Source organism: Coenobita brevimanus, chromosome 4, assembly GCF_032717465.1.
Source record: "Coenobita brevimanus isolate Jiangsu-jjx chromosome 4, ASM3271746v2, whole genome shotgun sequence".
NCBI lineage: Eukaryota > Metazoa > Arthropoda > Malacostraca > Decapoda > Coenobitidae > Coenobita > Coenobita brevimanus.
The window spans coordinates 69,364-141,452 of record NC_136957.1 but is presented as its reverse complement, the minus strand read 5'-3'; positions in this window follow the sequence as shown (position 1 = coordinate 141,452).

Sequence of the window (72,089 nt, the reverse complement as noted above, 5' to 3'; positions counted from 1 at the left end):
GCTAAAATCCAGACTTGGTCAACACGTAATCCAGTCTTTAAAAAACCCTACACCTATCCACCCCCACCTACACCCATTTACACCCACCCTCTTCCCTCGCACCTCTTCCTTAGCAATATAAATATTCTCGTATCTCAACTTAGTATTCTCTTCTATGACATTAATATCACTTTGATAATAGAATCACATGAATCGATATCATCTACGCAGATGATGGAGTGTGATGTGCGGAATAAATCACTATATAAATGTATAGCAATAATACAGTCCAGCGTCTGCGTTGCCATGGCGACCATTTGTTTCCTTGCCCACTGGAGCGACTTCCCAGCCAACCTCTGGCCTCGGTGGCCGACATAAAAATGACGATATTTCCACTATTTTATCGTTTAGGACTGTTTCCTTGGTGCAGACGGGTGGATGTACCGAGATTACAATAACCACATACCTTATTTCTCGCGTGTCTAGTCGAATAATTGTATTTAAAGCTAAAATGATGTGCATACCAATGTTACCAACAGTAAAAGTACCCTTGGCCTCTGATTTCGGTTCGAGAGTAAACGGATATTATAAAAATTGCTAGTTTCTCTTACATGCTTCGTCCTTGCTGTCTTAGCGGTCATAATTCAAAACCATTCTGTGAGATATTCGTGTCTCTCTGTTAACTGAATTTATGACATGCAACTTCCGGAGACACCCTGTGATCTGGTAACTGTGTGGGGTGATGCGAGGATGCGATGGCTGTAGCACCGAATTCGTAAATGACCTTAACCATTTCTTACGATAAATATTCCTTTATGGAAGTAAATCGGTATCAGAAATCGGTGTGTATGGACGTATTTCCCGCTTAATATTCAGCCTGGTTTGGTTGTGAAGTGTTTGGGAGACATACGTGTGAAAATAAAAGGCTCCTGTACACAGGTATAGGCTGAGAAATTTTATGAATATTACGTCATATTTTGTTAGAACTTAATTAGTCACGTCAGCTAATGTGGTGCTAATGTGCACTTGATGTCTGGCTTAACTTCACTACATAACTACACCCAAATTGGCAAGTTTCTCAGTCACATAAGTTGATAGTAATAATACAAAATAGATCAACGGCGCTAAGGTAAAATTATTTTAATTCTGACGTCATTTTTTGGGTGTAGATGGTGAGACTGTCAAGTTCTAACACTAAGAAGAGAAACCCTTGCAAGTAACTAATTCGCGGATCTAAGTTTAATGGCTGTCTCTTGTATCATTATTAAGTCATTCTGGAGGCTGGTATTCCGTCTGAAGATGGTACTGACTGGGCTCTTTGCGTATACAAGGAATAGGACAAAATTCTCTCTTAAATGAAAGAAATCGCAAAGATATAAGTCTCGTAATTTCCGTGTTGCGTTGGTCCCCCTGGCCCAACATGGATGCCAAAGACTGCAGATTCTAGCTTCATAATTTCAGCAGCAAGATCCAGAACAGAGGTTGTTTTTTAACTCTCCTTGAGGTATTTGTCGCTGATAATATATGGTAATTAACCGTACTGATGTGCTCTTGTGGCTGTGCTAGTGAAAATAAAGTCATATGAGAGTGTAGTTCAAACACGGAGGTTATCTGACCTCGCTGAATTGATTCAATGAATCAGCTCGACCACAGACATTTGTCAGTTCAACTAACACCTCGAGGTCTCACAACACCACGCAGTTCCCAGATCTAGGTGTGCTAGCCATTTATGAAATTAGATTTTATTATAATATGGGTAGTTATACAATTAAGGGAAATGACATAAAAATAGTCGTTATTGAAAATATTAAACTTTCATGTACTCTAAGTTGACTAAAAACATGAAGCCTCAGTAATTTTACTATGACCTAAGACTGAGTCGGCAGGAGTGTGGTCTTATTATACTTGAGAACACTGTGCAGCGTATTATTTTGCTTTAAATAATCTTTATCGGCAACGTCTGCAATAAATAAGTGGTGTACGTATTGTATTAACCGTATACCCACCCTCCTGTCCCAAAGAAACAGTCGAGAAAGATAAACTAATGGAAATATCGTCATTTTTATGTTGGCCACCGAGGAGAGAGGATGACAGGGAAGTCGTTCCTTTTGGAGGGAAAACGAGTGGTTTCCATGGCAACACAGACTCAACTCGCACATTAAAAATATTTGCTGTTTTGGGAGTTTGTGCTTGATTTACGACATAAGTAGCTTAGTGGTAAAGACAGTAACATAATAATTCAATGTTTTACGCATTACTTTGACAATATAAGCCTTCAATATCTCTTGAAACCAGAATCCTGAGCTGCTTTCATTTGCTTTTCAGACTGATGTGGGATGCCAGCCTTGCTGTTTAACTTGGCACCACTGTAAAACCAATACTTTTGCCTTTAATATACTTATTTAGGTATAAACGCGATACATAAATGATGCCAGTGTTGTAATGACCTTGTACCCACTCCCCTGTACCAAACACACACACAGATGGAAGTTACATTTGTGGAAATATTTTATGTGGGGCAACGAGGATATAGGACGAGGGCACATCGCTCTCTCTCTCTCTCTCTCTCTCTCTCTCTCTCTCTCTCTCTCTCAGGGATTCCTAAATGGGTGGAGGGGGGGAGGGAATCTGGATATTCTATGGGGTCAATGAACAGATAAGGCCAGAATGACCAGTGTCCTTTCTGATGCGCTGTTCGTTACATAATTATATATTTACTGACCAAATGTTTTGGATTTTAATCAGGGTTCATTAGGAATAATATTTTTTCTTTTCAGATCTCAGACAATACATAATCATATTACATAAAAATACAACATGTACAATATTCCCGACCCTTTATAAAAATGTCTATAACACCGCTAGATTCCTTGACGTTACCCTTTACGAAGAAACGCTAAATGGAGCCAGAGAACTTTACAACTGAATTACTGAAAATAACTCCCACGGAAGTCCCCTCACCCCCCCGCCCCGAGGAAGAACTGATGACACGGACGGTCCTGTTGGCGGGAAAGCCTATGGTCACGATGGCAACGCAGACTCACGGTGGTACTGTATTACCCCCATGGCAACGAAGACTCACGGTGGTACTGTATTACCCCCATGGCAACGAAGACTCACGGTGGTACTGTATTACCCCCATGGCAACGAAGACTCACGGTGGTACTGTATTACCCCCATGGCAACGAAGACTCACGGTGCTACTGTATTACCCCCATGGCAATACAGACTCACGGTGGTACTGTGTTACCCCCATGGCAACGAAGACTCACGGTGGTACTGTGTTACCCCCATGGCAATACAGACTCACGGTGGTACTATATTACCCCCATGGCAACGAAGACTCACGGTGGTACTGTATTACCTCCATGGCAACGAAGACTCACAGTCGTACTCCAACTGGCTTATTTCGTAACACCTCTACCTGGGCCACTTATTATGCACTCTACACCTCAGTATCTTTATGCATGTTACTGATGTAAACTATGTTTAAATTAAAACCATATAATTACTAAACAAGACAATGTTAAGGTGTTATAGGCAGAATAAATCACTAAAGGATAGGTGTTACGAAGCCTACTATGCCACCTTAACTAAGTACTCATCACATTATACCTGGATGATGTGTGTGTGTGTGTGTGTGTGTGTGTGTGTGTGTGTGTGTGTGTGTGTGTGTATGTGCCTATAATACACTGCTAACTCACCTGGAGGCCCTTGTATGTTGCGGAGACGGCTCAGGCTGCTGGTGTGGGCGAGGGAACGGCAGTAAGCGTGCTGAAATGAGAGGAAATAAGCATGTATACCTATTAATTAAACATGGAGTTAGTCATTACACGCGTGTATACCGCCACTTATTAATGCAACACACACACACACACACACACACACACACACACACACACACACACACACACACACACACACACACAAACTAGCATGCATACTCTTAACATCTACAATTACTACTACTACTACATTTTATTAACGTTACATAAGGAATGTGTATGCTCTTCCAGTTTATTTGAGTATGTATAGTTTTTTTTTGTGAACTATAAAAAAATAGATGTATTGTATATGGTATGTATGGTATATAATTTTGTTTCATACGGCACGAAAATACATCTGACTGACTCACTAATATAACTGATTTTCCAACACCGCCGCCAATGCCACCACCTCCTCAGCCATTAATTAATTACAAATATTTCACATTTGTTGGTGTTCCTGTTACTTTATCTCGGTGTATGTGTGCGGGCAGACCCGTCAAGCACAAGCAAGCAGGCGCCTTGCTGTGGCAGACAGCTCCTGGCCAGGGTGGGAACAGGGTCCTTCCGCATGGCGAGGTGCAGGCAAAATGGAGGAGGCATAGCCCCCAAGAGGATGGGTTGTGTATAGGAGATACGTGTGAGTAGTAGTATCAGGCCGGACTTTGACTACTTGGTCAATGTGGCTGAGATCCCCGCCTGGGAGTGTTGAGCAAGGCCAGCTACCACGTCACTGCCATGGCAGTACCTCCCAGGACGATGGCAACCATCCACCTACAATGTTTTTGGTGGGCTAACGGTGTTACACCTTGCCCAAGGGTGACCCGGGACTACGCAGGGCAGGGGCGTCGATCTCCCCCGAGTTGGACATCATGCGGCCGCAGAGCCAAGTATTTGCCACTTACATAGTAAAAGCACGAAAGCATTGTTGCATCTGGCCTAATGTAAACCCTTCCACGCCATGACGTTTAAAATTCTTACTACCAGCATACAATTTTATTCCACACAGGTCAACCCTATGATAGTGAAGAGGTTAATGAAGGCTGTATATAACCCCTCCAGTGCCAAGTGTGGCTAATGAAGGCGGTATATAACCCCTCCAGTGCCAAGTGTGGTTAATGAAGGCTGTATATAACCCCTCCAGTGCCAAGTGTGGCTAATGAAGGCGGTATATAACCCCTCCAGTGCCAAGTGTGGTTAATGAAGGCTGCATATAACCCCTCCAGTGCCAAGTGTGGTTAATGAAGGCTGTATATAACCCCTCCAGTGCCAAGTGTGGTTAATGAAGGCTGTATATAACCCCTCCAGTGCCAAGTGTGGTTAATGAAGGCTGTATATAACCCCTCCAGTGCCAAGTGTGGTTAATGAAGGCTGTGTATAACCCCTCCAGTGCCAAGTGTGGTTAATGAAGGCTGTATATAACCCCTCCAGTGCCAAGTGTGGCTAATGAAGGCTGTATATAACCCCTCCAGTGCCAAGTGTGGTTAATGAAGGCTGTATATAACCCCTCCAGTGCCAAGTGTGGTTAATGAAGGCTGTATATAACCCCTCCAGTGCCAAGTGTGGCTAATGAAGGCTGTATATAACCCCTCCAGTGCCAAGTGTGGCTAATGAAGGCTGTATATAACCCCTCCAGTGCCAAGTGTGGTTAATGAAGGCTGTATATAACCCCTCCAGTGCCAAGTGTGGTTAATGAAGGCTGTATATAACCCCTCCAGTGCCAAGTAAGGTTAATGAAGGCTGCATATAACCCCTCCAGTGCCAAGTGTGGTTAATGAAGGCTGTATATAACCCCTCCAGTGCCAAGTGTGGTTAATGAAGGCTGCATATAACCCCTGCAGTACCAAGTCTCTCCTTAGATGAACAAAATCGTGTGCAAACAGCAAGAAAGAAGCACAAGACATCGGGCTGTCTCGTTGTAGGGGTGGAAAATGAAGGCTTGTACATGATCTACATAGAATGCTGAGTAATTCCTGCACTAACTTGTTCTGTACGCTACCATGGCCATCACTCACTGGCCTATTACCTCCATGGCAACGCACACTGACCCCGGTATTCCAACTGGCTTTATTTCGTAACATCTCTACCTTGGCCACTTATTCTGCACTCCACACCTCAGTATCTTTATGCATGTTACTGATGTAAACTATATTTATATTAAAACCACATAATTAATACACAAGACAATGTTAAGGTGTTAGAGGCAGAATAAATCGCTAAAGGATGGGTGTTACGAAGCCTACGTGATTGATTGATTGATGGCCCAGGCTGTCTGTCTTTCACGGCTTATTTCACGGTTCGGTGGCAGAAAAAGACAATGCTGTGGCTCTACATCCTTGCCACAACACTTCTTCGTGACTCGCACAGCACTTCTTCGTGACTCGCATCATATTTTAATGCAGACCCACTGTTATAACTCAGCGCTAAAGGTGGCCAGTGTGGCAATTTTAGGCCAAGTTTGAGTAGAAGGAGTATATATATATATTTTTTTTTCATAATTCCTGCCACCTCCAGACGATCTGACTCAGCTTGATGTGACAAGAGCGAATTCTACAGGATCACGTGAGACTCCGCAACACCTGCTCCTTAGCGATTTATTTCCCATATTACACCTTAATATTCATCCTTCACATCACTAACATCAACACTTTCATCAATAACATAAACAGGGATAATGAGGTGTAATGAGCAGAGTAAATAGCTAAGGTTGAGGTGTTACGAAATAATGGTTGGAATAAGACAGTGAGTCTGCGTTGCCATGGAGATCACCTCTCCTTGCTGGTATGAGAGAGAGAGAGAGAGAGAGAGAGAGAGAGAGAGAGAGAGAGAGAGAGAGAGAGAGAGAGAGAGAGAGAGAGAGAGAGAGAGAGAGAGAGAGAGAACGTCCCCCTCCACCTGTCTCCTCGGTGGCTCACATAAAAATGACGATATTTCCACAAATGTAACATCCATATCTGTTTGTTTGGTACAGGCGGGTGGGTACGAGTATATTACAACACTGGCATTGTTTATATATCGCGTGTGTACCTGAACAAGATTATTTATGGCAAAAAATAATGCTCTCACAGTGGTGCCAGGTTAAAGAACAATACCATTAGCCCACGTCGGTCTTACAAGCAAATTATAATCTCTCTCTCTCTCTCACACACACACACACACACACACACACACACATTGTCTGTCTGTTTTCAAGTCTGTAGTAAATTAAGGCATCATACTGTCTTAGTAATACGTAAACTATTTGATTCTTACGTTACTGTCTTTACCACATGGCCACTGGTGTGGTAAATGTGGTAAACTGATCCACCCATAATACACCGTGATCTGGGAACTGTGCCACCCATATTCACAAAACATCCTAGGCATTTCTTACCATATACACGTTCCTATAGGAGTGAAATATACTACATACAATTGTGTGTTGTATTTATCACTGTAATATTCACTCTTAGTTCCGTTGTGAAGGGTTTGGTGGCGTTGTGAATAGCGATAAAAATATTACGTCAAAGAATCCTATATGGAACTAAGGCCTGGGATGATTTATAACTATGGCCCGTGGGTGTTGTGAGAGCGTCAGGCTGGCATTTATAAAGGTTCCTAACTAATCTTCATGAAAAACTCACTTGCATAAGCTATCTAGTATGACAAGTGGTTTGTTTGTCATATTCTGTCATTGTAATATTGACTAAATATTTTGTAAAGTGTTTGTTAGTTGCCTGAGTGAAGATAAACGTATATATAGGCAGATATATACACAGTTTATGTTTAGAACAGTTTATAAATAGAGCACAGGTTTTGGCTGAATTAAATCAGCGGATTTGCCTACTGTGCTGCTAGTGCAGATAGATTTTCTGTTTTAATCACACTGCGTAACTACCCAATAAAATGCCTCCTTCCTGCATACATAATTAACAGTAATAGCACAGAAATAAATCAAGGCAGCTAAAATAACATTACCATTAAAACAGTAAGTTCCATTGCTTGGTGGTGCTGTAGTAAAGACTGTCAGGTTTGGATACTAAGAACAGAAACAGCAGGCATAAGTTGACCTGAGCCTTTCCAATCACTTCACCTGGTATATTTTGTACAGTAAAACTTAGCCTGACATCTGGCCTGTCTTATCCTACCCTAACAAATGTTCTGTTCTCACACAGCATCAGTCTTGGCCTATCCTCTCCTATTTTCCCTTTCTGCACTACACCCTCCTTTCATCCACCACACCAACCACTTCAGATCAACCATGCTTCGAACCTGACAGTGCTCCAGCATTTTCATAAATACTCGGGTTTAATTTACCCAACTGATGGTGCAATTAATGTTGTTACATGGCATGTGTTCACTTGGGTTCAGCCAGACAGCCGCATCAATGATAACTGCAGCTTAAACACACATTACCTGACGTGAAGGAAGCAGTTCAACCCAAACCTTGAATCTTTTCCAGCACAGACTGACACACAACAGTTCCCACATCAGCACTGCATTACCTGTTGACCAGGTGTGGATTTTACCACGAGGATAATAAGAAAATAAAGGAGATATACCATAGGAAATATAGTTACTTGTAATATTAACACCATACAAACCATCACTTTATTACAAATTAGGAAGTAAAGCTGTTTTTATGTCTTAAGAGTGTAACTGGGATGGTACGTTTCCTCCTTATATTGGCAACACTGAACGAATATTATTTTTGGCTTAAATAATGTTGTTCAGGTACACAGGCGATACATAAGTGATCCAGTGTTGTAATAACCATATACACACCCGCCTGTACCAAAAACACACAGCTGGCAGGTGAAGTTAGTGAAATATTGCCATTTTTATGCTGGTCACCGCGGAGTGAGGGTGACAGCGACATCCCTCCTCTCTCTCTCTCTCTCTCTCTCTCTCTCGTTAGCCAGAAAGGAGAGATGAAGTTGACGGGAAAGCAAATATCTCCATGGCAAAGCAGACTCCCGGTCTTATTGCAACTGACACTTGAGAATTCCTAATTCATCTTGCTTAGCGATTTACTCTGCATATTAGACCTAGTTAATGAGTCTGGAAGTTAGTGTATGAAACGAAATCTGAAACTACATACAGCAAAGATTAAAGTAATGGTCTTTGAGAGGAATGAAGCCAGCGACTGCTATACCCATTCTACACTGAGTTGGCTAAAAGCTGCCATCTCTCTCAGCACTGTGTTCCTCCGCCACTGAGCTGTGTGAAACAAGATACAAAAGGACGAAAATCTGACCTAAGTTACGGTGAAAGAACTACAGTGACGATGACTGGTCAGGAAACAGCGTGAGTGCCTTCAAAAAGTTACCTAGTTTACTGTCACCCTAGAAATCCTTTACTACGTTGGGTGGTAACCATAACTGACTCCTGGTGGTTAGTGGGTTAGGGCACAGCAACTGGCTGGGGCTTCAGGGGTTTACATCCGAGGCAAGGTTAGGGGTTATTGTGTTGTCAATGCCACTCAGGGGCCAGTGAGGTGGGTCAGCCTCGCCTTCAATGTCAGAACTGAGTAGACCAGCCCCCGGGCCCTACGTTCCTGATGGGGCAGCACTGCATGATGGACAGATGACATGAAGCAAAGAGGACGCTGGTTTAGGTGATGAAGTGTAAGAAAGAGTACAGCTGGGAAGGAAGCTGCCCCAGGCCCTGAACACACTGACAAGTAATGCAGAAGTTTATCTATCTATCTATTGCCAGACGCCTTAATCCCATAAAGGGTGGCCACAAACAAATCGCCTCCATGTCGCCCTGTCCCCCGCCATTTCACTGCCCCGCTCCCAGCTCACCCCCCTCTTATGTATCTCTCCACTTCATCCCTCCATCTCATCCTTGGCTTCCCCCTTCCTCTCCCCCCTCCACCTTACTCACATACACTCTCCTCGTTAGTCTCTCGCTCTCCATCCTCACCATGTGTGTGAATGGAGAAGTGAATATGAAAAAAAATAATAATAATAACAATAATAATGACAACTATGTTCCCCACTTTAACATATGGCAGTGAAACTTGGACTCTGCTGGAATGACAAGCCAACAGTGTGAGCAGTGGACACGAGTTATATGTGGAATTACATGTACAGACAGGGAGACATTAGTATAACGAAATAAAGGAGTGTTGCGGTATTGGTGTGTGTGTGTGTGTGTGTGTGTGTGTGTGTGTGTGTGTGAGCAGTGGACACGAGTTATATGTGGAATTACATGTACACACAGGCAGACATTATTATAACGAAATAAAGGAGTGTTGCGGTATTGGTGTGTGTGTGTGTGTGTGTGTGTGTGTGTGTGTGTGTGAGCAGTGGACACGAGTTATATGTGGAATTACATGTACACACAGGCAGACATTATTATAACGAAATAAAGGAGTGTTGCGGTATTGGTGTGTGTGTGTGTGTGTGTGTGTGTGTGTGTGTGTGTGTGTGTGTGTGTGTGTGTGTGTGTGTGTGTGTGTGTGTGTGTGTGTGAGCAGTGGACACGAATTATATGTGGAATTACATGTACAGACAGGCAGACATTATTATAACGAAATAAAGGAGTGTTGCGGTATTGGTCTGTGTGTGTGTGTGTGTGTGTGTGTTAGAAGTAATCTGATATGGTTGGGCTATGTAGAGAGAATAGATAATGAGATATGGACTATGAGGGTATGTATATGAGTGAAGTGGAGGAGGGGAAGGCCAAGAATGAGATGGGGATTGAAGATGAAGTAATGTCTACGGCAGTGAAAGGTTCAGAACAACCTCCCATGCTGAGTAAAATATAATACAGTCAGTTTGCCTTCACCTGACACAGATCCCTAACCTCTTTTAGCTCAGTTGACGGCCAAATGTGGTAAGATAGGAGGGTGGATTTGACTGGAAACCAAGGAGATTCATTCCTACACCATTACTAGGGTTTATCATGCAACGACATACTCCTCAAGGTGAGGGAGTGACACAGTTCCATCATATGAAAACAAACCAACTATAGCAGAAAGAATACAGTATAATAATAACGCATCTTGAACTGGACTCTGCGTTATTTGTACTTTTTCTGGGAGGGAACAATCTTGTGGAATTCATTTTGGTCTTTGGTTCCTTCTTCCTTGTATTAAAATTCTTCATCATCATCTTCATCTGGACCTCCTTTCCCACCCCAAGGCAGGGTAAGGAATGGCAACGTCCAGAAAGCCGAAGTTTGCCCAATCCAATGGACCACGCTTCCATTCACTCATCATTCAAGCCCCCGGAATCCTGGCTCTATCTGATACGCCAAAAACTTTCACCACACTCTGCAGCTTCACATAAACTTTTCCTTGTATTAAAACTCTTCCTTGCATTAAAACTTCCTTGTATTAAAACACACACACCAAACGGAAAAACAAAATGCTGAACTTTTATCCCGGTCAAACATGATACCAATCCTTTTACAGTCATTGCTCTACCACAGAAAGCTATCTATCTGTCTATCTACCTTTGCCAGCCGCATTCATCTAGGAAGGGGTGGCCACGAACAAAATCACCATGTCTCTCTGTCCTCTGGCATCAGTCTGCCCTCCCTCTTACTCACACCATCCATATTCATATATCTCTACCCCGTCCCTCCACCCCATCCTTGGTCTCATTCTTCCCCTATATCTCATGAACATACTCTCATTTACTCTGTTCATTTATCTTGTCCTAAAACTGTCACCTCTCCATCTGGAATGCCCAGTTGTAATAATTATAGATCCCCAACAGAGTATGATGCTAGTCACGAAGCAGTGCTACGAAAGGGATGTAGAGCCATTGTAGTCTTTTTCTGCCAATGAGCTACGTAAAATAAGCTGCAAGAGAACGAACACCTGGACTAAGTTAAGGTGAAAAAAGTCATGAAGCTAGTCACGAAGAAGTGCTATGAGTACAGCCGCAGCATTGTCTTTTTCTGCCAATCAGCTGTGTGGAATAAGCTGTAAAACAATGACAATTTGGGCCATGTTAAGGTGAAAGAACTACAGTCAATGTGTTATTCTGTGCACCAGGCCAACCCATCTCAGAGTACTATGAACAGAACAGTATTGACGCAGGAGACAAACTGACTGCACTGCTGCTGAATCATGTATGTATATATGTATGTATGTATGTATATGTGTGTGTACAGTATGTGTGTGTGCATGTATGTATGTACGGTATGTATGTATGTGTGCATGTATGTATGATGTATGTACGTATGTATAAATGTAGATGTCCACTAAAAGCACTACACCATTTCTTCTTTGTATTATGGTGGTCACACACACACTTCTTCAGCCACCTGCCACGAGGTACAACATGATGAAACAGTCACTAGCAGTGTTCTGGACTACCGTGAAGAAGGAGGAACCAGTCCTTGGAAGTGGGGCTGTGATAGTGCTGCTGCCGTTCATTACAACCTATTTGTGCGGATCAGGGTTTGCATTTCTAGCTGCCATCCAAACGAAAAGCAAAAAATTGGTTGCAACCTGGACATGATTTGAGGGTAGCACTTTCTACGATCAAGCCACGAATGGAGAAGCTTACCAGCCAGATCCTGGCCCAAAGCTCCCATTAAAATCAAAATATCAGTTGATAAAAACATTTTTATTGTTTGTCTTTGTGGAATGTGACAAAATATTATTTCAGAAGTGGATGTTTTGGTTCAAATTAAGACTTTAAATTTCTATAACTAAAATAGCGTTTAATGGCACTAATTTTGTCTTTTTTCCGACCTTACAGTGAGGTCGTGGTCATGGCTAGACGTGCATGACTGGGGTCCCCTGAAAAAAAGAAAAAAAAAAAAGTTGGGAACCATTGCTCTACTGTAACTCATGGGCATTCTCACTCTCTCTCTTTCTCTAAATAATATCTCTTAATTATACTGCAGTTTCTTCTTCTACTCTAATTCATGGGCACTCTCTCTCACTCTCTCTAAATCACATCTCTTAATCATGCTGCAGTTTCTTCTCCTGCTCTCTCTCTCTCTCTCTCTCTAACCCATGGGCAGCCACTTACATCACTGCAACCCACCCAACCATCATGACTTGCAAGTATTATAAAGAGGATGGCGAGGATAGTGAGCGAGAGACTAACGAGGAGAGTGTGAGTGAGGTGGAGTCAAAGGATGAGATGGAGGGATGGAGTGGAGAGGTATATGAGAGAAGGGGATGTGAGCTGGAAGCAGGGAAGCGAAATGGCGGACAGGGAGACATGGAGGCGATTTGTTTGTGGCCATCCCTTACAGGATAAAGGCGACTGGCGACAGACTGATAGATGGACAGATGGAAAAACAAAGTTGACAAAATGCAAAAGTCTCTATATATTACCGCTAGTACATAACGATAATATCTGCCGAATATATGCATAAGCTTACAAAAAACAAGAGCAAAACTAAGTCTATTAAAAAAGAAAAAACTCAGGGTAAACATTAGGTGGTTGCCATGGTAAGGAATGGTGCCTCCGCCCTTCTCCACCAATCATGTTTCGTGACAATTCTGCACCAAACTACCCCAGCCAACCACCATACCACATGTGGACAAATACCAACAGTTAGAATAAGCTGGGGGGGATAAAGGGATTAATCCCCGAGCTAGACCTCATCAGATCGTATAGCCCTGCTAGGGTTACAGGAGAGCGCTACCCCTCCCAGCACAGCAGGCACCGGACGGGGCGCGAACTCGCAACCTCACGATTACGATCCCGACACCCTACCACCGAGCTACCGCGCTCCCCTAGAATAAGCTGGAAATTAACTAAATAGTGGATTACTTAACCATACAGTTGAGCCGCCCAGACATATCAATGCAACCACATGAAGGCGTCCCTCTCCACCACCAAAGCAAAGTGGCAAATCAGCTGTATAGTTACAAATGGAAATGTATTAGGCTTTTTTCTGTAAGTTTTTAAAATATAACTCCTTCAATCCAGTGAAACCTATATACCTATCTATCTATCCATCTATATCTATCTATGGCCGCAAGACTTAATCCTATAAAGGGTGGCCACAAACAAATTGCCTCCACGTTGCTCTGTCCTCTGCGATTTGACTCCCCTCCCTCCAACTCACACTCCCTTCTCTCATATCTCTCTCCATTCCATTCCTCCATCTCATTCTTGGTCTCCACCTCACTCACATACTCTCCTCTAGTTAGTCTCTCATCCTTCATCCTCTCCACATGGCCAAACATACTGTACGCTTCAGATATTCTTGCTGCCTCAGGTGTTTATATTCAGCTTAGGAGAGACTTCAAATGGCGAGGTTAGATACAGTATAACCTTCTTTAATCCCTTTACTATACCCGGGTGCAGTGGTGGCTGCTGGCCACTATCATCCACTCACCTCATGTAGTGCTGCCAACATCTTCCTTCATTCATCATTCCCTTCTTGTGTCTGTCTCACTATCACGCACTCACTTGATGTAGTGCTGCCTACCTCTTCTTTCACCTGTCATTCCCTTTTTGTGTCTGGTCTCCTCTCTTCCTGTTTTTTTTCCATCCTTCCTGTTACTATTATTCTTCTTTACACACTGGTCTAAAGATAGCAAGAGTACCACTGACAATGTCACTGGATTCTAGAAGTGTACAGCAAAAATGGCGGAAAAAGGGCCAACCTACAACAAGGAATTAGTGTATTCTTCTCGAGTGCTATCCTTGTGGCTTTACAGTACAATACCACATTTGTTCTAACGTGACCAAGATTCCCAACCCCCTTCAGCTTGGTGGTGATGACCAGGTGGAGTCTTTGGTGGTCTTAGAAGGGTGGATGGACTTAAATTGACATAAACAAGAAGACCCATTTTGTCAGACCATTTTGTAAGAATAAAAGTGCTTCATGAAAGACCTAGTTTGACCCACATTATCCTCATGCAGATGTACCACCAACTATAAAATCCCCAGCTCTTGGGGTGAATATCCTCTTTCTCAAGCTAATGGATGTGACAAAATGAAAAATATAATATGATAAGTGGTGTGTGGGGTGAAGACGAAAGGGGGTGCAAGGATCAGCATGGTGGAATGAAGGGGTGAGACAAACTGTGGCGTAAAAGAAAAAAGCATATAATGAATGGATGGGGAGCAGAGGCATGGAAGAAGTTGAGGGACGGAAGGGACAGTTATATGCAGACAGGAGGAGAGAGGTGAAAAGAATATAATTACATCCTGTGCTTGCCATTCTCAACGGGGTTCAGAAAGACCTCAGCTTAACACACCAGGACACAACACTTGGGCACATCAATTTTCTTTTCAGTCTAAGTTGAATAAAATGACCTGGCGATGGCGAGAATATACTAAGACATCATCGGAGTGAAGTTGCAAAGAAAGAAGCTGACCTGAACTGAGAACATACTACACTCAGACACTAATTATCATGTAGGTACCTACTGAATAAAATCACTTGGAGACTGCCAGAATATATTAAGGTATCACTGCACTAAGAAGGCTGAAAAGACTCACCTTAATTCGAAAGACACTACACTGGGCACACTGGTTCTCTGTAACTTAGGCTGCCACGTGCCGTTCCCTGACTCTGTATTCATGTTCCGGTCTTCCAAGTAACGCAAGTAACGCACTAGTAACAAGTAGCATCGTACCTGCAAGTGAAAGGAAAAATTAACTGGAGCTGGGGGGAGAAAGTGAACAATATTACTCCTGTTATCATCAAAGAAAATACATCCACATGTTGAACCTGTACTCCATGAAGAGTCCAAGAGGGGCCAAAATTGTTGTACAAGGTGGTATTGTAAATAGTGCTTCACAAGACACTCACCTGCATCTTATGTGTTGTGGGGACAGCTCAGTGTGATGGTGTGTGTGTGTGTAGCAGTGGGAGTAGGAAGGGAATACACAGTACATGATACACAGCTGACACTGACAACACTAAGCCGTCCTTGCAACACACAAGAAATAGCCAGGTGGAGTAGCAGAGCAGCGTTATAAATGCACCACACTATTTACACACAGGCCACACAACTTTAATGAAATATTAGAGTACACAGTCACGTTGCCCAGACTTTAACAATTTCTGCCCCAACCGAGCAGTGCTGAAAGCAATTTGCCTAACTGTTGTACAAGATTTTCTGTGAATACCTGTAAGTATTAACCTCATCCAACTTCAAGGCCACAGTTCCCTTATGACCTATCAATGCTAATCTAAAAGTACAGAAATAAAATCGTCAACAGACAGCGGTAGAAAAGTGTTACTGTGACTCCTTCCTCACCTAAACGTGAACCCGATGGACTGCAGGATGAAGTTACCTCTCTGCTGTGCCACATCCTGCTGTCATGGGATAGGGACTGAGCAACGTTCATATTAACAGTGGTAATGGCGTGGTTGTATCAATGCCACCACCTGCAGCATCCCTCTCCAACACGTCATCGGCTTGAAGGAACTATTTACGTGGAATCCTCTTCAAAAAATACCCCCAAACCCACAACATAATCAATACACCGACAATAACCAATAAATCGACGGAAATACATAATATACGAACATTCTAAAAATTTCGGGGGCAGAATGTTTACAATATTTCGGCAAGGCCACGAAAAAACCCGACATCCTTTAAATATCTCCAAACAACAATATTCTCCCACTAAAATCACACTTATTTATCTCCATGACCTTGCATAACAACAGTAAGCAGAATTAAGTGAGGAAATTGGCTGTAAGGAAAGTATGGAGGTAGAGCTAAGAGCAGGATTCTTAACTTACTACGCCAGCCATCGTCGCCGTCAAATCTTACAAGAATGTCAAATATCATTTCAATACACCCACTTTCCCTCACACACGTACACCCTAATAATCTCTACACCCTGATAATCTCTATCTAACAAGAGTGAGTAGAACTGTGTAAGTATATTAGATGGAAGCTGCCGAAAAACGAATCGGAGCAGGATACCTAAGCTGGCCTTCTTCGGCGTCTGTTCTTCCATTTACACCACCATTCCACAAACCATGTCAAAACACGAATATTTCCATCACGTACTTATACCCTAGTAATCTCTCTTAACTTATTTAATATTAACAAGTAGATTTATCCACGTAAATCAGATGCTAGTGGTAAAATTATATACTCACGACGCCAGCCTTCTTGAGCGTCTGCCCGGACTTTATCGCACTTTATGATCACGAAACACGAACACTCACTTGAAATACTCACCTCTAAGTTAGCTCCATTGCCTTATCAAACTTTCCCAAACAGAATAATACACGTAAATTAACTGTAACAGGTTTAAAAAGTGGAATCAAGGCAGGATACTCACCACCACACTTCTAAGTGTTCTCTTGGAACATGCACTCGCAACGCCAACCTCGAAAGGATTCATAAAAGATCTTAAATCAATTTCCGGGATTTGATATGCCTTACAGCATTTAAAAAGCGTCAGAAACAGTTTTACTTGGTTGAGTTTTTCCGATTTTACACATATGTATGTATTATTTTAGCTTATTTGCGTGAAAACTGAAAAATAAACAAGCGATTTTATAGACGTGCCCCGGACGCTCAAAACACTCATAATTTTGGAACCTCGGCTTGTCTCCGATGTGATGCCCGCGAAGTTCAAATTGGTATCATAGTTTTGATTAATTCGCTGGTTTATATGCTAGTATCGCTGCACTTATGATCGAGTTAACTGTGTAAAAGATATTTATATGCCACATTATATGCATGAATACTATCCTCTTACGAGATATTTTGGGTCTGCTGATGATAAGATGAAGTCAGGGAATAATTAGACAAAATACCTACATCTGGCACTCCTTTCTAGTTTCAAATTCTCTATCTAAAATTAGTTTAAACCTCAACAGTACTAAATGTTACCTTTTTAGAGACTTAGAAAGGAAATCACGGTACAGTTTTCTTTTGCTTCCCTTACGCGAATATTATGTACTGTGACAGATACCGCGATGTAGTAACAAATAGCACGTTTAGTTAGGTAGCGAGATTTTTTAAGAATGCACAAATTATATACTTATGCCTGTCTTGATGAGTTGTCTAATAGTTTCGCTGTCGATCTTACACACCCTTCCCAGCACCTTACACACCCTTCCCAGCACCAATACCCTTTCCAGCACCTTACATACCCTTCCCAGCACCTTACACACCCTTCCCAGCATCTTACACACCCTCTCCAGCACCTTACATACCCTTCCCAGCACCTTACTCTTCCCAGCACCTTACACACCCTTCCCAGCATCTTACACACCCTTCCCAGCATCTTACACACCCTTCCCAGCACTTTACATACTCTTCCCAGCACCTTACACACCCTTCCCAGCACCTTACTCTTCCCAGCACGTTACACACCCTTCCCAGCATCTTACACACCCTCCCAGCACCTTACACACCCTTCCCAGCACCTTACACACCCTTCCCGGTACCTTTCCCATATGGACATACGCCGTTCCTTCTTATATAAACGTTTCCTGCAAGTGTATGTTTGTATTTTAATCTCTCGAAAGGTACCCTACTGGCCAGCCTGTCCTTGGAACTTACGGGCTGCCTGTAGTTTATATCTTGTTCTGGCTGTCTTGTTCAGTCAGGCTTCATTACACTGAGTGGCACATAGTTTAAAATATCGTATGAACTTTTCCTCATCACCTAAAAGTTCCTGGTCTTTTCACATTTGTCTCATGTACCCATTTCATTTTAATTTTATCGGAAATGGCTAAACTAACCAATAACAGCTCTTCTTCGTCCTCCACCTCCTCACAGGGCCACTGGGTACTGTCTTCCATGGCTCCGGTGATACAATTGATCGCAACATCCGCAACGTAACTTGCTGGCATCGCTTACGATATGAAAAGTCACCTTTTAGTATTACGAACGGACTGGGGTGTATTGGTGTTGTGATGAGGAGGGGTAGACTGAGATAGTTTGGGCATGTGAAGAGGATGGAGGATGACAACTGGGTGTGGAGAGTGAGAGGTATGAATGAAGAGTTGAGGTGAAAGATAGGACTGGAGTGTATTGGTGTTGTGATGAGGAGGGGTAGATTGAGATGGTTTGGGAGGAAGGATGGGACTGGAGTGTATTGGTTGTGAGGAGGAGGGGTAGATTGTGATGGTTTGAGAGGAAGGATGGGACTGGAGTGTATTGGTGTTGTGATGAGGAGGGGTAGATTGTGATGGTTTGGGAGGAAGGATGGGACTGGAGTGTACTGGTGTTGTGATGAGAAGGGGTAGACTGAAATGGTTTGGGAGGAAGGATGGGACTGGAGTGTATTGGTGTTGTGATGAGAAGGGACAGATTGAGATGGTTTGGGCATGTAGAGAGGATGGAGGATGACAGTTGGGTGTGGAGAGGTAGACTGAGATGGTTTGGACATGTGGAGAGAATGGAGGAGGACAAGTGGGTGAGGAAGATGGGAAGTGTAATCGTCGGAGGTAGGGGTGTGAGAGGCAGACAGAAAAAGACCTGGGACGAGGTCATAGAGTGTGACCTCAGGGGTAAGAGACTGAACAAGGAGACTGTCAGAGATCAAGCAGCGTGGAGTGCCGTCATTACGAACTGTCCGTCTCCTCCAAGGTGATATTGCCCCATGCTTATGTGGTGACATATTAGCGAGTAGTTTGGGAAATAAATCGTTAAGGAAGAGGTGTTAGGGAGCCTCCTTACCCGTATGTATGTTTCTTAGCACTGCAACCTCCTGAAAATGACAATCTTTGGTCCGCATTCTCGTCGGGCAAGGAAGATCCCAAGCACCTCTTCCTTATCGATTTATTTTCCAAACTACTCATTAATATCCCCTGGTTGGCTTCTTATGTCTTGTCAATATCGTCATAGATTGCCTGAATTACACAAAAGAATATAGTAACGGAGCAGAATTAGAAATAAATTGTAAGGACGCTCCCTAACACCCCCTCTTAACGATTTGCTTTCCAAACTACTGTACTGATTAAGTAATCAGAAATAAATTAATATCATCCGTAATATGCGAGATTTAGTAGTACCTCATCATCGGCAATTTATTTTGCATATTACACATTAATGTTATTATTCATGTAATTTGTGACTTTTAATATTGACGTAGATTCCATTGGCCTTTCTTTTGGCTTGTATGATATTTATCCGTAGTTTGCATCAAAATCACACAAGAGGATATTAAGGGCAAGTGTGCAAAATAATTCGCCGAGAAAGAAATGTTACGAAATCTATTACATGGAATTTAAATATCGTTACCGTTGCATCAGTTACATGCAATAGAATATTAAGATGTCAATCAATCAATCAATCATTTCCTGTGGCACCCTCGGGGATGCATAGGGCCTCGATGAACTCACACCACCACATCCTATCTTGTGCTAACTCCTCAAGATCTCCCCAACACTCATCTCCAGCTTCCCGTCTCATTGTCCTCACCCACGTCTCTTTTGGCCTTCCTCTACCTCTCCTACCAAGTGCCACCCACCCTGGTGTACCTCGTACTATTCCCTGTCTCCTATACACATGTCCTAGCCACTTCCATCGTGAGAACCTAACATATTCATCGACCGGCTGCACTCCCGTTATTTCTCTAATTCTACTATTTGGTATCCTTTCCCACCATTTAACTCCTAATATTCTTCTAAGTGCTTTGTTTTCAAACACCAAGAATTTATTTTCCATAGTCACAGTGCTGTACCAAGACTCGTGTCCATAAATTAAGATACTCCTAACCATTACCTTATAAAGTTTGATTTTTGTATGCACAGAAAAATTGTTATTATTCCAAATATTTTTAAGCATTCCCATTGCCTGATTAGCCTTCTTTAACCTTTCCTCGAATTCAAAGTTCAAAGAACCATCCTTGGCTAAATAAGTACCTAAATATTTAAACCTATCAACTTGCTTTACAACCATACCTCCAATTACACATTCCTGCGCATTTTCCATATTCATATTGATTATTTCAGTTTTTCCACAATTAATAACCAAACCCACCTTGCGACCTTCATTCACCAAACAGTCCAACACTCTCTGCATCTCTTCTGGCCCATCACAAATCAAAACTATATCATCTGCATAATCTAAATCCAAAAGTTTCCTGTTCTCTCCCCAAAGTATACCTGCACCGGTTTCTGTTCCAACGCGTTTCATAATGTAATCAATGACCAATATAAATAGTAAAGGCGATAGAACACCACCTTGAATTACTCCGGACTTGACTTCAAACGAATCACTCAGACAACCATCAACCATCACTTTACAAAATGTGTCCTCATGCATGTTCATAATGACCCTCACAAACTCCTCTGGTATTCCATAATGTCTCATGATCTTCCCCATAGTCTCTCTCGAAACACTATCAAAAGCCTTTTCAAAATCAACAAAACAAAGACTTAACGGTACTCTCATTTCATTAACTTGCTGCATCAAATGCCTAACTATAAAGATCTGATCATTGCAACCACGTCCCTTTCTAAAACCAGCCTGTTCATCCCTCAGAATACCCTCAACCACCGGCTCCAACCTATTTAACAACACTCTACTGAAAACTTTCAAAGCTATCGGTGACAAAGAGATTCCCCTCCAATTACCACATTCACTCAGGTCTCCCTTCTTCGGAACTTTAACAATTACACCATTCTTCCAAACTGATGGTAGTAACCCCGTCACCCATATCTTATTGAATAGCTTGGTCAAGATCATTATTAATCTATCCCCTCCACTTTAAACATTTCCGGAAATAAACCATCCTCCCCTGGTGCCTTATTATTCTTTAACTGTTTTACTGCTTTCTCCACTTCTGCAAGCCTCAACTCTCCTGTTTCTATATTTAAATCTTCCTGAGCAGACGGTATATCCTCTTCTGGTGGTATTGGTCTATTAAGAACTGTCTCAAAATGCTCTTTCCATCTATTTTTAATATCTCCATCTTTGGTCAATAAATTTCCTTCCCTGTCTCTAACTGGTATTTCCTTGCGTTTACCTGCATTACCACTCAGTTCTCTAATCGATTCATATGCTATTCTTTGACTCTGTCCATCATTTTTGTTTATTAAGATTTCAGTCTCTGCAACCTTTTCATCCACACATCTTCTTTTATCTCTCCTAGCTAACCTTCTTACTTCTGAATTCAAACTCCAGTACGCAGCTCTTACTAATTCAATCTCTCGTTCATCAACGCATTGCATCTCACTCCTCAATTTAGCCTCACCTCTCTTTTTAATCATATCCCACGTTTCCTCTGATATCCATTTCTTTCTCCTGAATCTATATCTCCTTCCAATCGTACATTCAGCAGTCTCATGCAAAACTTTGTTCACATCCTCCCACATCTCATCTACACTTCTCTCCCCCTCTTCCAACGTCTGCAACACCAAAAACCTATTTCTGCATTCTAATCTGAATTCCTCCTTTTCTTCTCCTTCCCTTCTAAGCTTAACAATATCGTATCTACCAACACCAGATTTTTCCTTCTTCTGATTTTTAAGTTTAAACCTTATTTTTGCAATGCTGAGTTGATGGTCACTACCAATATCCGCTCCCCGTTTAACATGAACATCTAGCAGAGAACTTCTATGCCTCCTACTGATAGCGATGTGATCAATCTGATTTTTATATTTTCCACACGGCGACACCCAAGTTGTCTTGTGTATATTGCAATGCTGAAAGAGTGTGCCCCCGATGACTAAGTCATTTGCTAGACAGAAGCTTCCAAACCTCACTCCGTTTTCACTCATCCCACTACCAACTCCCATCTTACCCATACATGCCTCAAATCCCTCATTTGAACAGTCCATTACTGCATTAAAGTCTCCAACGCAGATCAAAACATCATGTCTAGGTACCCTTCCTACTCCTTCTTGCAACTTTTCATAAAATGTGTCTTTCCTTTCATCGAGTGCATCATTAGTAGGTGCATAACACACAAACAGACTGATGTTGCCATGATTTGATTTAAACCGTGCGTATAACAATCGCTCATCTATAGGATCCCACTCACATAAAGCCTTATTTGCCTTACAACCCAGCAACAATCCTACTCCCTGATAATGCATTCCATCCTGTCGGCCAGATATCAATAAACGTATACCATCCTCCAAATCCAACTTATCTACTCCAGTTAATCTAGTTTCTGTCAGAGCACAATTATCAAGTCCGTAATTTTGAAAAACCTTCACTAACTCATCGATTTTACCGTCATGATTTAGCGTTCTCACATTCCAGTTACCAATTTTAATTGTATTTTTTGCATTAACAAAGGAATTAGATTGTAATTGAGGCAACCGTGAGATTCTTAGCACCCCCTGCCCATTTAAGGGCTGCACGGGACTGGGGGCCATTATTGTTCTTTCAGAGTCCATCAAGGTTTCTTTGGCTAACTTCCTGAACACCTCGCCATTGTGTTGCAGTCGCAGTAGGCAGCTAACTTGCCTGATTGCCCACACCTGAAAGACCCAGCTATGCTGTAGCCAGTCACGTGCCGGCATGCTTCCCAGCCATTTCACTCTCAGGGAGTTCCTCTGCCTGAGAAAGCAACCACCCCCCTGCTCCCGAGGGCTTTTGATCTGTGTAGGTAGAGGGCGATCACTCCCTCACTAGCCATATACAGTGTCTATACAGTGTATAGGCTACACCCACATTCATGGCCATAACCACCCTAACCAGCCACTCCTCCAAGCCAAGCTTTCTCATTGCCCACTTCACCACCTCTCTAGGGACTCTGTCAAAGGCCTTTTCCAAATCAACAAAAACAAAATAAAGATCCCTTCTCCTACCAATATATTTTTCCTGAAGCTGTCGAACAATGAATATGGCATCAGTGGTCCCCCTACCTGGCATAAACCCAAACTGCATCTCATCAATATTCACTCTTTCTCTAATCATACCTTCTAAAACTCTCTCCATTACCTTCACTATCTGATCTAAAAGCTTTATACCTCTATAATTTCCTCTTTCCAGGGTATCACCCTTCCCTTTATACACATTTACACTTACACTCTTCAGCCAATCATCTGGGACAACACACTCATAAATAATCCTATTTATCAGGTCAGTGACTAAACTCACCCCTATATCGCCTGAGGCCTTCAACATTTCGGCAGTCAACCCAGACACACCTGCTGCCTTCCCCACCCTCATCCTGCCTATTGCCTCACTCACAGTAGCAGTATCAATCAAAGGCCAAGGGCCAGACACTGGATCTGCTGGCTCCAAACCTTCCCTGTCCCAGTCAAACTCCTCATTCAACAACCGGTTATAATGCTCTCTCCATGCATCTTTAATATCCTCACTGTTCACCACTACTCTTCCTTCATCATTCTTACACACTGCTCACCCATGATATCCCGATTATCCCTCTTCACCTGACCTGCCACCCTAAATATATTTTTCCTTTCTCCATGATTTAGGTTATCAAGTAATTGTCTCTGTGACTCAGACTTTGCCCTGTATACCTCTCTCCTAGCCCTACGCTTGGCAGCCAAATATTCCTCTTTGCTACCACCCTTCTTCCATTCCCGGGAAAGCCTTCTTTTCTCCTTAATTGCAGCTTCTACACCCTCATCCCACCACCAAGTTACTTTATGTCTTGGTGGTCCTCTTGTCCAGCCGCATGTTACATCAGTAACTCTCAAGAAATTGTTCTTGAGGGCTCTGTACTGTTCATTAACGCCTCTGTCTACAGCTCCCTGTTCAACCACCACTCTCCTCAACTCGCTATAGAAGGCATCCCTTACTACTTGGTTTTTCAGCTTCAATATTTTCCTCCTAGGTACATAAGTCCTCTTTTTCATCACTTGTTCTCTAAGCACCATATCACAAATCAATAGTTTGTGCTGCTGCACACACTCCTCACTTCCTATAACTTTAACATCCCTCACTAACCTCCTATCGGCCCTCCTAACCAGAAAATAATCTATCTGACTGCTATTTCCCCAGACTCATACGAATTGAACCCTGCCTAACCTCGAATGACCTAATCCAACTTAAATCAACCCAACGTAATCTAGCTTAACCTCACCTAACCCAGTCTAATTGTATTTAACCTCACAATCTCACGTAACCTCCCCATACTTAACATAACCTATTTTGAAGCAGCCTAACCGCATCTAACCCTACCTAATCCTACCCAGTCTCACTTAACCATACCATACCCGACCTAACCCAACCAGTCAAGCCTAAAATGAACTAATCCGACCGAACCTAACCCAGCCTAACCCAACTAAATAAAACCCAACCCAAAACCTATCAAAACCGACGTATTCTAAAGCAATCTAACCTAATCCGTCTATATCTAGTCGAACTGAACCCAACCCAACCAAAAATTACCTAATCAAACCAAACCCTGCCCAAAGTGACCTAACCTAACTTTCGATCGGCTATAAACTCGCCAAGAAATTTTGCTGTCTGAAAGTTTACGGGTGTAACAGTCCAAGTTTCGCCGGTTCTGTGTACAAGTTTGTGTGCGTGTGTGTGTGTGTGTGTGTGTGTGTGTGTGTGTGTGTGTAATAAAGGATATTAACCAGCCTTATTCAAAAATATTTCCCTTAGAAAATCTTTGCTTGACCGATAGGAGGTGTGTGTGTGTGTTACCATGGCAACCTCCCACAACACCACAGTTACATAAATACACTTCCCCGCCAGCAAGTTCCATTAGAGATTATTGTGTGTGTGTGTGTGTGTGTGTGTGTGTGTGTGTGTGTGTGTGTGTGTGAGTAGATACGGCTGTCTAAGGTGGATCTGCATTAATGTAATTGCATTACTGTGTGGGACGGTGTGGCCTTGTGTTCAAGGATAGCTGTATAATTATACATTAAGTTGTACGTATGTATATAGAAATAGAACTTTGTGTGTTGAGTTACGGATATATATGTGTAGATGAATCGACATTTGTCAAGGTGTCATAGTGTACGAATGAGTGGAGGTGGGGCTACGTGTGATGATGACATTGTGTCGGAATGAGTGGAGTTGAGGATACGTGTGTTGAGGTGGAACTAAGTGTGTGGAGGCGAGGTTGGAGTTACGTAAGTGGAGGCAGGGCTACGTGTGGAGATTTGGATATGTAGAGGAATGGGTGCTTTTGTGGAGGGATGGCGTGTGTCCTTAAGAGAAATACTCTGAGATGGTTTGGCTATGTGGAGAGGATGGAGAATGAGAGACTGACTACAAGAGTTTGTGAGTGAGGTGGAGGGGATGAGGAGAGGGATGGAGTGGAGAGGATGCAGAATAAGAGACTGACCAGAAGGATGCATGTGAGTGGGGTGGAGGGGGAGACCAAGGATGATATGAAGTGGAAAGGATGGACAATGAGAGACTAACTAGAAGAGTGCAAGTGAGTGAGGTGGAGGGGGAGACCAAGGATATGAAATGGAGAGGATGGACAATGAGAGACTGACTAGAAGAGTGCATATGAGTGAGATTGGAGGGGAGACCAAGGATGAGATGGAAGGATGGACTGGAGAGGATGGGGAATGAGAGACTGACAGGAAGAGTGCACTGACTTTAATGTGAACAATAAATCGCTGGAGAAGATCCTACCAAGTCCCCCAAGTCGGGGTTGATAATTAACCCGTTATCTCGTTGAAATGGAATGATTTTTAGCACTTTTCGTGAGCAATTTATTTGGTAAATTACACCTTCTTGTCCTCCCTGACGTTATTGGTATTTTTATTATAGTCGTAGTTCCTATTAGCACCATATTAGGGGGATATTAAGGTGTAGCAGGCCAAATAAGTCGCCGAGGAAGGGATGTTGCTAATTCTCCAAGGCCTGCCCCGCCAAATGTCAACAAGGATCAGGTGATTGATGCGCCAGCGTGATTTTCTAATAATATTGTATTCTCTTCCTGTTTGGTGGTGTTTGACATCATTCTGTATAAGCAGCGAGAGTGAAAACCCGGAGCCAGCGGAATTTGCTACAATTTCGCCTACTGTCAGTCAAGTCAACCAAAACACTGTCGTGCATACGGGAGTTGTGTCGGTCATTAGCATTGTTTTCAAGGCAAGAACCATACATCCACATTCCAAAAAGCTACCGGACTGTACCTGGTATGTTATTGGCTAGAGATAGTTGCTGAGGGACGAGAAGAGGTCCATCGCTGGCACAGACAAAACCCCGTCAGTGATACACTATCCAAAAAGCTCCAGCAGTGAAGTTTACAAATCGGTCAAGACGCAGTCTGTGCAACACAGCATGCACAAAACTTCATTCATCCATCATACAGCACTTTATATTAATTACAAACCTATACAATTAAGTCGACCTTGATGCCTGTTTTCTCAAAACACTATTTCAAGCTTCTATTTTGTATCTACCCCTATAATCATTTTGGGGTCATTTTTTTTCTATTTTTCAATACCTTTTCTCCCTGAAATGTAAAGTATCACATAGGCCTACTCTTGTTTTTTATCTGCATGCCATTTTCTGTGAGAATATTTTCCATATTTTATTGCATTAGGTAAAAACAACAAAACCATTTTGCACAACAGATAAGCCATTTCCAGGATGTTTAATTATGATTTGACCAGTTTGCAGGAAAAGAAAAATCTTAATTCTTCTTTTCCTGCAGAGGAGTAACTGGAAGAAGAATGGAACTAAACAGCACATCTGTGGGCATCACACCTTTGTTGCCAGGCATGTGTCCAGGTCAGTTCCAAGCTTGTTTTATCAAATGCCTAGCAGGCTTTGTACCACTCCTTCCATAATTGCATCATAGTAGCTTAATATTCTACTGCCAGTTTCTCGGGAAACGGTAACAACGATGACAATGGTAATGGTGATGGTTTATCTTACTGTCTTTATCCATGACAGCTGTAGTTCAAGCCACTGGTGGGATGCACAGGTGATGGAGCGTCTGCCTATACCTCTGGGCCATGTCATCCACAGAACCCAAGGTCACACACTGTATGGCTTTCAACTCCCTCAGTGGGATGAACTGTTCCTGTATTTTTTCTTGCTATCTTCAAATGATCTTGTTTGGCTTAGGAGAAACTTATTACTGGGGTTATATATAGCCTTCATTAATTACTTCACTGCTGCATCATCATCATCCGGACCTCCTTTCCCATCCTAGGACAGGTGAGGAGTAGCAGTGTCCAGACAGTCCAAGTTTACCCAGTCCAGTGGGCCACGCTTCTGTTCACTCATCATTCAAGCCCCTGGAATTCTGGCTCTGTCTGTTACACCAAAATGTATTAAATTATCTGAAAGCAGTAAGTGTAAACAGTGGTACAGTAGATGGTGACGACCATCATCCACTCATTTGACGTAGTGCAACCTTCCTCTTCCTTCACCTTTATCATTCTTTTTCTGTCTGCCCTCCTCACTTCCTATTTCTCCCATCTTTAAAGAGGTTAATGGTGAGGGAGCAGTAAAATTCATGAGTTTTCACACTTATTGCAGTGAGCTTGAAAAGAGTTATGTGACCGGTTTGTGTTACGGGATGAGAAAAAATCTGCTCTTTCAGTATGTGATGAGTTTACGTGTTGACGTAAGAAGTTAAATGAAATACTAAGTGAGTTCAGTTCAATTTATACTGCTTTGTTGACATGTTTATTAGTCAGGCTTATTACACTCATGTTTACCACAGAAGTTGTACACAGTCACTAGCCAGAGATTGTGGATTTCTGTACAGTTCCAGTGGCATCTCTTGGGGGTCTTTATGCTTCCATTACAGTAGATATGTATTATTCGAGGTTTATTATGTTAAGCAACGTTGGGTCTGGTTAGTACTTGGATGGGTGACCGCCTGGGAACACCAGATGCTGTTGGCATCCCTACGTGTCAAGTAGGGTTGGTGGAGGATTAGTGCCCCTCCCTGTAAAACAATTAACTCTAAGCCCTTGGCCACCCCGTGTGGGATACAAGGCGTCTGGCACTGAATGAATGAATGTGTGTGTGTTTTAGACATAACTAACCTTTATTCTTGTTTAAAATTGCCTTACATAGCATTATAGATGTATACTGGCAGTGGCCAAACACCTAATCCCCTTTTTTCCCTTAGGTTATATACTCTTTTATACAGGCTTTCACTTAATGAGTTGGTTTCCATAAACATAACGCTCATAACATCAGGACCCCCTGGATGTGGATGTGGTTGAGAAGATTAGGAGAAATACACTGAGGTGGTTTGGACATGTGAAGAGAATGGAGAATGAAAGACTGACTAAGAGGGTGTATGTAGGTGAGGTGGAGGAAGGGAGAGGGAGGGGTAGACCGAGGATGAGGTGGAGGGATGGAGTTGAGAGGTATATGAGGGAGGCAGGGGTGAGTTGGGGGGAGGGTAGTCAAATGGTGGGTGACAGAGCGACTTGGAGGTGTTTTGTCTGCGGCCACCCTTTGCGGGATTAGGGCGTCGGGCTATAGATAGATAGATAGATAGATAGATTATTATTATTATTATTATTATTATTATTATTATTATTATTATTATTTGTATGTGTGTATGCTCCAACCGAGGATCGGGTGGCAAGAGTGAAAGATGAGTTTTGGGCGAGAGTAGAAGCATGTATGGACAAGTTTGAGAGGAGCGAGAGAGTGCTGTTGATTGGAGACATGAATGGCAAAGTTGGGAATGTACGAGTGGATGGAGTGGTCAGTGGGGTGTGCCAGCTGAAGTAGATGGGAATGGTAGTGCTTTGGTGGACATCTGTGCTGGTAAGGGGTTGGCAATAGCCAACACCTTCTTTTGTCATAAGATGATCCACCGGTATACATGGAGAGTAATGAGGAGTATGGATGGTGAACTTGTTGAACGAAAGGCAATGATAGACTACGTGTGTGTGGATGAGCGAATGAGAAGACAAGTGTTGGATGCAAGGGTGTGGAGAGGGTGGGGGAATGGAGTCTCGGACCATCACTTAGTGATGGCCAAGGTAGAGCTGCAAAGAAAGTGGTTGAGGAGACGAAGGGGAAGACAGGAGGAAGCAGCTCCTGTGAGAAGAGTGGAGAAATTGCAAGATAGTGAGAAAAGGACAGAGTATGAGAGCATAGTGGAAGAATGATTGGGAAGGTATGAGCTAGAGCAGATGGAAGGGGTGGAAGACGTATGTAAGATATTCACGGAAGAGATAAGCGCAGCGTGTGAGGCGGTTTGTGGAGTGAGGAGGAGATGCAAGGGTGTGCAAGGGACAGCATGGTGGAATGATGAGGTGAAACGAGCTGTGGAACAATAGAAGAAGGCATATGGTGAATGGTTGGCGAGTAGAGGTAGGGGAGAAGATGAGAGAGAGAAGAGAGAGGTATATGTGAGCAGGAGAAGGGAGGTTAAGAGACTGGTGAAGGAGAGTAAGAAGAAAGTGGATGAAGAGTTTGGGAGGAATCTGAGTGTGAAATGGAGGGAGAGTAAGAAATTGTTTTGGAAGGAGGTAAAGAAAGTAAGGCAGTGTGAAAGGGGAAATAGTAGGGGAGTGAAAGATAGGAATAATAGATTGTTGGTGGAGAAGAGAGAGAAATTGAGGAGACGGAAGGAGCACTTTGAGGATTTGTTGAATGTAGAGAGTAAGAGCAGTGTGAGTATAAGTGGGTGGGGAATGGCTGGGAGAAGAAGAGATGAGAGGAGGGAGGAAGAGATCAGTAGGTCGGAAGTAGTGGAAGCGATGAAGAAGATTAAGCTGGGAAAGGCCCCAGGAATTGATGGAGTGTGTGGTGAAATGCTTAGGTATGGGGGTGAGATTGTTGTGGAGTGGATATGGAAGTTGTGTAGATTGGCTTGGGAAGAGGGAAGGGTTCCAGAGGACTGGAAATCAGGTATAATTGTTCCTCTGTACAAAGGAAAAGGGGAGAGAGAAGTATGTGGTAACCATAGGGGTATTTGCCTTCTTAGTGTGACTGGTAAAATATATGTTAGAATACTCATTGATAGGGTTAGGCATATGACAGAGGAGCTAGTTGGAGAAGAACAAGGGAGATTTAGGAAGGGAAAAGGGTGTGTAGATCAGATATTTGTTCTAAGATGTTTAGTGGAGAAGTATCTAGAGAAGGGAAGGAAAGTGTATGCTGCCTTCATGGACTTGGAGAAAGCTTATGACAGAATAGATAGGCAAGGTATGTGGAAGGTATTAAGAATATATGGGGTGGAGGGGAAATTGTTGAGTGCTGTGAAGAGTATGTACGAGGGAGCTAGGGTTACGGTGCGAGTGGATGGTGAGCTGAGTGAGTTCTTTGATCTCAATGTGGGACTGAAACAGGGGTGTGTGATGTCTCCATGGCTGTTTAATATATATATGGATGGGGTTGTAAAGGAGGTGCAAGGTAGGGCAGTGGATGTGGGGGTGGCCCTAATGAATGAGGGTGAGATTTGGAAGCTTCCGGTGTTGCTGTTTGCTGATGATACAGTATTGTTGAGTGAAGATGAATGGGAGTTGCAAGGTTTGGTGAATGAATTTGGGACAGTGTGTAGGAGGAGGAAGCTGAAAGTTAATGTAAACAAGAGTAAAGTTATGGTGTTTGAGAGGAATGAAGTCACAGAGTGTGCAGTGAGGTTGGATGGTGAGGATATGGAGAATGTGAGTGCATTCAAGTACTTGGGTAGTGTGATGAGTAAGGATGGAACTTTGGGGGATGAAGTACGTGAAAGGGTACAGCAGGGAAGAAAGGTTGTTGGTACACTGAAAGCAGTGATGAGAAATAGGGAGGTGAGTATGGAAGTTAAGAAGGCACTGCATGATAGTATTGTGATCCCTACCCTGACGTATGGAAGCGAGGCGTGGACCTTGCAAGAGGGGAACAAGTCAAGAGTGAGAGCAGTGGAAATGAGTTACTTGAGAGGAGCATGTGGAGTGACGTGGAGGGACAGGTTGACGAATGAAGAAGTGAAGGAACGTTGTGGGGTAGATGTGGATGTGGTTGAAAAGATTAGGAGAAATACACTGAGGTGGTTTGGACATGTGGAGAGAATGGAGAATGAAAGACTGACTAAGAGGGTGTATGTAGGTGAAGTGGAGGGAGGGAGAGGGAGGGGTAGACCGAGGATGAGGTGGAGGGATGGAGTTGAGAGGTATATGAGGGAGGCTGGGGTGAGTTGGGGGGAGGGTAGTCAAATGGTGGGTGACAGAGCGACTTGGAGGCGTTTTGTCTGTGGCCACCCTTTGTGGGATTAGGGCGTCGGGCTATAGATAGATAGATAGATTATTATTATTGTTATTATTATTACTATTATTATTTATTATTATTATTATTATTATTATTATTATTAGCATCATCAACCATATTATTGCCATCATGCAACTAATCAACAATTTTTCAGGTTGCAACAAGACCCCCTGCAGGAGTCAGTGCGGTTGACACAGAAAACATCATGATCTGGAATACCTTTATCTTTGGGTGAGTTCCTATAGAAGGGCAGTGTTTGGAAACTCCCTGTACTGTTGTTTGCAGATGATACTGTGTTGTTAGGTGAAGACGAAGGGGAGCTGCAAGGCTTGGTGGACGAGTTTGGGAGAGTGTGTAAGAAACGGAATCTAAAGATGAATATAGGGAAGAGTAAAGTTATGGACTTTGAGAGAAGTGAAGTCATTGAATATATAGTGGGATTGGGTGGTGAGGAAATGGAAAATGTGAGTATGTTTAAGTACTTGGGTAGTGTGATGAGTAAGGATGGAAGTTTGGAGGGTGAAGTGCATGAAGGGGTGCAACAAGGAAGAAAGGTTGCTGGTTCCTTGAAAGCAGTGTAAGAAACAGGGAAGTGAGCATGGAAGTGAAAAGGTTACCACATGACAGTATTGTGATACCAACTCTAACGTATGGAAGTGAAGCTTGGACATTGTTGGAGGGACAGAAGTCAAGAGTGAGAGCAGTGGAAATGAGTTATTTGAGAGGAGCCTGTGGATTTACATGGAGAGACAGACTGACAAGTGAGGAAGTGAAGGAGCGTTGTGGTGTGGATGTGGCTGTGATAGAAAGCATTAGGAGAAACACATTGAGGTGGTTTGGCCATATGGAGAGGATGGAGAGTGAGAGACTGACGAGGAGAGTGTATGTGAGTGGGGTGGAGGGGGAGAGAGGGAGGGGGAGGCCAAGGATTAGATGGAGGGATGGAGTGGAGAGGTATATGGGAGAGGGGGGTGTGAGTTGGGAGCAGGGCAGTGAAATGGCAGAGGACAGGGCGACGTGGAGGCGATTTGTTTGTGGCCACCCCATATGGGATTAAGGCATCTGGCAATAGATAGATAGAGATAGAGTTCCTACAGTATGTTCACTGTAACCTGGCTTCACTTTCGTTTTTAAAGGCTCCAACATGCTTGCATGTGTCAGCCTTGGTCACCTAATGGGAGCTCTCCACGCTGCACGATCCATTGCAGCCTGAGGTCACACTTAATGACCTCGTCCCATGTCTTTCTCGGTCTCCCCCTCATAACCCCACCCCCAATATTAACACTTCTCACCTTCCTCACCCAATTATCATCCCCCATCCTCTCCACATGACCAAACCATCTCAATCTACCTCTCCTCATCACAACATCAATACACTCCAGTCCCATCCTACCTCTCAACTCTTCCATCGTAAACCCAGCCCCTCCAGGCCTTGGACGCAGGGACGCACTGCACATCCACCTAATCATTGTCATTTCTGTACGTCTGAGCCGGCGAATATCTTCCTCCTTCACTGCCCAGGTCTCACTACCATACAGCATTACACTCCTAACACATGCTGCATACAAAGACCCCTTAGCATGTAGGGAGAGTCCTCTCAATGTCAGGAGAGGCAAGAGCTCCCTGAACTTCTTCCAGCCACTTCTCACCCTAGCCACAGAGCTGCTCCAGCCCCACCTCCAGCACACAACATGTCTCCTAAATAACAAAACTCTTCCACACACTCAAGAGACTCACCAGCAAGTTCAATCCTTTCACGTCTGACAATCTCCACCTGATCTCCCCGACACACCGCACACATGAAATCAGCATTATCTCGCAGTCTACCTCTAATACCACTACATCTCTTATGCACCCATTTATCACAAACACTGCATAATCTTGCAGTCTACCTCTGATACCACTACATCTCTTATGCACCCATTTATCACAAACACCGCACAAGATGGAATTACTTCCCACGCCCTTGTGGCAAACTGCACATGGCCACTCTCCCTCGTCTTTGACAGTATTGCCACCAACCCTAGATATCAGTACTTTTGTTTTATCTGCATACCCTTAAACCCTTTTGCCCCATACTCTCTCCACTTCCTAAATCTTTCCTCTGCCTCCCTTTCGTTCTCTGCAATCAACACCAAATCATCAGCATACAACAACTCCCACAGGAGTCCGTTTCTAAAGTCATGTGAGAGGGCTTCAAGTACCATGATAAACAACATGGGACTCAAGACTGACCCCTGATGCACACCAACATTCATGGAAAACTCATCACTCAAATCTCCATTCACTCTTACCTGGGTGTGAGCACCCACATACATAGCCATAACCACCCTAACCAGCCACTCCTCCAAGCCAAGCTTTCTCATTGCCCACTTCACCATCTCTCTAGGGACTATGTCAGAGGCCTTTTCCAAATCAACAAAAACAAAATAAAGATCCCTTCTTCTACCAATATATTTTTCCTGAAGCTGTCGAACAATGAATATGGCATCAGTGGTCCCCCTACCTGGCATAAACCCAAACTGCATCTCATCAATATTAGAGAAGTTAATCCTGGAATTGATAGAGGAGGAAAGAAGCATGGTGTGGGGGTCAAGAGCAACACAGCTGTGTGTGCTTGGCTTTATTCTGAGCAGCGGGAACGGTGCAACTGATGCCTGAGGCTGTGATTCAAGAGGATCCGGCAACGCCCAGCATATCGGACGGATGGGCCTATGAACAGGCAGTATCCTACACAATATCCTTGAAAATAACAGTTTATGGGCTCCTGGCCTTTGGTTCCTTCTTCCTAGCATCCATCCATCCATCATCCAATCCTATGTTGCCCCATGAGGAGCTTAGGAGCCCCGGGGCTAGGCAAGTTGGTCCTGACATTTCAGATGAGAATGACCAGCCTCACTCATCCCTGAGTGGCGTTATGTGAGCAATAAACCCCAACCATCCCTTGGATGTAAACCTTCACTGGCTCAATCTGACTGGAGCGCCTTAATTACCTACTAAACCACCAGGCGCCAAATTTTGGTTATATGGTTACCACCCAGCTTAGTAAATGGTTTCCTGGTGTACAGGAAACCATTTGGCTTGTCACTCAGTGTAGAGTCACCCACAGGCAGAAGGAAGAGGAAAGAATGAAGGAAAGAATGACAGAAGAGGGAGTGTAAAGTCACCCATAGGCAGAAAGACAAGGAAAGAATGAAGGACAGAAAGACAGAAGAGGATGGAAGGAAAGAAGGATTGAGGAGAGGAAAGGGCAGACACACGAGAGCAGCTCTACATCAAGCGAGTGGATGGTGTAGTGCTGCATAAAAAAAAAAAAAGTTCCATTCCATCCCTCCATCTTATCCTTGGCTTCCCCCTCCACCTCATTCACATGTACTCTTCCTGTCAGTCTCTTATTCTCCATCCTCTCCACTCCATCTTTCCATCTCATCCTTGGTCTCCCCCTCCCATCTCACTCACATGCACTCTTCTAGTCAGTCTTTCATTCCCTATCCTTTCCACTCCATCATTCCATGTCATTCTTGGTCTCCCCTTCCACCTCACTCACAAACTCTTCTAGTCAGTGTCTCATTCCTTATCCTTTCTACTCCATCCTTCCATCTCATTCTTGGTCTCCCCTTCTGCCTCATTCACATGCACTCTTCTAGTCAGTCTCTCATTGTCCATCCTCTCCACATAGCCAAACCATCTCAGAGTATTTCTCTTAACACTCAACCACATCAACACCACAATGCTCCTTTACTTCCTCATTTGTCAGTCTGTCTGTTTGTCTATGTATCACAGCATAAAATAACCATCTCTCCATCTTGACTACTGAGATGTACAGGATATTAATGCTAGAATATGAAGCATTTAAGTGTGGATGTTTATGAGGTGGAGTCAGGATTCCAGGGGCTAGACTAGTGAGGGAGTGAGTGTGTAGCCCTTTCAACTGGATGGGCTTTAGGTAGTTTCTGATTCTGTACTGTAGAGTTATTTCTGCTCAGTACCCTACCTCAGGGTTGGAAAGTAGGTCTGGATGATGGTGATGATGATGACTGATGGTGGTATTGATGATGAGAATGATGATGGTCATAGTGATGATTGATAATGATGGTGAAAACAGTGATGATGATGATGACAGTGATTGTGGTGATGATGATGACAACAGTGATGATGAAAGTGATGGTGGTGGTGATGATGACAAAGATAATGATGGTGACTGATTGTGGTGAAAATGATGACAGCAGTGATGGTGGTGATGATTTCTTTTTCTCATTTACAGGACTGTGTACATATGATCAAGGAAGGTGTATCAGTGTTGGTTCTCTCCTGTCATCACTCACCCTGCCCAAGCAAGTACGGCTGACTCTGTGTGTCCAACTCTACTAAAGAATCGCAGAGAAAGAAGCATTAACATTATTTTTTTTTCCTCGTCAATTGAGGAAGCTGGCTAACACCTTTTCCTAAGCAATATATTTACTGTATTATTGTCACCTGGTGGTTTAGTGGGTAATTACGTTACTCAAGTCGGATTGAGCTGGTGTAGATTTATATCCAAGGTGTGGTTGGGGTTTATTGCTCACATAATGCCACTCAGGGATGAGTAAGGCTGGTTACTCTCTTATGTCAGGACCAACTTGCCTAGGCCCGGGTTCCCACGCTTCTCGTGGGGCCACATAGGATAGGATGATGGATGGATGGAGTACAGTATTTTTTTTTTTTTTTTTTTACAGAGAATAAAGAGAGGAAGGGAAAAAAAATCCATATACCAGATAACAAGTGTCCTCCAGTCATAAAAAATTTGTAACACCTGGGCTTGCACTGCTGTAGGTTGAGGTGTTGGGGGAAATTACTCTTGGGAAGCAAAGAGAGAAGCAGTTTGGGGACTAAATGAAATCTGGTAGGCAGAAGTTGTTCAGTATGGCAGTGTATCAGACATAAAGAAAAAAAAAAGTACCCAGATGAGGTCATAGAATGTGACTTAAGAGATAAGAGACTAGTAGAGAGGGTGCTAGAGATTGAGCAGCATGGAGAGCAGCCTTCCGGTGACCAAGGCCAACACATACAAGCATGTAGGAGCCATGATAAATGAGTGATGGATGGGTAAATAGACAGACAAATTGACAGACATAAATAGACAGACAAACAGATAGCAAGATATTATAATGCTTTGTTTTGATGTACAGTGAGTAGATTTAATTGATTTTCTTTTTCTTTTTTTTTCTAGATCTGGGAGCTTGGCAATGAAATGGTGGGGACAGGGCGACATGGAGGCGATTTGTTTGTGGCCACCCCTTACAGGATTGAGGCGTCTGAAAATAGATAGATAGACAGACAGATAGATAGTAAAGCACACAACCAGGCCCATACTGAACTCCATCAGTGCTGCCTTCAGTTGGACTCTGATGGGGTGACTGATAGGAAGGTAAGAGCATGGCTTAGTGTAAGAAGTGGAGTGTAGTAGTGGTAGTAAGGGTTTTAGTAGTAGTAATGGTTGTAGTGCGAGTAGTAGTTACAGTAGTAGTCAATCAGTCAATCAATCAATCGTCTTTATTTCGTATCTCGTGATACATAAAATATAATACATTTCATCATCATAAATACTATAGATACTCCTTTACAAGTGAATTTAATAAATTATTTACAATAAATAAATCCTTAACAATCAGATCGAGGAGTTGATCCAATTTCATTAAAAAAAAAAAAAAAAAACTAAAAATATATACAATTTGCATACCAACACATTCAGTATCAACTGTTATACATCTTTTTCAAAATTTACATTAACTCCACACCACTTATTTCCTCATGGTTCTGCACCCACTGAATTCTGGCATTTATAATGTCCACAGAGTTATCCAATATATCTATCTCATATTTATCATAAAAATATTTCAATAAATGAGGAACATGGTGGCCAGAGGACTGATAAAATAACCTAAAAACTGCATTATTCTTTCTACTTAGGGCTTTACAATACCTAGCTTGCACTAGGGCAACATGGTGTCTAAGTAAAAGTAGTCCTGCTGCCTTGGATATACTATGATTACTTATTAATCTTGGGACATTATATATTTTCTTAAGAGCATTCGCAAATGCACTTTCAAAGCTTCTGAATACATTGCTTCTAAGCATATCTTTCATATTCCAAATACTTAAACCATAGTCAGGGACACAGTATGCTTTAAACAAATACAGTAACGTCTGTGCATTAAAGTTCTTAAATTTTCTAATTACTGAATTAAATTTAGCATAAAATGAGTTCAATCTAAAAGAAATATCTCGATTATCAGAAAAGTTGTCTTGAATTACATGGCCTAAATATTTGTATTCATTTACCACTTCATAACAATTTAAATAACGGATACCTTGTGCCTGTTTCTTATTATGTTGAAATATAACAATTTTTGATTTATCATTGTTAATTCTTAAATTAAGACTATTAATATTCTGTTCAAATATGTCACACAAATATAGAATATGCTCTTCACTATCAGCTAGTAATGCTATATCATCAGCATATGCAATTGCATTCAATCTAACAACCCCAAGGCAGCAACCCACATCTGTTTCCGTCAGGGTTTTTAAAACATTATCTATGTACAGTTTAAAAAGTAAAGGAGAAAGAACTCCTCCCTGCCTCACTCCTTTGTTAATTATATGATACATTCCTTTACTCCCATTCCATGTAATTCTTGCTAACTGGTTTCTTAAATATCTCATTAAAGTTAATGTTAAGTCAGGGGGAACTCCTTTATCCAGTAAAATATGACCCAATTTAAAATGATCAACATTATCAAAGGCCTTTGATAGATCCATAAAAGCTATGTATGATTTTCTGCCTCCTTTTGTATAAGACCTAATGGTTTCTTTTAATAAAAAACAAGCATCTCTTGTAGACATTCCATTACAGAAGCCAAATTGTTTGGAATCAAAAAATACACTCTCACTTAAAATATTTTAAAAATGAAGTTCTAAAATTTTTAAAAGACAAGATGAAACCATTACTGGTCTATAGTTAGCAGAGTCCGCTGCATTACCCTTCAGATCTGTCATTATGGGAGTGATATCACCCTTTAGCATTTCAACAGGTATGTAACAATGAGTAAAACAACTGTTGATAAAATGTGTTAAAATATTTACAAACTTCACTGAAGCATGCTTTAGTAAAAAAGAATGTAATCCATCATGCCCTATTCCATCATTCAATGACTTAATTAACGCAGAAAGCCTTTCAACTGATATGCATATATGAAACTTTCTTTTAATTTTCCACCTTTCTTTCAATACTGTGAGAAAGGAGTCCTCTTCATCACCACTACTAACATCTCCAACTCCTTTGAGCATTCTTCCATTAAATATATTTATTATTTCCTTATCATTACAGGTCCCATCAACTACTTTTGATGACCTTATTTTATTACTCTGTTTCTTGATTTCTTTCCAAAAGGCTGTCATATTCTTATTTAAGAATTTTTCTTCCACAGCCTTTGATCTTTCACTAATTTCTTCCTTCTTGCACTTAGAGAGTGCTAATTTAAATTCTTTCCTACTACCAACCATCTTCATGTACTCCTTTGAATTTCTTTCTTTTCCCTTTTTCAACCATTCCATGTAGTCACAGCGTGATCTCTCATACAGTGTTTTAACATTTCTATTCCAACCAGGAATAATTCTGTGTTTATTTTTTCTTATCCTCATACCCTTATATTTCTTAGTACGAGATGATAATGAAGAAATCAGTTGCTCATAAAAAATATCAAGTTCTTGTATATGCTGCTTACGTTGGCATCCAGTAACCTGGCAACTTAATGTTTCAAGAGCAATTAACCTTGTCAAATCATTATTAACATCTTTTTCTATTGTTTTAATATCATCAGCACTTAGGCTGTTCCAATTTAAAAAGTCCTCACTAACACTTGTTTCTCCCTGGCAAAATGTACTAAGGCATTCTTCAGGGCAATTTATGTACATACATACAACCATTGGTAAATGGTCTGATCCAATAAAAAAATATAACACCTGTATATTAGAAATTATAACATTTTTGGAATCTCTACCTATAATATGATCTAACCATTTTGTGTAGGAGTTGTTGTAAGGAATAAATGTAAATGTGTTAATATCAAGCATATCATAATCAAAACATTTCAGGTCATTTCTTCCAATAAAATTGCTGAGATTATTCCATGCTCTACCTATAAATGGGTCTGCATTAAAATCTCCTAAAAAATACACATTATCATAGCTATAATTACTTAAAACCTGCTCCAACTTACTCAGTGACTCCAAATAATGTTCAAGGGTGACATCCTCCCAAACATCACTTTTTACATGTACATTTACCAGTAATACTGTGAAACCTCTCACTGACATTTCCAAAATTATCATATTTGCTTCAAGAGATACAACTTTAACTTGAAAGGAAGCATTCTTTTTCCACAGACAAACAAGCCCTCCCTCACATCTTCCTCTAAATGATTTAACTGATTTCTCTGAATAGCCAGCAGCAGATCCCACACCCATATACCTTTCATCAATAAAAGCAATATCTCCTAGCCTATCTTCTTTAAGAAATGATTCTTGCAAAAAAATAACATCATAACTTCCATCTGCAAGTGAGCGCACCACATCTATATTTTTCCGTAATGAACAACAGTTGTAAGTACAAATAGTAATATCCATAATGATGTCGGCTACAGTATTATGCTTCTCTATACTACAATATTAAAAATGCACAGAAAAAAAAAATAATAAAGAAAATGAAGCTAAAAAGTACCAGAAAAAAGTCCAGTAAAAAAAATTAAAAAAATAAATAAAACTCCTATCTAAAATTATGCTATGAAAGAAGAAATATAAAAAAGAAAGGTTCAATATAGGATGATAAAAACTGAAGCAAAAGGAGGCAGATAGTGAAAAAATATATATATAGATATATATACACATACACATACACATATACACACATACACATATACATATACATATACATACACATATACATACACACACACACACATACACATATATAAGTATATAGAACACCTATAATAAAATACCAAAAGATTAAAAAATATGCAATAAAATAATAAAGTCTAACATATTCTGTAGTTGTTGTAGCAGCAGTAGTAATAGTGATGGTTGTAGTAGTGGTAATAATAGTAGCACAGTATGAGTAATAGTAGTAGTTGTAGAAGTAGTAATAGTAATACATGTAGTAGTAGTAATAGTATCAGTAGTAGTGTTGATGGTTGTAGTAGTAATAGTAGTAGTTGTAGTAGTAGTAGTAATAGTAGTTGTAGTAGTAGTAATAATAGTAGTTGTAGTAGTAGTAATAGTAATAGTAGTTGTTGTGATGGTTGTAGTAGTAGTTAAACAGAGAGGCATTGATGATTAATTTATACAGGTATGCTGGAGCCTTTATAAACGATACGAGCAGAGAGGGGTTGATATCGTATGTTTGTATCGTTTATAAAGGCACCAACATGCCTTTATAAACGATGCAAACAGAGTGGTGTTGATATCACATCGTCACACAATTAGTGCAGATTTAAAGACTGTGTTATTGTTGCATGAAAAAACATTTTGGAAATTGGCTGTTTGGATTTGGTAATGTGTAATGAATTGTAAATGAGTTTTTATTCCTGTAGAACAGTAATGATTGGATGAGAATGAATGAATGAATGAAAGAACAGTAATGAGAAGCTACACAGTTGGTTGCATAACACAAGCACAGTGGCTGCCCTGGATGCTGTTACCTTTAGCTGGATGTGGGTCTTCCAGTCTTCCTGCACGTTTTTCTTTAAAGTGTGTGTATGTGTGTGTGTGTTCTTACCTACTTGTATCTTTACAGGAATGAGTCAGGCTTGTACTGTCCTGTGTATTAAACCATTTTTATCATACATATCCTTAAATATATGAATTGTTTTGACACACGCTATTTCATTCGGTAGTGCATTCCATTGATCATTTGCCCTATTTGGGAAACAATTTCCTAGCATCTGTATTGCCTCTCTTTTTATGTAGTTTTTTGCAGTGTCCTCTTGCTGGTGCTTCCCCATTGGTTATATATTCATTTATGTCTATTTTCTCTTTCCTTGAAATGCATTTATACAGCATAATCATGTCTCCTCTTTTCCTTCTCTCCTGTAGTGTTGGTAGATTCAGTTTATTTAGTCTTTCTTCGTTGCTTAGGTCCCTTAAGCTTGGTACCCATCTTGTAGCTGCCCTATGTACTTTTTCAATCTTATCTATATGTTTTTTGAGATGAGGATTCTGGACTACTGATGCATACTCCAGGGTTGGTCTGATGAATGATATAATTTTTCTCAGCATGTCTTCCTTTATATGTGTGAAGTCTATTCTCATATTAGCAAGCAGTGTATACATGTTCCGTACCTTCTCACTGATGTGGTCAGCTGGAGATAGTCTGTTATTGATAATCACTCCTAGGTCCTTCTCCGTTTCTGATATGTGTAGGGTTCATCTTCCTAACTCATATTCCCAGTCTGGTCTTTTCTCACTTTTACCGAACTTAATTACATGACATTTGTCCACAATAAATTCCATTTGCCATTTATTGCTCCATTTTGTGTGTATGTGGGGGGGGAGAAGCAACCAGAGCTCAGTGACTATCCATGTAATAGGAATAGCCCTGTTCCATTGGCTGAAGACTATGTAGTATTAACTCAGAATTTTCCACCCACAGAAGAAGTAGTTCAGGCCCCTGGATCTGCAGCCCAAGAAGACCTGTGCCATCTGATGCAGCCTGACAGCGTCAGATGAAGCGACTCACACCTAAGATATCAAGAGGTGAATTTCCCACACTGCAGGTATGCCGTCAAGGCATAAATAAACGTCAGAATATTTATTTTTTAACCCCCACTGAACTGTTTTTAATTCCCCCTGAAGAGTTAGATGACTGCAAGTGTGTGAGAATGTTAGATGTCTGAGCAGTTGTGTGAGAATGTTAGATGGCTGAGCAGTTGTGTGAGAATGTTAGATGGCTGAGCAACTGTGTGAGAATGTTAGATGTCTGAGCAATTGTGTAAGAATGTTAGATGACTGCAGTTGTGTAAGAATGTTAGATGACTGAGTAACTGTGTGAGAATGTTAGATGACTGCAGTTGTGTAAGAATGTTAGATGACTGAGTAACTGTGTGAGAATGTTAGATGTCTGAGCAGCTGTGTGAGAATGTTAGATGTATGTAAGAATCTTAGATGTCGGGACCAACTACCTAGCCCCGGGCTCCTACGCTCCTCATGGGGCAATGTAGGATTGGATGATGGATGGATGTAAGAATGTTAGATGTCTGAGCAACTGTTTAAGAATGTTAGGGGACTGCAGTTGTGTAAGAATGATAGGGAATGTTTAATTATCTGTATCTTGTCATTTTTCATTCCACAGTGAGAAATAAATTGTCCATGTGAAATGTAAGTTTTAGTCCCAGACAATACCACAAGTGGCTTTTGCAGACTTAACATATCTCTGTGAGTCATTCTCATTGCACCTCAGTATCCCTTTGTGTGTAAGTAATCTATTTATCTATCTATCTATCTGTCTGTTTATCTATTGCCAGACACCCCAATCCCATAAGGGGTGGCTACAAACAAATCGCCTCCATGTCACCCTGTCCCCCTCCATTTCACTGCCCTGCTCCCAGCTCACACCCCCCTCTTTCATATACCTCTCCACTCCATCCCTCCATCTCATTCTTGGTCTCCCCCTCCCTCTTCCCCTCTGTGTATCCGATAATAAAAGAAAATGATGCAGGAGAATACTGAGTTGCAAAAAGGGAGATAAATCACTAATAAAAAGGAGCTACAGTGGCTGCCATGCAACCTATAATATGGCCTCTTGTAGGTTACGCCATCCACTCATGTGATAGTTTTCTTTGCTATTTACATCTTGTGCTTGTAGATTAGTCACTTACAGGAACAGCCAAGCATGGACTAACATACGCTCTTTGTATTTCCAACTTTTTGTAGTTATCCTTTCATGTTTTCTGTTTATGTTTTGTTTTGCCAAGCTTTTTCAGTTAAATTTGCCTGTTTGTTGTTGTCTATCTATCTGTCTATTGCCAGACACCTTAATCCCATAAGGGGTAGCCACAAACGAATCACCTCCATGTTGCCCTGTCCCTCACCATTTCGTTGCCCTGCTCCCAGCTCACACAGTCTTTTGCAGTAAAATTTGTATGTTCATAGTTACGTTCTTTGTTCTTCCAGGTTTTTGTAGCTACGCTTTCATGTTCTTTATGTGCTGTGTTCTGTCAGTGTCATTCTGTGTTTATATGCTTGTGTCTGCCTCCTTCTTCTGTTATGTTCTTTATGTGCTGTGTTCTGCTAGTTTATGTGCTTTTGTCTGCCAACCTTCTTCAGTTATCCTCTGTTATATTCTTCTCTTGACTCAGTGCTTAGCCAGCTTTATAAATCATGGCCTGTATTCTCCTCAGTTAAGGCAGCTCCCTAACACCTCTTCCCAAGCAATTTATTTTTTTATTAATAGCAGGACAGAGGAAGGAAAAACAAATGAATTAAAAAAAAAAATCCATACACCAGATTCCTGCTGTACTCCATTCATAAAATGTCTGTAACAGTTGGACCTGAACAGCTGTAGGTTGAAGTTTGGAGGGAAACAACTCTGGGAAAGTGAGTTCCAGAGAGATGCAGTTCGGGGAATGAAAGAATTCTAATAGGCCGAAGTTCTGCAATATGGCTGAGTGACATTCCAGTCATGAGCGCTACCAGATGCTTATTACCCCTTGCTGTCGACTTGTATGTTATTTAAATAATTCAAATATCACCATACTCCTTTTATAAAATGTACATAATCCTATTACCCAGCTGTATCCAAAAACAAATAGCTAAGGGATAGGGAGCTTGCTTAATTGATGAGAATACAAGCCATGTGTACAGTACCATGGCTCACCTCAGTTTGGAGACTCCTTCAGAAAAAGGATGGCATCATTTGAATTGAGTGTTTGATTAAATCTTTCAGTATTTAGCTTCATGTATTGTTTTCACTTCACTCAGCTAGACATGAACTCAGGGGACTGGTGGTCAGCATCCCCTGAAAGGAGGATGGTGATCTGCTGCAAATATGCTCCTGTAGACGAGAAAGCAGGGAAAGGATAATGGATCAGGTAAATGAGAGAGCCCTCGTTAGTAGTGGGCAGTGGTGTTTAGCACAGGAGGCAGTCCAGCACCTGAGGCCCAGTGATGGGTTTTGCTGACCTTACGCAACTCTTTTTCCATCTCTTACTGATGTGTGAATGGTGGCAGTTTGTGACCATAAACAGGGGAACACTGATATGTATATGCAGAAATAAACTGGTAAGGAAAGGTGCTTGGGTGTCTCCTCAACCAGTGGGCATATGACTTATTCTTTTATTTAGTCACACTTGTGTAGGAGCTGACTAGCGTGGGCCAGCTGGTCTATTGTAATATAGTACTGGTATTTCTTTGATGGGTGACGGGAGGTTGGAAATACTACAAAATATAAAGGTGGAACCGGCAAAGGCCTGAGGTAAGTGAATGTGGAGGTAACTGGAGTGAGGTAAGTTGCCTAAAGAATTTAATAATGCTGATCCAAGAGTAGCCCCATACAGCAAGAGAAGTGGGCACTACTTGAAAAGTATAACTAAAGGAGCTTTGAGGTGTTGCAAACCCCTTATATATGAAGATCTGTCAAAGCTGCCAAAATAATAAGTAAAACCAGTACAGGACATGCCAGTACAGGTAAGAGGAGGGAAGGAGACTGGTGAAAAGGAGGAGGTTGAGAGATGACAGAAGGGGCAGAAAAGAAATCCATTAATGAAAAAAAAAAGATGAAATCAAAGAAAGGAGGAGGAAAGATGGGAGGAGAAGGGGCAGGAAAGGAAAAATGTGATGAAGAGAAAAGGAAGGAGAGGAGATGCGGCACTTCCTCTTCCATTTCCTCATTTCCTCCCCTTCTTCCTCTTTTGTTCTTCCTCTTCCTTCTCTTCCTCTTTTCCCGCTTCTTCCTCTTCCTTTTCTTTCTTTTTCCTTTCTTCCCCTTCCCCCTCTTCTTTTCCCCTTCTTCCTGTTCCTCTACGTCCTCTTCTTCGTCTGCCTTTTCTTCCTCTTTCTCTTTCCCTGCCTCTTGCTCTTTCCCTTCTTCCTATACCTCTTCCTCTTCTTCCTCTTTCCTCCTCCTCATGTTCTTCTCCTTCCTCCACCTCCTCTTCTTTCTCCTTTTCCTCTTCATCTTCCTCCTTCCTCTTTTCTTTCTTTCTTCTATTTTCGTCTTCTTCTGTTTTATTCTTTCTCCTTTCTATTTCATTTCTCCTCCTCCTCCTTTCTTTTGTCTTTCTCATATCTTCTCTTTTTCAATTTCTTTCCTCTCGCATTTCTTTTTTCTTGAATGAAGTAAACTTTAGTATGAATGAATTTAAAGGTCTGCAACGTAAACAATGCCGTAACTAGTAAATTTAAAAAACAATTATGAATGAACATAACGTAAACAGAGTGAGAAAACATGAATGAGTGAAAACAAAATCTCTATTTGTAGCCTAAATCACTTCAGACTCACATTTAACTCACCTCAAGAAGCGTTTATATAAGTCTTACCACATTACTTAACACTGTAGAAGCATTAACATACGGTAATCAAGCGGAAATTTGTTAAAATAATGGACTTTGAAAACATGTTTTGAATGGACCGGCCGCCAACTCGTATTGCCATATGGTCATAGTTGCATGCATTTTGATTCACGAAAAGCTAGTGCATTTGAAATTATGGGCAAAAAAAGGTATGCTAGCGTGGTTAAGAATTATGACATAGAAAAACTGGAATGAACTCCTCTCTCAGTACATTTGAATAGCACCGAAATAATTCCAAAATAATTATATTCTTAAAAATGTCGGGTAACTTCTCGGGCTCGCTAACATCGGCGCTTTAAGCCGAGTTGATTTTTTTAGGCAATTTTTTCAGACTTAATAGTGTGATTTTGCACAAAACCCTTAGCCTATGGCGGACATTAATTGTTTACTATATGTTATATGCTATAAGAGATACGTAGCTGCCTTTCTCGTTGAAGAAATAATAGCACAGATTTATTTTTCTGTGGAACTCTTGCATGTTACTGTTGCAGCTCTGCGACAAAATATCTTTTGACTAATTTACATTTTAAACATTTTATACATATAAATGGGATTGACAATGCATAGAATCTTAGTAAAATGAGGACGCTGACTGGTTGCAGAATTTATATTAGGAAGGAGGTTTGTGTATTTGCCACTTTGATATAGAAATAATTGGGTAAATTTCTTCTATTTGCTGTATTTAGCATGTTTTCTATTCATCAATTGATACTCCCACGAACCCGGAACCTCAGTCGCCCCCCTAACTCCGGAAGGGTGGGTTATGCCATGGTCTGCGGCAACTAGTAGGCTCCTACTAAGTAGTAGAGGCTTTGCAACACCTCTTCCATAACAGTTTAGTCTCTACAATGCAGAATAAAATCTTGTGTATTTCTGATCCAAATAGAAGCTATAGGCATCAACGTTTGTATTTTTCTTTAGGGTATGTGTCTGTTTAATGCCTTGCGCGGCGATGACAGCAGCCAATGTGAAGGAGGTGACATTGTATGGTGCTGCCCTTACGCGGCGATGACAATTGACGATGCGATCATGCGATGCGTTGACAGACAGTCGCTTCTCTACAGCTGGGGGGATAGATGATGTTTGCCAGCGGGGGGGTTGCTTTGTAGGGCAGAGAAGAGAATGACCTAGGACCAGACAGGGTACGAGAGAGGGATGGAGGAGGAACAGAGGTAATAAAGAGAGAAGTAGAATGAAGAGGAAGTCGGGAGAGGAGCAATGACTGATAGAAGGGGGAGGGGGTGGAAATTGGAGTTTATCTTTTAAAAATTAGGGATGAATTACAGACACCTTAAAACAGGAGCTTTAACCATATTTAGCCACATTTTCTCTAACACACACACACACACACACACACACACACACACACACACACACACACACACACACACACACACACACACAACATTCCTATTACACAACCACCACATCCAAAACCACTTCTACCTTCTTCATTCCCAATGGCAGAAGCAAAAGACAACAACAGGGCAGAGATAATCTGTGGGCGTTCGATTAAACTGAACGTTGTCCCTACCACCTAGATTCCCTGTGCAGCAGCCATGGCAGCAACATCTCCGTCCTCACCACCTGCTCCAGCCTTCGACCCGTCGAGGGGGGCTACACCTGCAGGTTCCCAGCCACCACGGGCCCACACCACCTCTGGCACCGTGAAGTGGTACAACGCTAGGGCGGGGTACGGGTTCATTCGGCGCCAGGACACCGGCGCCGATGTATTCGTGCACCGCCTGGGGATCGATTGCACCAATTCACGGGGCCGGAAACGCCCGTTACGCGAGGGTGAGGCTGTTGTGTTTGATCTCCTACAGGCACCGAAGGGTCCCGAGGCTGTTAACGTTACCGAACTGAGAGGTGCCGCTGTGCAGGGCTCTGCTCATGCACGGCGGCGCCCCTCGGCTTGGAATCGTCAGCCCAGGGATCCTCGATGCACTGGGGAGATCGACACAATAGTCACCATGTGTATCGCGACTGCACGAGCATTTTGCGGCGGTGACAAGACGGCGATGCTCGTTCTTCTCCCACAGATATTTGAGAAGAATGGGCTTCCGCGAATTGTCATCCCGCAGTGCTTTGCCCGCGATTCACATGCTGCCCCTCGTCAGGAGCGTCGCGCCCTCAAGCTGCAGCCTCCCAGACCCCGCACAACACCGCGGAAAAGGCTGCAGCTCGACGCTCCCCTAAACAGGGCAACTGCTGCCACCGCCATCACCGCCACTGCACCGCCCACCGAGCTTACACAGCCAGCTCCCACAGAAGACTCCCGCCGCTCGCCGTCAGTAGCCGAGGAAAGGGCTCCTTCTCCCGTCCCCTCCATCGACAGGGAAGAAGAGGACCTCCTGCCCTCGCCTCCACCACCTGCTACTGACGGCGAGCCGAAGAAGAGGAATAAGAAGGGTAAGAAAGGCAGGCCTTCACCACCTGTTGACATGGAGACAGACGAGCTTGTGTCTCCACGGCCTGCCTCCACCACCCCCGCCGACCGCCATCAAGAACACCGTGCCTCGCCTCGTGACGCCTGCGAACCCACGCCCAGAAGTCCTTCTCCTGCCGCCGACGATCGCCAGACTATTCGCATCGACCCGGAAGAATTTGCCAGGATTTTTAACCAGCAGCTCTCCCAGTCCAACCTCTTCAACTTGCTCTCCAGCCACGACAGCTATTCCTAATTCCTTCTACCGCCTAGCAACTGCTGCCTCCTCATCTCATGCTTCTCACTGGCGGGCCTTACACCCTAGGCCCGCTCCCTCTCTGACTGTATGTCAGGTGGGAAAATCTCAACAACAACAACATCCTACCACCTCCTTCCTCTTCCTCTTCCTTTTCTTGTTCCTCTTCCCTTTCCTCCTTTTCTTCCTCATCCTTCTCTTCCTCTTTTCCCTCTTCTTCCTCTTCCTCTTCTTCTTCCTCACCCCCTTCTTCCTCTTCTTCTTCCTCTTTCTCTTCTTCTACCACTCCTACTGTACTTAGTTTGTTTACATTTTACGCAACGCGACTTGCACAGCTTGGGTATTAATTCGAGTGTGCGTGACATTTGGTGGGTCTTACTTATCTATCTATCTATCTATCTATCTCTCTATCTATTGCCAGACGCCTTAATCCCGTAAGGGGTGGCCACAAACAAAACACCTCCATGTCACCCTGTCCCTCGCCATTTCACTGCCCTGCTCCCAGCTCACACCGCCCTCTCTCATATACCTCTCCACTCCATCCCTCCATCTCATCATTGGCCTCCCCCTCCCTCTGGCTGCCCCATCTGCCACCATAGTCACTGCCACAGCTACCTTCATTCCTTACTACCCCTACCAAAACCACCACTACCACTACCTTTGCCTACCACAACTACCAGAAGCACCACTACCACCACCACCACCACCACCACCACCAGCACAAGCCTAAACACCCGGGTAATTCAAACGTGTCGCAGCCGCGGGTTCACATCATTAGCCAACAGCAAAAATCAGAGAGAGAGAGAGAGAGAGAGAGAGAGGTGGATAAGGGGGTATGATGATGATGATGATGATGATGATATAGATAGAAAGGTAGGTAGATAGATAGATAGATAGATAGATAGATAGAGAGAGAGAGAGAGAGAGAGAGAGAGAGAGAGAGAGAGAGTTACTGGCCAACCCTATTCCTGGCCGCGTGGTGAAGGAGCGAGGGTCTGACTGTTGTTGTTGTTGTTGTTTATTGAATATCTCCGCCTATAGAGGAGACCGAGACTTGATTATGGCCCTGTCGATGTGTGTGGTTGGACAGGAGGTAGTAAACAAAGGGAAAAATAGGGAGAAAGATTAGAATTGGCTTTTCGCCTCATTAACTCTCCTTCTCTTACTGACTCCCTTCAACCTCTGTCTCTTCGCCGCACTGTTGCATCTTTATCTCTTTTCTATCGCTACTTCAATGGTCACTGCTCCTCTTACTGGCTCCCTTCAACCTCTGTCTCTTCGCTGCACTGTTGCATCTTTATCTCTTTTCTATCGCTACTTCAATGGTCACTGCTCCTCTTACTGGCTCCCTTCAACCTCTGTCTCTTCGCCGCACTGTTGCATCTTTATCTCTTTTCTATCGCTACTTCAATGGTCACTGCTCCTCTTACTGGCTCCCTTCAACCTCTGTCTCTTCGCCGCACTGTTGCATCTTTATCTCTTTTCTATCGCTACTTCAATGGTCACTGCTCCTCTGAACTGTCTGTATGCATTCCTCCATCTCTACGACGGGCGCGTAGCACCCGTCTAGCAGCAAACTCTCATCCCTTTTCTGTACAACTCTCTAATGCAAGAGTTAACCGTTACTCCCAGTCCTTCATTTATGCAACAGGTCAAATCTGGAACTGTCTCCCTCTGTCTGCATTTCCTGCTTCCTATGATCTCCAGTCTTTCAAACGCAGTGTGTCCAGGCATCTCGAAATAATCGGATCTTGAGTTTGGCTTTCTCTAGTATTTTGTTTTTCACTTAGAAGGAACAGTTTTGCGGGCTCGTGGTCTTTGGTTCCTTCTTCCTCACATAAAAAAATAAATAAAGGGGTGAGCGATATTTAGGTGCAGCATCTAAGACACATTAAGGTGGTTTGGCCATGTGGAGAGGATGGAGAGTGAGAGACTGACGAGGAGAGTGTATGTGAGTGAGGTGGAGGGGGAGAGAGGGAGGGGGAGGCCAAGGATGAGATGGGGGGATGGAGTGGAGAGGTATGTGAGTGAGGTGGAGGGGGAGAGAGGGAGGGGGAGGCCAAGGATGAGATGGAGGGATGGAGTGGAGAGGTATGTGAGAGAGAGGGGTGTGAGTTGGGAGTAGGGCAGTGAAATGGCAGGGGACAGGGCGACGTGGAGGCGATTTGTTTGTGGCCACCCCGTATGGGATTAAGGCGTCTGGCAATAGACAGATAGATCTAAGACGTGACGAGGGGGACGGAGGGTTCAGTGGGTGGGATGCCTGGGCTGGGGTAGATTCTGCCGCTCTGAGTAGTTCGGTTGCAGGGCATTTTAGTAGATAATGTAGTAGGGGAAAAGGAGAGATTGCGTTGCGGTGTTTGCAGTTTTGGGAGTGTTCGTCGATTATATTGGGAAGGGGGCGATGTCTTAGCCGTAACCTTCGCATCAGTGAATGAGTGTAGTTGTTTACTTGTCTGGGATATGCCAGGGATGCGTAGTTGGTGGCGATTGCGTTATGCCAGGGATGCGTAGTTGGTGGCGATTGCGTTATGCCAGGGATGCGTAGTTGGTGGCGGTTGGGATATGCCAGGGATGCGTAGTTGGTGGCGGTTGCATACCAGGTGGCTGTTGGGGAGCCTTCATTTACACAGGTTTCGTGGTCAGCTTGGTTGAGGGCTGATGCTTTGTTTAATATTTTCTTTTTGATTTGTGAGTGGCTAAATGTGACTTCGATATCGTTGTGGAGGCAGTTTGTGGCTTGTTTGGCGGCGTTGTCTGCTTGTTCATTTCGGCTTATGCCTACGTGGTTGGGGATCCAGTGTATGATTATAGTTTTTCTTGCTGATATTTGGTATGCCGTGTTGACAATGGTGCTGCAGATGTTGACATTGTCGTAACGGTCTGGTTGGCGTAGTACTTGTATTGCAGAGAGGGAGTCAGGGATGGCTAGCGATACAGTGGTGTTTTTGGCGTCTATTAGGGCTTCACGGATAGCTACGAGTTCAATGAGGAGGGTTGATGCTCCGTCTGTGATTGGCCAGGCTGCTGTCTTGTTCCCGCAGATGAAGACGGCTCTTGCTCTGGGTGGATTAACAGATCCGTCGGTGTAGTATGTGACGAAGTTGGGGGGAGTGAGGTGAGCGATGAGTTCTAGGCTGAGGTGGCGTATTTCTTCTGTGGGGGTGTTGGCTTTGGCGGAGGAGTGTAGAGTTATTAGTTTGAAAGGGGGTGGAGCCCAGGGTGGTGGCTGCCGGTATTCTGGGTCGGGAGCAACTGGTTCTTGTTGTATGACGGTGTCGAGTTTGATAAGTCGGATGGCTTTCACAGTGCAATGGGTCCAATTTTGTTTCAGCAGATCAGGGTGAAGGTTGTGTTTGTGTTCATTGGCTCCTTCTGATTGTGGGTGGTTTGGCTGGGAGGAGTAGCTTGCGAAATGTCCATGGGGACATGAAAGTCATCGTCGTTAGGTTCATAGCTTGATGTTGATGGCTGTGGCGGGGGGTTCTCCTAAGTTCCGTTGTTGGGGAGTTGCTTCTTCGTTGCAGCAAGCTGAGGTGTGGGTGGCTGAGGCTTTCTTGCTCTGTTGTCTGCACGATTCTGTCCCGCTGCTTGGTTTTTTGCAGATGAGCTTTGTGGATTGCCTCTGTGGATGGTCTTTGATCCCGATCTCGAGTCCATTGTGTGAGATAGTAAAGTTGGGTGCCAGGCCTACCTATGCCAGAGATCCTGGGCGCCGGGCTTTTACCTCCCCCGCCCTCTAGAGGATGTCGTGAGGAGGGACCCTGGCACCAACTCCGGACTGCCCCTTGACGGGGAACCTAATCGTAACAGCGGGGTGCGTTCCTGTTACCCCCTGGCTCCCCAGTCACTCTACTGTAGTGACCCCCGTCGTGTCAGCCCTAAACGGCCTTCCCTCGGGGTTCAGTTCGTCAGTAGCGGGGTAACAGGAAATTCTACGGCAGAGTGGGCAAGGAGAGCAGGGGGTAAGGAGGGGATAGGATGTACTGAGTGTGTGTGTGTGTGTGTGTATGTATGTCTGATGTTGGGAGAGGATTGGGAGGAAGAGTGAGGCAAGAGGAGATGTGTGCGAGGATCAAAGCTCTACCTGACTGCAGTATACAGCCGCCGAGAGAGGCAGTGTATATCTGCAGTCGAGGTGAAGGAAATCTTGGTAGGGACGATGGTGATACTGCAGGGTAGGCAGGTGATGTGGTCAGAGTATGTGAAACATGGGTCGCAATGTCCGTAGAGTTTTATGCATGACTGTGCTGCTGGTAGAGACGTCTTTTCTCGGCAGCTGCTCGACCGAATCTGTGGGAGGTATATGAGAGAGCGAGGGTGAGCTGGTAGCAGGGCAGTGAAATGGCGGGGGACGGGGCGACATGGAGGCGATTTGTTTGTGGCCACCCTTTACTGGAATAAGGCGTCTGGCAATAGATAAATAGTATTCAAAAGAGTATATGATATTTTGGCAGGCTCGTACAGTGATCCTGGCCACGCTGCTCGGCCAGTAGGGAAGGACAGGACAATCGGTAGCACCTGAGATGGAAAGCTTTGGGTTACGGTGGGGCCACATTTGAGCCAAACATGTGACCGACAGGAGGAAATGAAGCTCAGGGGCCCTTCCAACGATCAGACTCGGATATTGCAGCGGCTCTAACCCGGTGCTTTGAGTCGTCTTCTCGGTCACATGTTTCGCGCAAGTTTGGCCGCACTCTAAGAGTTGCTTGCTGCTGCAAAATGAATCTAGATGTAATTCTTAGTCCTGTGGTCTCATCAGCTTAAGTACCGTAAGCTTTCCTTAAGCTTTCTCCATAGCAATATCCCAGTACCCCTGCTTGTCGTAAGAGGAACCTAAAAGCGGCCTTTTTGTCTCCCATTTTTCTCTTCTTACTGTCCTCTTCCTCTCCTCTGTCCTACCTCTGTTCTTGATATTTCCTTGTTTCTCCCGGCCTATATTTTCCCTCTACTTCTGCATTGCCATATAGCCATATTATGGCTCGGTGCTTACTCTTGATTATTCCTTCCTTCCTTCCGTAGCGATATTTTGTGTTTATTGCTCCTAGATACTGTATTGTGTTGTCTGCAATTTGTATTTTTGTGATGTCAATAAAGACTGCTTGAATAACATACAGGAATGCATTAACTAACCAGATATTTAAATAAACTGGTAAGTTACAGGTATTAGGGAGCTGGCATGTGTGGTAAGCAGATGTCTGGAGAGTCATTGAAGGTAGGATGACGGAAAATAAGAGAGAGGGAGAAGGAGAGAGAGAGAGAGAGAGAGAGAGGAGTTTGGGGTGCGTTTCAGGGGTTGTGTGGGTTCAGTTTGGGGTGTGTTTGGGGGTTGTTTGGGTTCTGTTTTGGTTGTGTTTGTGATCTGTTTGGGGGGTTGTGTGGGTTCGTTTTGGGGTGTGTTTGGGGGGGGTGTAGGTTCTGTTTAGAGTGTGTTTGGCATGTGTTTGGGGGGTTGTGCGGGGTCTATTTAAGGTGTGTTTGTGGGGGTTGTGCAGCTTTTTTTGGGGGTGCATTTGGAGGGGTTGTGTGGGGTCGGCTTGGGGTTTATTTTAGGGGGTCATGTGGGTTCTGTCTGGGGTGTGTATCGGTGTGTTTGGGGAGGTCGTGTGGGTTCTGTTTGAGGTGTGTTTGAGGGGGTTGTGTGGGTTCGTTTTGGGGTGTGTTTGGGGGGTTGTGTGAGTTCTGTTTGGGGTTTGTTTTACGGGGTTGTGTGGGTTCTATTTGGGGTGTGTTTGGGGTGTGTTTGGTGGGTTGTGTGGGTTCTGTTTAGGGTGTGTTTCGGTTTGTTTGACGGAGGTTGTGTGGGTTCGGTTTGTAGTGTGTCTCGGATGTGCTTTGGGTGGTTGTGTGGTTCTGTTTGGCGTGTGTTTGATGTGTGTTTGGGGTGTGTTTGGGGGGTTGCGTTGGTTCTGTCTGGGGTGTGTTTTCAGGGGTTGTGTGGGTTCTGTTTCGGGTGTGTTTGGGGGGTTGTGTGAGTTCTGTTTGGGGTTTGTTTTACGGGGTTGTGTGGGTTTTGTTTGGGGTGTGTTTGGTGGGTTGTGTGGGTTCTGTTTAGGGTGTGTTTCGGTTTGTTTGACGGGGGTTGTGTGGGTTCGGTTTGTAGTGTGTCTCGGATGTGCTTTAGGTGGTTGTGTGGTTCTGTTTGGCGTGTGTTTGATGTGTGTTTGGGGTGTGTTTGGGGGGTTGCGTTGGTTCTGTCTGGGGTGTGTTTTGAGGGGTTGTGTGGGTTCTGTTTCGGGTGTGTTTGGGTTGTTGTGTGGGTTCTTTTGGGGGGTGTTTGTTGTGTGTTTTGGGGGGATGTCTGTCAGAGAGTTGGAACGTACAGGAGGCTTAGACTGAGAGATAGGGCGTGGGGCATGAGGAGTGAATGTAAGGTCAGTCTGTGTCTCAACGGTGCACATCACGGGACGGGACACAACCGCCGATGCATAGGAGATATTAGGCTTGGGAGTTGCATGCAACTCCTTCACCTTCTTCCTTGCATCGTAAAAGGAAATGCCCTCAGTTGCTTTCACAATGCAGACCTCTTTCTCCTCCCTCCACTTGGGACAAGCCCTTGAGGAAGTGGAGTGAGCATCCTGGCAGTGAAAGCAGCACTCAGTCTCGGATGTACAGTGGTCAGCAGAATGGCCTACAGCCGCGCACTTGCCACGTACTAGGTTAGAAGACCGACAAGCCTTTTCATGGTGTCCATATATCTGACATTTTGCACAACGAAGGGGGTTCGGGATGTATGGTCTGACATTGAAAATTTCGTATCCAACTTTCACAATGGCTGGAAGAGATACTTTTCCAAAAGTCAAAACAACTGTTGCGGTCTTCGTCCTTATGCCTTCCGAAAATCTTGCAATAAATCTGGCCTCTGTTACATCTTGCTGAGCAAGTTCCTGTACGATTTCTTCCTCCTCCATAAGCACAAGATCCCTGCAGGTGATAACACCCTTGCAGTAATTCATGGAGTGGGGGATCGTCGTCTGGACATCGTAACTGTGGAACTTCCTCAGTTTCAGCAAGTCCTTTACCTGGGCAGAATTGATTGTCTTTACCAAGAGATCTCCACTTGCAAGATTTTTAACTTGTTCCACCTCACCTGCACACCCATCAATCACCTTCTTGATGATGAAGGGATTGAGGCTGGACAGGGGAGTGGAACCAACCACGTGAATGAGGACGAATGAGGCATAATTTACACTGATGTCAAGTGCTCGGGTCCGGAGCCGTTCAGTCGGGGGACAGTCCGTTCGTTGGTCAGTCGGGGGTCGGTCAGGACTACCTCCCCCCCTGACCCTCTTGCCCTGGGTCATTAGCCCCCCCGTTGTCCCTTCCTGGGGTGGTGGTGGCCCGGTGGTGGGGTGGGGGGTGGCGGGGTGGATGGTCCGGCGGCGGGCATTTTATATATATTAATATCTTGACACTCGGTGGCAGATATAATTAAAAAGGCGCATCTTACGTAGAGGTTAATGGATGATGATGCTATAAGCGATCATTTTCGACAGGTATTACTCTAGATAATTAAAATCGTCTGACAGTAATATGAACAGAGGCAAAGAGACGTTCTCAGAGTGAAGTGGTTAATGTAAAGATAATGATAATGTTTAAGTATATAACACATAAGTGAAAAGAGTATAGTTAAAATGAAATATACAGTAAAGCAAATGTTACCGAGCATGATTGAAATGAGTCTTCTGTCTCGAACTGGAACTCTGTGAACCCTTGAAGCTCCGAATCCCATCAGTCACCCTCTAACCGAGAAAGGGGAGGACGCAGGTGTTGTGTGTATATTAACTCAGTGATAGAATTATAATGTGTAAACAGCTTCCCCGTCTTCTTGAGGTACAGAAGGGTAAGCGAGGATACTGTTCATTCGTTCTTTGATAGCTACGAGTTCTCGCCGCTGCGCCAAATCGTCTGTATTAATCTGAAAAAGTAAAGATCCGCTGTGGTGTTGATGTGGATGCGCTGGAGGGTGTTGGGAGAGGTACCTTGAGATGGTTTGGCCATGTGGAATGAAGACTGACAGATTACCTATAGTTCTTCCACCTTAACTTTGCCCAGGTTTTCGTCCCTTTGTAGCTTATTTCATGTAGCTCAGTGGCAGGAAAATATAATACAGTACTACGGTTCTACGTACGTTCTTACCATGATGCTTGTTATTTATTTATTTATTTTACGCGTCATATTCTGGTATTCGTATTGCTACAGCTCAGAACTGAAGACAGAGACAGTAATATTAGGACAAGTTAGAGTGAAAGGAGTATAAGAGAGTGTATGTGAGTTAGGTGGAGAGACGAGTAGTGGGAGACCGAGAATAATGAGGTGGAGGGATGCGGTGGAGAGGTATATGAACGATGCTGGTGTGAGTTGAAGGAGAGGCAGCCTGATGATGCATGACAGGGTAACATGGAGGCGGTTTGTTTGTGGTCACCCCTCCAGAGATTAGTTTTAGATATAAGAAAGAGCACAGAGATATAAATACATCCATAGTGGCGAGTCAATTGATTTTTCTTTTCTGTTGCTCTGTAAGGTCTTCTCTCAGCTTAACATAATCCTGGAGTTTTTCCTTGAATATATATCTTTATTAATCTATGCTACGTTCAGTGTAGGGTCGGACCTTACAGTCGGAGGGAGAGTGATAGCCAGAATTAACTCCCATGCTGACGAGGTGCCAGTGGGAGATGGGTTTCCGTAGGAGGGATGATGCATATGAAAGTGGAGAAATATGAGGGAGAGTGAAACGCAGAATTAACTACCACATGCTGGCAATGTACATCTGGGAATGGGATGGGTGTGTAGGGAGTGTGATGTTTGTGAAAGTGGAAATATTGTAAAGTATTGGTTATGTTTATGCGTCAGAGTGTGTGTGTGTGTGTGTGTGTGTGTGTGTGTGTGTGTGTGTGTGTGTGTGTGTGTGTGTGTGTGTGTGTGTGTGTGTGTGTGTGTGTGTGTGTGTGTGTGTGTGTGTGTGTGTGTGTGTGTGTGTGTGTGTGTGTGTGTGTGTGTGTGTGTATTTCATCTTTTCGAGTGCTTTTATTCTCGTTGTCGTCCGGCGGCATATGACCCTGGTTGTTGTATCGCCAGATTTTATTGTATATACTTATTCAGTTCAATTTACCCTACCCTACTCTTCTCAACCCTACACTAGCCTACCTCAGCCTACCCTACCCTACCCTGCCATTGCCGACCCAACTCTACCCTACTTTAACCTACCCTCCCCTGTACAGCCCTTTCACCACTACATTACTTTTCCTGTTTTCTTCTCTCTACCTTCGGATGATTTTCTTCACCTCTACAGTAGAGAGAAATTTCGAACTGGAAGGGTTAAATACTGCCATCATCAACCCCATCTCTATCAGGGGATCTCCTAAGCTGAATAAAATCATGCGGTCAGCTAGGACAATGTAAATAAGTTGTTCTCGGCTTGAAAGATTAAATGATTCTGTCCCGTCATCCTAAGAGGGTTTTCTGAAGCTGTAGGATATCATCAGAAGCTAGCAGAGTAAAAGTGACATCCGCAGACCGAGAGCTCTGCGTCCAGTGCTCCGCGATTCATGTCCCAGAGGTGGACAGATGTTTTGACGTGTAGACGTTACCAGGGCGTAGCTTGGTGGCCTACCCTTAAATATTCTGGACTAATGGTGGTCTAGCCTCGTGCCCCTGCGCTCCACCACATAAAAAAAAAAAAATAAAAAGGAAAGCCAAGGGTCATGAATGAACTAAAGGACTGAACTAAGCGGAGAAGAACAAAAATCGTAGAGAAGATCGCCCCAAATTTGATGAGACAGTGTAGTATAACTGAGTGAAATAGGCGTTGAATATGACGGAACTAAACGGCAGTTATACCCACCACTCTTCTGTACCCTACACTACCCTGATTCAGCCTACCCTACCCTACCCAGCCCTACACTACCCTACCCAGCCCTACCCTACCCAGTCCACCACCACCCAGCCCTATCTTACCCTGCCATAACCTATCCTACCCTCCCAAACGCAAGTCGACCCATCCCTACCTCATACTGCCAAAACCAACCCAACCTTACCCCACCCTGTCAAAACCGACCCAACCCTACCCCACCATGCCAAAACCGACCCAATCCTACCCCAACCTGCCAAAAAAGACTCAATCCTGCCCCACCCGGCCAAAACCGACCCAACGCTACCCCACCCTGCCAAAACCGAACCATACCTACCCTACCTCGCCAAAATCAGCCCAATCTAACCTCACCCTGACAAAACCGACCCAGTCCTACCCCACCCTGCCAAAAACCGGCCCAATCCTACGCCGTCCTGCCAAAACTAACCCAACCTTACCCCACCCGGCCATAACCGACCCAACGCTACCCCACCCTGCCACAACCGTCCCATCCCTACCCTACCTTAACCAAACCAGTCTTATCTAACTCATTGTCCACATTAACACTTTTTTCCATTTTCATCTTTCTTCCTCCAGACGATTTTCTTCAACTCTGGAGAGAAATTTCGTACTGGAGGGGTTAGATAGAGTCACCATCAACCCCTTCACTACGAGGGGATCTCCTAAGCTGAATAAAATCGTCCGGTTACCTAGAACAAAGTAACTAAGTCATTCTCTGTCTGAAGGGGTTATTGTGTCTGTCCCATCATCCCGAGAGGGTTTCTTTAAGCTCCAGGAAATCGTCAAAAGGTAGCAAAGTGTAAACATGACGTCAGCACTTGGTCTAGGCGCCACAAATCGAGTCCCGGAGGTGAACAAAGGTTTTTATATCATATAGACGTTTTATATTTTATATTTTGCAACTTTCAGAGGCATTTACTCAGCTTTAGGAGTCTTATGGATAGGCTCAATCAAACGTATCGAACCTCCCATGTTAGAAAAAAATAGCTTACAGAAATGCGTCCTCGTACTGAAGGGGCGGAATGGACAGATCGAGTGACTAAGGTATTGAATTATGTATAAGACTGGTTTTGTTGTTATTTCTATTATTATTATTATTATTATTATTATTATTATTATTTCAGGCAAATGTCCCAGGCTTCTAGACTGGCTGACTAGCGAATATTATTAAGTCTCCCGTGGCTCCGTGCTCCTTCCACTCAAGAGCCTGCACTTCACGCATTCCACGCACAAGATGGCGTCACCGCTGCATTCCTGCGAAGACAAGAGGTCAAGAGGACGACACTTGCTTTTTGTTTGTTTCTTTACTGTAATTGCTTAAAGTTGTGATCCCTCCAACTTGAATGCTCAGTTGTAACTATAGATAACTAGAATACGATGCTAGTCACGAAGAAGGTGCTATGAAAAGATACAGAGCTCGTAGTATTGGCTGGATGAATCACTCTTGCGTGATAATCAAAGACGGTGAATAAAACCCACACTTGTAGACGAAGAATATAATTACCAAACAGTTTCGGTGGACACTGCCACCATCTTCAGTGGTCAAGATAGTGAGAGGGAGTGACATACTGCCTATACAAGGGTTCCTTTTTATGCGTGTGTGTGTGTGAAAGGGTGGGGTAAAGGTGAGGTGGGGTAGATTGTAAGCGGGGATTAACCCACGGGGGATTTTGGGGGGGACATTACCGGACAGGTCAGGTGTAATTCCTATCTGACCTTACCTGTGTCGTAAGGTAAGGTCAGATAGGAATTACACCTGACCTGTCCGGTAATGTCCCCCCCCAAATCCCCCTTGGGTTAATCCCCGCTTACAATCTACCCCACCCCACCTCACCTTTACCCCACCCTTCCACACACACACAGGCATAAAAAGGAACCCTTGTATATAGTGTCAGTATGTCACTCCCTCTCACTATCTTGACCACTGAAGATGGTGGCAGTGTCCACCGAAACTGTTTGGTAATTATATTCTTCGTCTACAAGTGTTGGTTTTATTCACCGGCTCGTAGTATTTTTTTCTTTTAACTAAGATACATGAAATAAGCTGCAAAAATACGAAAATACGAGCTTACTTAATGTAAATGAATTATAGTACGTTCAGGATGGAGGGAAGGCATTTTGTATTTTGTTTGTGATGTTATAGTGTCTCTCAGGATCCTAGGATCCTCTCTCGGCTGAACCAAATTGTCTGGCGTCAGCTGGAACATGATGCTAGAGTTATGTCGGTCGTGAGGGGGTTAATGGTGACGGTATTGACACTGTCAGGCTCCTATGACTCACTCAGTCGAATAAAATCGTCTGAGTCAGCTGAAATGGGACACTAGAGTTGTCCCAAGCACCAGAGGGTTAAGAATCTTAAGAATCTTAAGATTCTTAACCCTCTGGTGCTTGGGACAACTCTAGTATTCCATTCCAGCTGACAGACGATTTTGTTCGGCTGAGTGAGTCATAGGAGCCTGACAGTTACTACACTGTCACCATTAACCCCCGCATGACCGGCATAACTCTGGTATATCATGTTCCAGCTGACGCCAGACAATTTGGTTCAGCCGAGTGGGTCTGGGGCCTGGGGGGCACTAAATGAAAATATCCAAAAAATATTAAAGGGGGGGCTATATCAATTTTGCCACAGGAGGTATACCAAAATTGGACTTTTTAATAAAACCCCCTCCTCTCTCACTCCCTGTGTTTTGTATATGTCCCTCTCTGTCTGCCTGTGGTGTGTCTGTCCCACCCTCTGTGTGTGTGTGGTGTGTCTACTGTGTGAAGGTGGCTGTGGCTATGTACGTGTCTTGTGTGTGTGTGGTGTGTCTACTGTGTGAAGGTGGCTGTGTACGTGTGTGTGTGTGTCTTGTGTGTATGTATGTAGTAGTGTGTGTGTCTTGATGTGTGTATGTATGTAGTAGTGTGTGTGTCTTGATGTGTGTATGTATGTAGTAGTGTGTGTGTGTGTGTCTTGATGTGTGTATGTATGTAGTAGTGTGTGTGTGTCTTGATGTGTGTATGTATGTAGTAGTGTGTGTGTGTGTGTGTCGATGTGTGTAGTAGTGTGTGTAAGTGTCTTGGTGTGTGTCTGAGCTGAAGTGTAAGTATGGGGCCTTGTGGTTTTAAGGAAAGCCTGCTACGCAAACTTCCCTCAGCCACATTTTAAAGAAACCTCTATCACACCGGGACTTGAACCCGGGTCTTCCTGATTAGCAAGCCAGCACCATGCTGACCATGCTACCGCGGCCCCACAGGGATAGCGGCTAAAACTTCTACTGTATTTTATTTCTTTACATGTTACAAAAAATGGGAAATTGGACAACATGCATAGACTTAACTAAATTTTCATGTACCTATTAATGTCGCTTTAGGAGGAGATATCTCGAAATTTCCTGAGCTACTTGGAATACCTAAGCCTGCAGTTTAATGCTAATCATGAACAAGTGCTATGGAAAGAATATAGAGCAGTTGCTACTTATATAAAGGGAGAAAGTAAAAACTGGAACTTAGACTGCTATCCAACGGCAAGACTTAAACGATTAACCATATATTACATAAACTTAACACACTGAGTGACACAGAAACTAAACATATGATACAAATTCTTTAATGAAACTTATAATGAGAGTACAAATGACAAAATATACACTGCACAGGAAGACAGTACAGTACTCAGTGGTCATACCTTCTGTGAGATTGAGAATGAAAGCCTATCTGTTGTACCGATTTATAAACGGAAGAGATGAATCGCTAAATTTGATCCACAGTAAAAAAAAATAATAATAATAATAATAATGAATACATAAAACAATAAAGACAAACCATATAGACTACATGTCCACCCTAAACTGACAAAAACCTGGCATCTCTCCACCTTGAATGCTGAGCTGTTTCTAGAGATAAAGACTAGATTATCATGCAAATCACAATGAAGATCTATGGGGAGGATGCAAAACCATAATACTGACTTATTCTGCCACTTAGATACAGGAACTAAGCAGCAGAAGGACTAAAATTTGTCAAGGTGAGCCAACTACAATGACACAGATGAAGTCTGAGATTATATAATGTGTAATCATGAACTGATTGCATCATTCAGTAAAGATTACAAAAGGAAAAGCTATCAAATCTGAAAGTGTAAGTACTATACAAGATATGATTAACCTTGTACATCCATATTCTGAGATATGCTTCCTATATCATAGCCTACACACAAATTCATCCCCCTCAACAGTAATGGTATATTCCTGCTGTCTCCTGACTTCCAATCAACTTATGAAACCTCTCTCCTAATTACAGTACAGTAATATGTTAATGAAGGCTGCTAGTAATTACCTTCAGTATGATAATTCTTATTTAAAGGTAGCAGCAATGGCTAATGAAGGATGTAAGGTATGCAGTCCTTCCAGTTCAATATACTATATCTCCAATCAGGCTTTATCCAGTGTCTCTCCTACACATGTTAATACCTTCAGTCTTCACTAGTTTAACTCACAGAGCAGGGATTTTTTTTTTTTTTTTTCATGCCATCTCATGATTATATTTAGCTTTGTATAGACTTCTGGAAGTGTAGGGGTTAGGCACAGCCTCACTGAACTCCTGCAATAGCAGAGACTTTGCATAAGTTGAATAAAATTGCCTTCTGGCACTATGAATAAACTGAAAAGGGCATCACCGGGATTGCAAGAGTTAAAGGGACTCGCGGAGTTTATATCCCCGATGTAAACAAACTACCCATTACAGTTTTTACACACATCCCCTCATTTTTTCCAGCCAATTAACCTACTATGCCTGCCCATGTACAGGATCACATTCGACCTTAAAACCTAAACAGATGGTGTGAATATCAGGGGATTTAAGTAGCACTGCTTACTCGAGTTTAAAGGGACATCTTGGTCACCTGGAGATACACACCGCCGTATATCATCCTTATAGCTAATAATTACAACTTACATCAGCCGACTACACCTCTCGATAATGACAGCAAACACTGATAAACACATGGGCATAAGAATTACCATAATAAGAAGTAGACTAACACCGTAAAGAATAAAATCTTCACTCATCTCCAGCATCTCTCAACGTTGCTCCCATAATGCACCAGTGACGTCACACTTCAAATTAAACATTTACTTATTAAATTTTAAGAAGAAAATTTCGTGAATATATTATCAGTCTTTTAAACATTAATTTTCGTGCAAACTGAATAGAGAGGTAAGTAAAGTGTTTCTTGTTAAATTAAAGATAACCCCATGAATCAGTGGCATCATCATCTCTCTCTCTGAAATTCCATACAGAGTACCAGAGTAGGATCACTATTTACTGTCCTGCCGATATATCTCTACAGTTTTACAAGGGGATTTAAAAATAAACGGCCTGGTGGTGGTGGCAGGGGATAAAATTTTGCGATACCAGTCTCTAATCTGCTGCCATTCCCTACAGAACCTGAGCATAATAGACGAGAAATTAGCCCAGGTTGATGCAGCAATTCTTAACTCAAAATTGCCCCAAGAACAACTTTCTGAAGTTTGTCAAACATTTCATGCAACACCCTGTATGGGAAATTTGGATAAAATATTGGTGAAAGAGAGAGAGATTGTCCAGGTGCTTGAGGGTGCGAAAGTGGATGTATGTGGAATAACTGAAACAAAATGGAGAGGAGAAAGTGTGAGAGAATGGGAGTATGGATGGGGTATTGCAGGAGTAGGTGAGAATGAGAGGGCAAAGGAAGGAGTATGTATAGTTGTGAGTAAAAGATGGAAGAGTAGCATAAGACAGTATGGATCAGTTGGGTCAAGGATTGTGTGGGTAAAGTTGAAAGTTGGAATACAAATGTGGGCGATTGTGTGTGTGTATGCACCAACGCAAGATCGTGCTAGAAGAGTGAGAGAAGAGTTCTGGACAAATGTGGAAGTGTGCATGGAAAAGTTTGGAAGGAATGAGAGAGTGTTTTTGATTGGTGATATGAATGGTAAAGTTGGGAATGTGAAGGTGGATGGAATAGTTGGTGAGTGGGGTGTGCCTGCTGAGATAGATGAGAATGGGAGTGCGTTAGTGGACATTTGTGCTGGGAGGAGGTTGGTGATAGCCAATACCCTCTTCAGGCATAAAATGATCCACAGGTATACATGGCGAGTGATGAGAAGGGTGGGTGGTGAACTGAATGAAAGGAAGGCAATGATTGATTATGTGTGTGTGGATGAAAGGATGCGAAGATGTGTAAAGGATGCAAGAGTGTATAGAGGTTGGGGAGTGGACTTTCTGACCACTACTTGGTGGTGGCCAGAATTAGGATTCAAGTAAGATGGAGGAATAGAAGAAGGGAAAGACGAGAGGAAGGAGTAGTTGCAAGGAGAGTGGAAAGGTTACAAGAGGATGAGAAAAAGGCAGAGTATAAGAGAGAAGTGGAGGAACGATTGGGCAAATATGAATTGGAGCAGATGGGAGACGTGGAAGGTGTGTGTAGGATATTTACAGAAGAAATATGTGCAGCATGTGATGTGGTGTGTGGAAGGAAGAGAAGACGGAGGGGGTGCAAGGAACGGCGTGGTGGACTGAAGAGGTGAGACAGGCTGTGGCACAAAATAAGAAAGCATACAATGAATGGATGAGAAATAGGGGCGTGGAAGAAGTTGAGAGGCGGAAGAGAGAGTTATATGTAGAAAGAAAGAAAGAGGTTAAAAGATTAGTAAGAGAGAGTAAGAAGAGAGTGGATGAGGAATTTGGAAGGAATTTGAGTGTAAAGTGGAGGAACTGTAAGAAAATGTTCTGGAAAGAGGTGAAAAGAGTAAGACAGGGTGGAAGTGAAGTTAGCAGGGGAGTGAAAGATAAAAATGGTAGATTACTAGTGGAGAAGGGAGAAAAAGTGAGCAGATGGAGAGAACACTTTAAGGAATTGTTGAACATAGAGGATGGAAGTAATGCGAGTATAAGTGGCTGGGGAATGGCTGGGAGGAGGAGGGAGGTGAGAAGACAGGAAGAAATCAGTAGGATAGAAGTTGTGGAAGCAATGAAGAAAGTTAAATCTGGGAAAGCCCCAGGAATTGATGGAGAGTGTGGTGAAATGCTGAAGCATGGGGGAGAGATAGTAGTAGAATGGATGTGGAAGATGTGCAGATTGGCCTGGGAGGAAGGTAGAGTCCCGGAGGATTGGAAGTCAGGTATAATTATTCCCTTGTACAAAGGAAAAGGGGAAAAAGAAGTGTGTGGTAATCAAAGGGGCATTTGTCTTCTTAGTATAATAGGAAAAGTGTATGGTAGGATACTTATTGACAGAGTTAGAGAAAGAACAGAGAAATTAGTTGGAGAAGAACAGGGAGGCTTTAGGAAGGGAAGAGGTTGTGTAGATCAGATATTCATTCTTAGATCTTGAGTGTAGACCTTGCAATAGGGGAACAAGTCAAGAGTGAGAGCAGTGGAAATGAGTTACTTGAGAGGAGCATGTGGAGTGACATGGAGGGATAGGTTGACGAATGAAGAAGTGAAGGAACGTTGTGGGGTAGATGTGGATGTGGTTGAGAAGATTAGGAGAAATACACTGAGGTGGTTTGGACATGTGGAGAGAATGGAGAATGAAAGACTGACTAAGAGGGTGTATGTAGGTGAGGTGGAGGGAGGGAGAGGGAGGGGTAGACCGAGGATGAGGTGGAGGGATGGAGTTGAGAGGTATATGAGGGAGGGGGGGGGGTGAGTTGGGGGGAGGGTAGTCAAATGGTGGGTGACAGAGTGACTTGGAGGCGTTTTGTCTGCGGCCACCCTTTGCGGGATCAGGGCGTCGGGCTATAGATAGATAGATCTTGAGTGGAAAAGTTTCTAGAGAAGGGAAAGAAGTTGTATGCGGCTTTCATGGATTTGGAGAAAGCATATGACAGGGTGGATAGACAAGGATTGTGGAAAGTGTTAAGAATATATGGAGTAGATGGGAAGTTGTTGAATGCTGTGAAGAGTATGTACGATGATGCGAAGGCTGCAGTGCGTGTGGATGGTGAACTAAGTGAATTTTTCTCTTTGAAAGTTGGGTTGAAACAGGGATGTGTCATGTCTCCATGGTTGTTCAATCTGTACATGGATGGGGTAATAAAAGAGGTACAAGGTAGGGTAGTGGATGTTGGAGTGGCCCTGGTGAAAGAGGATAGTGTCTGGAAACTCCCTGTACTGTTGTTTGCAGATGATACTGTGTTGTTGGGTGAAGACGAAGGGGAGCTGCAAGGCTTGGTGGATGAGTTTGGGAGAGTGTGCAAGAAACGGAATCTAAAGGTGAATGTAGGGAAGAGTAAAGTGATAGTCTTTGAGAGAGGTGAAGTCAGTGAATGTACAGCGAGGTTGGATGGTGAGGAATTGGAAAATGTGAGTACGTTTAAGTACTTGGGTAGTGTGATGAGTAAGGATGGAGGTTTGGAGGGTGAAGTGCTTGAAAGGGTACAGCAGGGAAGAAAGGTTGCTGGTTCTTTGAAAGCAGTGATAAGAAACAGGGAAGTGAGCATGGAAGTGAAAAAGTTACTACATGACAGTATTGTGATACCAACTCTAACGTATGCAAGTGAAGCTTGGACGTTGTTTAAAGGACACAAGTCAAGAGTGAGAGCAGTGGAAATGAGTTATTTAAGAGGAGCCTGTGGAGTCACATGGAGAGACAGGCTGACGAATGAGGATATAAAGGAGCGTTGTGGTGTGGATGTGGATGTGATAGGAAGCGTTATGAGAACACACTGAGGTGGTTTGGCCATGTGGAGAGGATGGAGGGTGAAAGACTGACGAAGAGAGTGTATGTGAGTGAGGTGGAGGGGGAGGCCGAGGATGAGATGGAGGGATGGGGTGGAGAGGTATATGAAAGACGGGGGTGTGAGTTGGGAGCAGGGCAGTGAAATGGCGGGGGACAGGGCGACTTGGAGGCGATTTGTTTGTGGCCACCCCAAACGGGATTGAGGCGTCTGGCAATAGATAGAGATAGATAGAAGATTAAATAACTAAAGCTAACACTGATTTGAACTAATACACATCTGGTCCACAGGTCGTGCTGGAGTCTGCTGCCTTGTTGCTGCTTCCTTGCCACACTGGTCATACCCTGCTGAAGTTTGGTCTGCCCTGCCGTGAGAAGCCTGACGGTGGTGTGGTGTCTTCCCCTACTCTGAGATGCCTGGTGGTGGTGGTGGTGGTGGTGGTGGTGGTGGTGGCGGCGGCGGCAGGGTGTCGTGTCTTCCCCAGCCGTGAGATTACTTGCTGCTGCTGCTGGTGATCTGCCCTGACCTGCCGAGAGAAGCCTGGTGGTGATGGTGTGATCTGCCTTGCAAGTCCAGGATGTTCTGTGGACAAATGCTACTTTTGAATGCATATTTTATATTGCTGTCTCTGTTAATGTATTTTGTACTGAAGTATTAATAATGAAAACTTAAATTTTCTGTCTTGTTTCATTACCTTTTTAACTGTGGCTTTGACTTAATATAGGTGATAAGTATATTGCGCTCTGCAGTCTTGTGTGTTGTGGGGACGGCTTTTGTGATGAGCTAAGACATTCTGATCGCTTCACCAAATTACTGCTCAGCCGTGTGATCAGTGGACATAAAAGATTATACAATACAATGATATACAGCTAAGCATAAAAAAGGTTATGGGAATTCTCCACCATGCAATCAGTGGACCTAAATTAAAGCCTATATTATAAAGCTAAGCCTGAAGAGGGTTGTGGGAAATAGATAATGATGCAGGGTAGACACTGGTAATGTTCACTGAGCCGTGCCCGCAACACACAAGAACTGGGTGGCGTAATATATGGACCACCTTGTATAATGAGAGGCCGTAAGTGTGTGCTGACCCACAAACTTGCCACCAATGCCCCGTCATAACTATTACTGTGTCTTGTAGGAAGCACAAAGAAAACAGGCCACAGAATACCTCCTTGTCTCTTGTTCCTCCTACACAAACATACACGCCTTTCACTTTAACTTGGCACAGAGTTTTATTTAAAGCATACCAGAATGTCAGGCAGATCAGTAGCAGAAACAGCCAATACTACAGCCCTACATTCTTTCCACAGCACTCATTCGTGACTAACATCATATTCTAGTGATAACTATCGCTACTACTCGGCAAACTGTATGGAAACTATAAGCTATCTGTCTATCCATCTATCTATAGCCAGACGACTTAATCCCGTAAGAGGTGGCCACAAACAAGTCGCCTCTATGCCACCCTGTCCCCCGTCATTCTGCATCACTCCCCCTAATTCACACACACCCTCTCTCATATACATCCCAACTCCATCCTCCACTTATAAGTAATACATTAAAACAACCGTGAATTACTGCCGCACAAGCTGAGCCGTAATCATATCCAACACAAACACGAAGGAGCTTTAAAGAACAGAAAACAATACCTTGATAGCAGAAGACACTAAGACCACAAGTACTGACAGCCTACACCAAGAAACATAACTAATTTCAGTCAGAGACCAAGTGAATATGAGAGGCACACAGTTCATCACTTCAGCTCAAGATCCGTCCCACCTTTGTAACCTTATGTTGCATCATCCTCTCCACAAACAAAATCGAACAACCGCCCAACACTACACAGAGTATCTTTGCAACATATCCCCTCCTCCACCCGACTCTACACTTCCCAGACACATTCACAAACTCACAAACACCCCAGCCAGCCAAAACTTTCTGCCAAACACATACATAAACACACAGACACCCCAGCCAGCCAAAACTTTCTATACCAAACACATACATAAACATGCAAACACCCCAGCCAGCCAAAACTTTATATACCAAACACATACATAAACACACAGACACCCCGGCCAGCCAAAACTTTCTATACCAAACACATACATAAACACACAGACACCCCAGCCAGCCAAAACTTTCTACCAAACAGCATCCTTCATGTGCCACCACCAGACATACACCCTTCAGACACTACCGAACCCAGAGATACGAGTACACCAACCTTCCCTGCTACAATACTAACACAAAATATAACACACATACAATCCCCTGTGATCATACTGCAAAGTGGCACCCCCACACCACAGCACACCCACTCACTTCCTGCACCACACCACCACAACACAGACAATCCTTCAACATAACACTGGGTTCACATCCAGAGGAGCCTAAGATGTAATAAGAACAACAAAAACAACTCAGGCCAACTTAAAGTGAAACGAGTATAGTTACGATAGGAAAATTATTTCAAGTTATTTTGTAAGCGCTTCGGGTACACAAAGTTACAAGGCCGCAGGGAACGGACTGCATACCGAGGGTTATAATACTGTGGCGGCTTAGGGGGCTTTATACCACCTTTTCTTCAGTGATTTATTGTTCAAGCGAGCGAGCGAACAGGGCAAGCGAGCGAGAACACTATATGACATGGTATAATAGGGTGGCAGAGAACAGCGCCAAGACTGTGTTGTCTAGGAAACTATTAAAGCAACAACGGATCTATGGACATCATTAGAAACCTAGTAAAAAAATAATAGGAGTTACTTGAGGGACTTTTCTCAAAATCTGCCGCGGCAGTTCTGATGAAAGGAAAATAAAAGTACCAAACTGAGCACCAGAACCGAGTTATTCTAGAAGTTAAAAGCTACTGCAGATCTGTTCAGACAGCTGGAAAGCTTATGAAGAAGCAATTGGTACTACTTAGGTTAAATAGACTTAGCTTTTAACATCAAGCAAGATGGATGGATGGATGGATGTGGAATCGTGGATGCTTGGACCGATGGTAGAGTTCCTGCTGTTTCGTCCTTCCACCTGCCGACAAAAATCATCATCAATATCCTCCTCCTCATCATCATCATAGCTGTCGTCGTCATTATCATCATCATCATTATATACACCGTCATTCTCATTATCATTACCATTCTCATCATCATCATCATCATCATCAATATCATATTATCATTATCACCTACCTATCTATCTATTTATCTATATCTGTTTATCTATAGCCAGACGCCTTAATCCCGTAAGGGGTGACCACAAGCAAATCGCCTTCATGATGTACTGTCCTCTACCATTTAGCTCAAGTATCGCACTCATATGTTTCTACTCTTTCCCTCCATCTCATCGTCGGTCTCCCCATCCCCCTCTATCCTTCCAGCTAACTCATGTGCACTCTTCTAGTCATTTTCTTATTCGCCATCCTCTCCACATGGCCAAACCATCTCGAAGTGTTTCTCTTAACGCTTTCAGTCTCATCCACATCAGCATCACAACGCTCCTTCATCTGCCCATTTGTCTGTCTGTCTCTCTATGAGACTCCACATGCTCCTCTCAAGTAGCTCATTTCCACCGCTCTCACTCTTGACTTGTGTCCTTCCAGCAAGATCCAAGCTTCACTTCCATACTTTAAAGTGGGAATCACAGCATGCAGTGCCCTTTTTTTCATACTTTCATCCTCAGTTCCCTCTTCCTAATCACTGCTTTTTAGAGAACAAGCAACCCTCCTTCCCTGACGTATCATTTCAGTCACTTCATCCTCTAATCTTCCATCCTTATTCATCACATTACATAAATACTTAAATGCACTCATATTCTTCCATTTCCTGGCTATGCAGCCTCACTGTGCATTCTGTAACCTCATACGTTGAGAGGTTAAAGCATCACCACCATCAGCATCAACATCATTATCACCATCAATATCATCACCATCAGCCTGTGACACACCACTGCATGATAAGGACCCTCTCACCTTTCTCCACTCTGATCCATTGATTGTTAACTTGTTCCGTCCTTGCTCGGTAGATCTGCATCATATGATCTCTCCATCTTGTCTCTTCTGTGAAAGACGTGACACGAGGTGTGTGTGTGGAGTTACCTGAAAACAATATCAGAATTACTAGATGCGGGAGCTTCAGGCCCCTTAGGTTAATCTCCTTGGTTTGGTATGGTGTCGTGTGGTGGTGGGGGATTGTGTGGTGTGGTGTGGGGAGGATTGTGTGGTCAGGTGTGGTGTGATGTGGGAGGGTGGTTGTGTGTGGTGTGGTGTGTGAGGGTGATTTTCTGTGGTGTGGTGTGGTGTGGTGTAGGAGGAGGATTTTTTGTAGTTTGGTGTGGTGTGGGAGGGTGGTTTTGTGTGGTGTGGTGTGGGAGGGCGGTTATGGATGGTGTGGTGGGGGAGGAGGATTTTTTGTGGTGTGGTGTGGTGTGGGAGGGCGGTTATGTGTGGTGTTGTGTGGTAGGGGAGGAGGATTTTTGGTGGTGCGGTGTGGGAGGGTGATT